This window comes from Cydia pomonella, chromosome 28, assembly GCF_033807575.1.
Source record: "Cydia pomonella isolate Wapato2018A chromosome 28, ilCydPomo1, whole genome shotgun sequence".
Lineage (NCBI taxonomy): Eukaryota > Metazoa > Arthropoda > Insecta > Lepidoptera > Tortricidae > Cydia > Cydia pomonella.
In genome coordinates, this window is record NC_084730.1 from 8212239 (window position 1) to 8284327 (window position 72089).

At 38.2% G+C, this 72089-nt stretch overlaps 3 protein-coding genes across 5 annotated transcripts in view; 2 read left to right on the plus strand and 1 right to left on the minus strand.

Annotated features, from left to right (window-relative positions):
- Positions 1–3445: 3445 nt before the first annotated feature.
- On the minus strand, positions 3446–43145 carry LOC133533116 (uncharacterized). 3 transcript variants are annotated; one of them, XM_061872073.1, is made up of 11 exons: positions 42777–43129; positions 35594–35756; positions 32459–32546; positions 31730–31877; positions 28189–28392; positions 25332–25481; positions 21913–22116; positions 20107–20232; positions 17013–17198; positions 14542–14679; positions 3446–4332 (listed from the first exon to the last, which is right to left on the minus strand). In XM_061872073.1, exons 1-11 carry the CDS (start codon positions 42823–42825, stop codon positions 4118–4120), a joined length of 1671 nt encoding a protein of 556 aa, XP_061728057.1. In that variant the 5' UTR covers positions 42826–43129; the 3' UTR covers positions 3446–4117. The 3 variants fall into 3 exon arrangements, with proteins under 3 accessions (XP_061728057.1, XP_061728058.1, XP_061728059.1); XM_061872074.1 differs by lacking the exon at positions 14542–14679 and having other exon boundaries at positions 42777–43140; XM_061872075.1 differs by lacking the exons at positions 17013–17198; positions 20107–20232 and having other exon boundaries at positions 42777–43145.
- Positions 43146–54697: 11552 nt separating this feature from the next.
- On the plus strand, positions 54698–66348 carry LOC133533121 (dynein regulatory complex protein 11-like). Its single transcript, XM_061872080.1, has 7 exons — positions 54698–55966; positions 57113–57238; positions 59593–59710; positions 61801–61949; positions 64360–64510; positions 64941–65108; positions 65986–66348. Exons 1-7 carry the CDS (start codon positions 55803–55805, stop codon positions 66160–66162), a joined length of 1053 nt encoding a protein of 350 aa, XP_061728064.1. The 5' UTR covers positions 54698–55802; the 3' UTR covers positions 66163–66348.
- Positions 66349–71754: 5406 nt separating this feature from the next.
- Positions 71755–72089, plus strand: part of LOC133532894 (uncharacterized) — a 1212-nt gene continuing 877 nt past the window's right edge. Inside the window, exon 1 of the mRNA XM_061871753.1 lies at positions 71755–72089. This exon is cut by the window's right edge and continues 877 nt beyond it. Coding sequence (XP_061727737.1) covers positions 71755–72089 — 335 coding nt within the window.

Below are 72089 nucleotides of genomic sequence, written 5' to 3' on the forward strand. Positions count from 1 at the left end.
CCAAACCAAACCTGTCCAAAACAATAAAAATTAAAAATTATATATAAACTTGAACATATAAAAAAAACAAAGGTTAGTCACCGGGCGAGATTCGAACCCGTAACACTCGTTTCTAGCCGTCCGCGTCCCAACCCGCCGGACCAGACGGACAGTGGCCAGCAACACGAAATCAGCGACCACATTCTGCGTCGAAAGAAAAACGCATGAAAACTCGAAAACACGCGCCTTCCCAAACACAAGACTAATCTAGACCGACTGTACACCCCCAAAAACCCCCATATACCAAATTTCAGCGAAATCGCCAGAGCCGTTTCCGAGACCACAGAAAACTATATATATATACAAGAATTGCTCGTTCAAAGGTACAAGATAATGCAACGTCAGAACGTTATGTCAAACTATCATCTTCTAATTTACATACGCTCATGTAAATTTACCATAATGTACGCTCACATTATGAAGAACTATCATCATCTAATTTACTTACACTCAAGTAAATTTACATAATGTACGCTCACATTATGAAAAACTATCATCATCCAATTTACATACGCTCATGTAAATTTACCATAATGTACGCTCACATTATGAAAAACTATCATCATCCAATTTACATACGCTCATGTAAATTTACCGTAATGTACGCTCACATTATGAAGTACTATCATCTAATTTACATTCGCTCATGTAAATTTACCATAATGTACGCTCACATTATGAATCTGCTATTCTATTTATCTCATCTTTCACGTCCAAACTCTTAATATTACCCTCTTAATATTACTCATGTTATTAAAACTACATAAGTATATACTACACAAAACGCTTGTTTACGTTGTTGTACACTAGCTTACTTTAAATAAGTATCTGTATTTACTTATATTTTTATGCTAGCCCGCTTTCAACTGTAAGGCTTTCATTAGCATAAATAAACTATGAGTCTCATACAATTTTAGCTAAATTGGAGTAAAATTTACAGATAACATGTGTAACACTGTCACCTGTATAACACTGTCACTGCCACCATTAAACGTAGGTATTTATTTCGACAAAAATATGTCTATAAATAGGTACTAATTATTTCGCATTTTAGTGCTGTCCAATTCACTGATTTCGTATAGATTTAACTAAAACTGCTGCATTGAACATAAATCATGACGTGTACAACAATGAAATACATAAATGCTTTTAAAAATTCTTATCAAAGAAAAAAATATATAGGAAAGCATAACCTACTCCATGTGTAAAAATGACAAAACTAATTTATTTCTGGTCATGATGCCTCATATACTGATGTCTTAAAGGAACATTTATTATCATAATATATATTTAATTAACTTTCTTGGGCCATCATATGACTTACAACAATCATTTAATATTATCTGTCTAAATTATCATAAATTCATTATCTATCACAATAAACTACCAGCCAATTTATTGTTTTCAGTTGCTTGCAAAGAAGTGGTAAGATATACTTCTTAATGACTATTTTTACTCACGAGTTTTAAAGCTACCTGCAACTTCATCATGCATTTTTTTTAATTGCTAATACATATAATAGTTACTTACAAGCAGTCGCCAAAAACATATATCTGAAGCATGTAAATCGTCCTAAACTCATGAAATAAAATACTTTTTATTTCTATAACTTACGTTTCATAAAACTTAGGAATCAAAATAAATCTCAAAATCCCAATGTGGGTTAGTGGTACGTTAACACTTCTGATTTATAGTGCTTCTTATTGCATGGTTACCCTAAACTATTACTACTACAGCAATCGGGATACTTGCAGGTACTCTGACCTAACCAGTTCATTACGATGCTTCCTCTTTGACAGCCTCAACCCAAGTGAACGAGCCTGTCCAACATTTACCGTGTCCCCACCACCTGCTAAAACTACCGTGTTTTGACATAATGTTAAATCGTGTTCAGTATAATGTTATTTTTCCAACTACCCCTGTATTAATCGGGGTAACACAATAATGTTGTCACGGTATAATTATTATTTAACTGCTATCTTAAATGTAAACATAAATAAATCATGACAAGTTGTTTCGCGTGACGTATGACAGCTGGCATTGTCATGATGAAGAATGATTCTTCGTCGCTGGTTAGTTTTACGAATTTGTTCAAATACTTCCGGTAAGCAAATGGTCGTGTACCAATCTGAATTAACCATTTTACGGTTTTCTAGTGGCACTGTAGCTACATGGCCATGAATACCGAAGAAGCAGGCCACCATTTGTTTCAATGTACTTTTTGCACGAGTAACTTTCGTAGGGTTCGGCTCATTTTGAAACACCCATACCGTTGATTGTTGCTTCTTTTCGGGATCGTATGCATAGATCCAGGATTCGTCACCTGTATAGATGTTATAAACGGCCTTTGAGTCACCACGGTTATATTTTTTTAACATTTTATTGCACCATTCGACGCGAGTATCTTTTTGCTCCTTAGTTAAGTTGTGCGGTATCCAACGCGAACAAATATTTTTTACAGCTAAATGATCATGTAATATGCTACTAATGCTAGTCATAGAAATACCCAGAGTCGCCTCTATCTCGCGGTACGTAACATGTCGTCCATTATAAGTTTTCGCACAGCCTCAATATTTTGTGGTACAACGACCGATTTCGGGCGACCTGCCTTAACTTCGTCCGTAAGCATACTACGTCCACGATTGAACTCACTAAACCAGTAATACACAGTAGTTTTAGATGGAGCTTCATCACCAAAAGTTGAAGTTGAAGCACATGGGTCGCGAGCTTTCTATCTGGGCGTAGCATTGCAGTTATCATCGACGGACAATGCTCAGATCTCCGGCCCATTAACGCCGGCGTACCCCAAGGATCTGTACTGTCACCTACACTGTTCATCCTTCATATCAATGATATGCTATTGACTAGCAATATCCATTGCTATGCGGATGACAGCACGGGTGATAGCTTCTATACAGGTCGTGCAAATGCCTCTCGTGAGCAGGTGTTGGAATGCAGAATGCAACTTGTGTCCGAAATCGAGGCCTCTCTTGAGCAGGTATCCGAGTGGGGTAAACGTAATCTCGTCCAGTTTAACCCCAGTAAGACACAAGTTTGCGCGTTTTCCTCTAAGAAAACCCCATTTGTCTTAGCGCCTAAGTTCCAGAACATTCCCCTTGCCATTTCTGAGAGTATCGGGATACTCGGTGTCGACATTACAAACGAAGTCCAGTTTCGGGGCCATTTGTAACTCAAAGCCAAACTGGCCTCTAAGAAGCTCGGGGTGCTCAATAGAGCGAAACAGTACTTCACACCAGGTCACCGGCTTTCGTTATACAAAGCGCAGGTTCAACCACATATGGAGTACTGTTCTCACCTCTGGTCTGGAGCACCGAAATACCAACTTCTTCCACTTGACTCCATCCAACGTCGGGCAGTTCGTATTGTTGGTGACCCCGATCTCACAGCCGGTTTGGAACCTCTCAAGTCTTCGGAGAGACGTTGGCTCTCTATGCCTGTTCTACCGTCTGTACAATGGGGAATGTTCTGAAGAACTTTTTGAATTGGTGCCACCGTCACGTTTTTATCACCGCACCTCCCGCCAAAGAAACAAAGTTCATCCTCACTTTCTCGACACGTGGCAAACCAAGAACAAGCGGGCATCTCGCTCGTTTTTTCCCAGAGGTGTTTCCCTTGCCCTATGACATGGGGTTCTTCAAGAAGCAGGTTTTTAGGGTTCTCAAAGGATGGCAACGCATAAGTGGCTCCTCCGATGTTGCTTATGTCCATGGGCGGCGATGACTGCTTCCCATCAGGCGGCTCGTCTGCTCGTTTGCAGCCTATTACATACAAGTTAGTTGATCTATGCACTGTCCGCCGAAAATCATAATAAATCATAGCACGAATATTTTCACGAGTGAGTTCCATTCTTGCAGCGAGATGACATTTAAAACCCGTCAAAAACAAAACACTAGCGTTAATAAGAAAGAAAAAATATACCGGCCAGTACTTAGAAAAGTTCAAATTTTACCATGGAGGTCAAATATACTATTTAAGAAGATTGTAATCCCGGTTTCCGGATATATAAATAGCAGCCCTCGTAATACCTAAAAGTGTTGAAGATATGATGAAGATATTCTTAAATAATACCTGTTTTTTCTTCACCTCCGAAAGTGATTTTGTAGTCATAACTACCTCCGTTCAAGGTGCAGTCTAATCGTTTTGTCGTTCCAATGAGTTCCGGTTCGTTAAATGTGTAAGTGCATATTTTGTCTATGCTTTTTCCAGAGCTATCTGTTTTACACATGGAGTCAGGTAATCCAGTAATGCTTAGGTCTACTTTAGTACTTGAGTCTGAAAAAAAAACACATGGGTGAGATCATCACATCTTAACAAAACATGATAAGAGGAATAAAATATGAAATGAGGTTTATAAATAAATAAATAAATATTATAGGACATTATTACACAAATTTACTAAGTCCCACAGTAAGCACAACGATATATATAATATATACATATTTATAAATACTTAAATACATAGAAAACACCCATGGCTCAGGAACAAATATCCATGCTCATCACAGGAATAAATGTCCTTACCAGGATTTGAACCCGGGACCATCGGCTTCGTAGGCAGGGTCACTATCCACTAGACCAAACTGGTCTGGTAGGTTTAAAACTAATTCTTAGAAATAATTTTATATACATGTATATATCTAGGTTAATATTTGCTACACTATCGCATTGGGCAACTATTATGATATTTATGATAGCTGTACCTGTTGACTACCCACCATGAAACCAATTCCAGGTGGTAGCATAGAGAAATAAGAAGTAATAGAGTGCGTACTCCATTCTTCAGTTTTGGTACCAAAATGCTTATTATTTTCGCAGTCGACATCTAGCATCGAGTAGCGGAACTCTCAGTACTGCTACTCGACAATAGATGTCGCGGCAAACAAAAAGTCTAATGCTCAACGATTTTCCGCTCATATTATAACCAGAGTAACCGGAACTCTATTTTCAACTCCTACGCTTACTCTGGTTATAGCTGGCACTCTATTACTTCTTATTTCTCTATGGTATGAACCCTCATTTCAGGAATATATTGGGACCGTGCGAAGTGCGCAGTGGGGGTAAGTAAAGCGATCCCAGCGCATAAGGTGGTAAAAATTTGAACTAACTGCGGATAGCGTCTTTAACATTTCGTACGATTATATGGCTCGAAATGAAACTTTGATTTACGATTACTCCTGAAATATTCATTTAAATTGTATGGTGTAAGGGACCATTGTAATCTGTATGAAATGCTTAATATAATTAACTTATTTATTTTGATAATTGTTAATAATGTATCCATGTAAATAGCTTTGCAAATGCCACATATTACGTGATCTTTTTCTAGAAGTTAAGAATGGATATAGTAAGTTATCCTTAAAAGATAGACATTTCACATCGCGGACTTTTTTGTAGATCTATGAATGAGAAACAACCCCACCATACATTGTGTTGTTATAGCTCAAACGGATTAGGCAGCGTTTTCGATTAAAGTTCCTAGCCAGAGTGATTTTTTCCGACAACATCGTTATATTTCAAACAATTTGCACAAAACCTTAACAAGTCATATAGGTACTTAAGCCTTCCTCAAGAATCACTCTATTGATAGATGAAAGTCGTATGAAAATCCGTTCAGTAGTTTTTAGTTTTCGAGTAGTTTTATAAGATGTAGTGAATTGACGTTTTCCCCTAGAATTGCGGACACTAGGTTGCGTGACAGTCGTGCACGCTCCCAATAAGTCAGCCAAGGCTTTTCTGCCGAAACATCTTGTATTAGGTTGGCAAATATATAAAGAAACACTTAAATGTTTCGAAAATTGTAAAACACTTAATTTCAAGAAAATACTAGAACATCGTAGAACATTCTGGAAAGTATCGCCAGGGGGCCTACCGCGAACCACATTCGACGTGTTGCCTCCCTATCACACCTACGTACGAATTTATAAGTGCGACAGAGAGGCAACACGTCGAACGTTGTTCGCGGTAGGCCCTCTGATATTAAAACGCGCACAGTTCCGCACTCAAGTAGTAATAGTCAAAATGGAGGAAAAAGAATTGTTTTTTTTTTTCATACTACATCGGTGGCAAAAAAGCATACGGCCCGCATGATGGTAAACGGTTACCGTAGCGTATGGACGCTTACAACTCCTAACGCCCCGCACCCTCGTTGAGCTCTGGCAACCTTACTCATCGACAGGAACACAACACTACGAGTAGGGTCTAGTGTTATTTGGCTGCGGTTTTCTGTAAGGTGGAGGTACTTCCCCAGTTGGGCTCTGCTCTAGATCTGGAATGACATCCGCTGTGCTGTGCCCTACCACACAAGGCGAGATGACATTCTCAGTGCCCATAGGTACCTCTCTTTTGGTCGTAGTTTAAGGACATACCTACCCGGGTCCTTGTTAATGTTACAAGAGTTCAAAAAAATAATAGCGCACGCCAGGCAGCTGAAAATACCAACGCTGCATTCGCAGCCGTTCAGCTACGTGACTGTGAGCCGTTGATACAAATTCTTTGCTGATGGAGATACCAGCCTTCAGCCCTTGTGACGACCGGTTTGGCCTAGTGGGTAGTGACCCTGCCTACGAAGCTGATGGTCCCGGGTTCAAATCCTGGTAAGGGCATTTATTCGTGTGATGAGCATGGATATTTGTTCCTGAGTCATGGGTGTTTTCTATGTATTTAAGTATTTATAAATATTTATATATTATATATATCGTTGTCTAAGTACCCTCAACACAAGCCTTATTGAGCTTACTGTGGGACTTAGTCAATTTGTGTAATAATGTCCTATAATAAAATAAAAAAAGATCGGGCTCGTAGTGGTCGACCGCGTGAGCTCGAAGATGACGCTCTGCGTAGCGAACTGCAGTTGTATCCAGATGCAACCACATATTTTTATAAGACACACCGACAGTACATAAACAAAGCTAGTAAAGTAACAAGTATAGTAGACACGTATAATAAATAAAAAATAAAATATCTTTATTTCGAAGATCAGGCTTCATAGTTGTTAGTATTATGTGAAAATAACACAAACACACTTAAAACTAAAGGTTAGTGTAGTAGGCACATTTCACATTGCTTAATTAATCCCTCAATATGGGCTAGTTGCTACTCCTTTAATTTGCCCAGTCCAATGAGCGAGGATTGGGCTATCATATTTGTTAGCAATAGCATTCAGAATACTGTTGGGACTGCTATAATACCCATGTACCACTGCTGGTATAATATCCATATACCATTCTGAGTGCAACAACACTTAAACAGTTCGAGGCTTTTTTACCGTACATTATTAAACACAAATATACAGGGTGATTCATGAGACGTGAGCTGGACTAAGCCTACACAATCAGTAAATGTTAATGAATCGTTCACCATCATATTTAAGTAAAACAATCACGCTTTTTATCTGTTATTTAACTTTTTGTTAAGGACAAATTTGATTATCTACAATCATGGATACCCTACAACACTTAATTAACAAAGATAAAACCTCTTTAACCGTTATGATAGCACTTTGATTATGAAGAAAATAAAATGTCACACTTGAGTGAGATACGATTTTATAAAAGTAACCACACTCCGATGTCATTCAATTTGTCACTTATTATGGATAAAACAAAGTCACCCTGACCATAAATATCGTAAATAAAATAAAACTCTTTTTTTTTGAACAGTAAAAATTAAATTAACGTTAATCTCACAAATACTGGCACGAAACAGTTGCTGATAATTTACTGAATATGCAGGCTTGATCCTGCTCACGTCTCCTGAATCATTCTGTACAATAATAGATTAAGTGATTGAAACATACATATAGGAAAAAATTAACTACTACTAATATGCTACCACAAGCATGTTAATTCTGGACTTGACTGGACTTTGTTTGAACTTTCTGCGCTTGAATAGAATCACTAAATATGTCTATTTAGAGGTTTTGTTGAAGTGACAGATTATTCCAAGTTACTTGCAATCTATTTTGCGTGCAGTGTCCCGGAGAGGCATATGGCGCTGTTGTTTCTAGCTGTTCAACCTTATGTATTAATGTTTGTTATGTTTTAGTTATTTTGATGATGACATTGACATATTAAATACATAGTAGTTATGTATTCTGTAGAACTAGTTTTAAGATTGTTAGCTTAACAGTCTCTTGACGTGAAATATGTATTTCATACAATTTTTTATTTTTTTTATTCTTTGACATTTGGAGAACTTTTACACCTCCAAATCTTATTATTGTGTATTATTATTTTTCTCAGACCGTGGGGACCTTATACATCTCCAAACTTAATGTATTAACCGTGGAGACTATACGTCTCTGTCATATTGTATAATATACTTGACTTAGTACATACTAGTTATGTACAGAATGTAGCATTAGTTTATGAGACTGCTAGTTTAACAGTCCAGACGCGGTTTATTTATTTAGTATAAATTTTATTTTGACACTTGGAGAGACTTTACATCTCCAGATTTAATGTGGTTTTAACCATAGAGACTATACATCTCTATTGTATTGTATTAATTATTTATTTTAAGATTATTATTATGTAATGTTTACCCAGGTATTGGCTGTTGTATTTATAAATGTTGTTATGTATTTTTCATGTCACTATATGATGTTACTATAAATGTTGTATTGACTTGTAAAAGAGCCCTTGAGGCCTACTAGCAGAATAAATTTTTGAATTTTGAATTGAATTTTGAATTATGGACCGGAAGTGACTTGCTCAGTTTAGTCCTGGTAGAACCGGGGCGAAAAATAGTGCGACGACAAAACGCATGCTAGCCTTCGGTACTGTAAACTTTAAACCTTCCAACAGGTAAGGTTCCGCGATTTTACCGTTTACCAACTTGTGTAACAAAGCCATGTCAAGGAAAGACCGCCTGAGCTGTAAAGAGGACATTTTAAACCGTTGGTGTCTCTCTTCGCATGTTAGGATTTACGAACTCCCTCTTTCTTTGTCTTAAATAGGTAGAAGTACTAGTGCTCGAAGCTGCACTCGTACACGACATGGCCACTTTATGTCAAAGTGACAAGGATTAAGTTCGAATACAGAAAAATATTCAGTGTTCAAATTTAACCTATATTTCCATGAAATAAAGTCAGTGACTAATGCAAATGCAGCGTCGAGCAGTAGTACTTCTACCTTAATAAAAATCGAGTAAAGGAACGTTGAACTTTTTACAGTCGATTGATATGCACTGCGTAGCCAGGATTCCAGACTTGACTTGATTATTCAAAACGAGAACGAACTAGGACATTGAAAAGAGTTTGACATGTGTCAAAGCGTTTGAAGTTTTTGCCAACAATTGGCTGAACGACTAAATTGTAGCCACACAACTATTGAAGACCATCTGAATGTAAGTACTTGGCTGTAAAAAGGTTGTAGCGCGATGGATCCTTCATTTTTATTTATTTTATTTTATTTATTTCAAATAACAAATTGCGCCTTACAGCTAATGCCAAAGTGGCACAAATTGGAACACATTAACAACATAAAGCATTAACATTATAAAGCAATAACACATGAGCAGCTAAGACACAGGAATTCATAACGGTATAGTACTCTCAGGCATCTCTCTTTCTAATATCCTCTTGCATTTCATTATCACTCATCTCATGTGTTGACTGAATCTACCCGAACGGCACGAGTGTCAGTATGTCAGTCTCTCCTCCTGCGTTCCCATCGTACAGACTTTTTACTTCATTTGGTGACTGAAGATAAGAGTTATATTCTTTATGAGAATGATAAGCGGCACATTTTTTGGATACATCTTGGAGATGAGTCGCCAGTTCAGCCAAAGCCAAACCCCCCGTTGCCGTAAAATTCTTCTTAGTTGCTTCTGGGACGCGCAAGGCATGCTCTACTGGGAACTTCTCCATGACAAGCAAATCGTCACCGCTGAGCGTTACGCCGCACAGCTGCGTCTACTCGCTTCGGCTACAAAACTGTGCCTTGGCTATCCATGAGAAGCGGCCAAGATGCATCGAGGTTCATTTGCTACACGACAACGCTCGGCCGCATGTAGCTTCTGTTTCTCGCTATCAACTGAAACAACTCGGTTGGGTTGGGATATGGTGCCACACCCAGCTTATTCCCCAGACTGAGCACCGCCAGAGTTGTACCACTTGTTCCGAGCTCTAAAGAACTTTCTATGCGAAAACAAGTTCCGTGATTTTAGTGATATTAAATATAACCTCGAGTTGTTTTTTAACCCTCATACTCAAAAGTTTTGGTCCGATGGCATTCAGTGTCTGCCCTTGAGGTGGTCACAAGTCAATGATACGTACACAAGGTGACTACATAATAGATTAAACGTCGTTAATTATAAAACAAATAGTTTAAAGTATTTCATTACTTTCTTGCCAACCTGATACTCGATAATAGATATCGCGGCAAACAAAAAGTCTAATGCTCAACGATTTTCCGCTAATATTATAACTAGAGTAACCGGAACTCTATTTTCAACTCCTACGCTTGCTCTGGTTATAATATTAGCGGAAAATCGTTGAGCATTAGACTTTTTGTTCGCCGCGATAATGTCGGACAGCAGTACTGAGAGTTCCGCTACTCGATGCTAGATGTCAACTGCGAAAATAATAAGCATTTTGGTACCAAAACTGATGTATGGAGTGAGCACTCTATTACTTCTTATTTCTCTACGGCCATAACAGACTATCAAATTCGGACTTAGCTACACTTTTATGGGAAACTATTGTGCATTTCAATGCATTATCAAGTCGGTGCGAAATTTTGCAGTCGGCTCTTCTACCATCTATGTTCAATCTGCCAACAAATGGATCTACTTATGGTTTTTACAGTACCAAATTACATTTAAATTTCATAATTTTTCTCGAAACTGACGAAATTATCTATCTGTGTTAAGCAGTTGTAAGCTGATTGTTAATAAATAATAATAAATAAATAAATATTACAGGACATTATTACACAGATTGACTAAGTCCCACAGTAAGCTCAATAAGGCTTGTGTTGAGGGTACTTAGACAACGATATATACTATATAAATATTTATAAATACATAGAAAACAGCCATGACATGACTCAGGAACAAATATCCATGCTCATCACATGAATAAATGCCCTTACCAGGATTTGAACCCGGGACCATCGGCTTCGTAGGCAGGGTCACTAGTGTCACTACCCACTAGGCCAAATCGGTCGTCAATACGTATACATTTTTTCTCTGGCAAATAAATAACTAATGTATTGTATTGTATCGACGAATGCTTACCAACTCCCGTCACAATCACACACAAAATTAGAAAAAAACTCATCATCATCACTTCCCAACATCACATCGCCCAACTCACCAACTCTGCACTATTGATTAATATTATATTATAACGTAAATAACATGGGAATATCATGAGGATAATGATTTTAGTTGCAGCTTTCCTGGCCGCCATATTGGTTACGACAATAAATGTGAATCATTTGTATATGTCATTGGTGTTTTAAACACGTCAATTTCCTTATCCTAAATGTATCCTAATAACTTTTTGTGAGTTTTAATAAATAAATAAATAATAAATAAATATTATAGGACATTATTACACAAATTGACTAAGTCCCACAGTAAGCTCAATAAGGCTTGTGTTGAGGGTACTTAGACAACGATATATATAATATATAAATATTTATGAATACTTAAATACAAAGAAAACACCCATGACTCAGGAACAAATATCAATGCTCATCACACGAATAAATGCCCTTACCAGGATTTGAACCCGGGACCATCAGCTTCATAGGCAGGGTCACTACCCACTAGGCTAGACAGGTCGTCGATTAATAACGTTTTATTAGGTAGGCGTCCGGTTTTTTATCCCATAGCCCAGTACTTAGACCATCGCTTTCACCGAATAACCTAGTTCCTTTTAGATTCCATCAACTCTCAATAGTCTTAACACCCTGGTGGGTGCTGCCTCTGCGTGCGCCCAATGACACGGGCAAGGGCAGCATCCGCTCGGTGTACCCCTTGCATTTCATTAGTGTCAAAAGGGACTCTACGTGTTGGCTTCGGCTCCGCGCACGCCTTCCAAAGATCCGGAACACCGTTGTTCCGTGATGGGAAAGACAAAGACCAACGAGTTTCTCAAGCGAAGTTCGTTTATCAAATATTTATGAGTCGTTTAATTCGATGACGACCATCAGAGCATGTTTTAATATTTGTAAAATAATATTTAGTTTAACCTTTTCAACGCCAAAGACCACTAAAACGGTCATCGTCTGTCGTGCCCGCGAAGCCAATGACCATTAAAAAGGCTATGGCGGACGTTGTCAAAGCGACTTTCCTACTGTCAGTTAAGCTTCATATTCGCCCTTCACCAGTTAACTTTTTGGCGTCCATGGCATTTCTTGACACGTGTGGAAAAGCGTTGAAAAGGTTAAAATGTGTACCTACCATGATGATCGCATTATGTGTGCATATTTTTGTATGTATTAATGAAAATTGTGTTTAGCTATTGCAAAATAAATATATTTGAATCTTGGCCGCTCCGATATGAGGACTGGACCAGGTAGCCCTTGAACTACTTCTTCTTCATTAAATGTCTTACAATAAGCCAATAATTTCGAGAATCCAAATACCTACAGGGTTGATTTTTTAAATAGGGAATTGAAGGCAGATACCAGATCCCGTGCTCCTACGCCAAAATGGTCTTAGGTAGCTTATATTCATTAGTATTATATATGGAATAATATTTACAACATCAATAAATTGCTCTGATAATTAGATTAAGATAATTATATGTAATACTGTCTTACTATCCATGAGTGCGTGTTGCTAATAGGCATACATGAATAAAGTATATTTGAATTGAATTGAATTGAATAGGGTTACGAGAATCCCTAACTTTTTAACGATTATTTGACAATGACATTTGACATTTAAGCTTGGCAATAACGTCACCCACGTCTCGCACCTTGGCGTGGTCAGTGGGAAGGGAACACACTCCTCCTTTCGGCTTTTCTCGGCTCTGTTCGGCTCAACATTGCTCCGAGCAATTATTAGGGTTGGCACAATTTGACGTCCCTTTACGTGCACTACCACAGATAAGATAATGACTTGAATTTTGAACCCTAAATGGCCGTAAGGGACAGTGCCATACATAAGAAAGGGACAGCATAATTCGTCTGTGAAACGCTGGCAAACTTCGGTTTTGTAGGAAGTGCCATTTCTGTACGGCAGTACTATTATTTATTATGTGGTGTGGTGTCGGATGTCTAAAACTACACAGGACCCAGGACCCGGGTACGTCCTTAAACTACAAAAGAGAGTACGGGCACTGTGAATGTCATCTCGCTTTGTGTGGTAGGGCACAGCACAGCGGATGTCATTCCAGATCTAGAGCAGAGCCCAACTGGGGCAGTACCACCTTACAGAAAACCGCAGCCAAATAACACTAGACCCTACTCATAGTGTTGTGTTCCTGCCGGTGAGTAAGGTTGCTAGAGCTCAACGAGGGTGCGGAGTGTTAGGGTCGGCAACGCGCATGTAACTCCTTTGGAGTTGCAGGCGTACATATGCTACGGAGACTGCTTACCTTTAGGCGGGCCGTATGCTTGTTTGCCACCGACGTAGTATATAAAAAAAAGCGGCCAAGTGCGAGTCGGACTCGCCCATGAAGGGTTCCGTACCATTTATGACGTATTAAAAAAACTACTTACTAGATCTCGTTCAAACCAATTTTCGGTGGAAGTTTGCATGATAATGTATATCATATATTTTTTTTAGATTTTTCATTCTGTTATTTTAGAAGTTACAGGGGGGGGGGGAGGGGACACACATTTTTTCACTTTGGAAGTGTCTCTCGCGCAAACTATTCAGTTTAGAAAAAGATTATATTAGGAACCTAAATATCATTTTTGAAGACCTATCTATAGATACCGCACACGTATGGGTTTTATGAAAAAAAAATTTTTTTTAAATTTTATGACGTATTAAAAATAACTACTTACTAGATCTCGTTCAAACCAATTTTCGGTGGAAGTTTGCATGGCAATGTATATCATATATTTTTTTTAGATTTTTCATTCTGTTATTTTAGAAGTTACGGGGGGGGGGGGGGGGGACACACATTTTACCACTTTGGGAGTGTTTCTCGCGCAAAACATTCAGTTTTAATATTAGAAACCTCAATATCATTTTTAAAGACCTATCCATAGATACCCCACACGTATGGGTTTGATGAAAAAAGATTTTTTGAGTTTCAGTTCTAAGTATGGGGAACCCCCAAAATTTATTGTTTTTATTTTTTCTATTTTTGTGTAAAAATCTTAATGCGGTTCATAGAATACATCTGCTTACCAAGTTTGAACAGTATAGCTCTTATAGTTACGAAAAAAGTGGCTGTGACATAATCGGACAGACAGACGGACATGACGCATCTATAAGGGTTCCGTTTTTTGCCATTTGGCTACGGAACCCTAAAAACTAGGGTAAGCTTACTAGCGTCTGACGTCTGACACTCACCATAATGTTCAGGCGGGCTGTACTGTAGTTGTACCAATGTAGATACAAGAGGGCGTTGACTTGCCGCGTCCAATGCCACGCAACTTATATTTTTACTGTCCTTCTCAAGATAAAACATGTTTTCGATGAACGTCACTTCTGAAAATCGGAAAGCATATATACACTGTGTTTTTTTTAACTCTTTAATTTTGAGGGCGCATTCCTGATCTTAAATTAAGTTAATTACTCAAAAACACCGGTAAATATTCTAATTCCGTTTTAAAGATAATAAAAAAAAATATCTATAAGCGCCCTATGAACGTGTACACTTGCCTTAGGGCTTTATATATTGATTAGTGTTTAGTATGAATTTACGCATTTGACTGAATGCAAGTAGATACTATTTATCTTGGATGATCGATGTTCGAAATGACATTGATGTCAAAGTTTTCAGTTATTGTGTTAAGTTAAAAAGCATGCCAATGTTACAACAACACTACATACAGCATTTAATTACTGTTAATGAAATATAAATGTAAAAAAAAATTATGCCATTCAGTTTCCTTAAATGTACAGTCTATCAATTTGAATCCTAGGCCACTATAGAACCTTGTCGCTTTAACTACTCTATACATGACACGCATCACTCAATAAGCACTGTCGTAGAAGTCATTATGACATGGTTCTATAGTGGCCTAGGAATCAAATTGGTTGACCGTACTTACCCCAAAGTTAACGGAGTTAAAAAAAACCATCCTGTATTAATAATATGTAAAATATGCTGATATACAACGCATAGCCGTTTAAAATAGGACCTTAAAATACGCGGTAGAAATAATAAGTACTATCGTCAGCAGCAAATCGACACGAGTTGCGAATTACCTATTCGCACATGTATCGTACACTGCTTTACAGTACATACACATGATCCTTTAAATTTTAGACATCAATCAATCAATCAAATCATTTATTTGTTAGAATAGGGACCGTGCGCGTTGGAGGGTCTGCCATCTTGTGGCCTGAATCGGAACCATAAACATGCACATGTACACGTCACGTGTTTTCTTGTGCATAGTAGGTTCTGCCATCTTGTGGGCTACATCGGAACAAAAAACATCACATTTACGCCTCGCGCCAAAAATCTGACGGCTCCTGTGCTGCCTCCTACAGTTCATGCACGCTCCCTATACAGTCAAGTGGATGTTATCAAATACATTTTAAAGAACAGTGTATTCAGCCAGCTAACGGGCATACAAATTTTATGTTCATAAATAAAATTAATCGAATGTATACTACATTATACTAAATTTAATAACTATGCGGAATATGGTCAATTTTTTTTTCCTAAATACAGGCATTTCAGATTCTCTTATTGAATTGGGTAATTTATTATACAATTTGGGTGCCATACCATAAACACATTTTGCACGCAGGGCTGTTTTTAATTGCTGATATGAGATTTTGTGTTACATAGTTACGTAATGTGCTAATCATAGCACTAGTGCGGTAAAGCAGCACCGTATGTACTGTAATAGTTATTTGTGTCCCAAGGGAGGAAAAGTAGGAAATTGCGTGCCGCGTGTAAACTTGTTAACCGAGCCGAAGGCGAGGGTGGCACACACGCGGAATGGAATGTCCTACGTTTCCTCCCGTGGTGCGCATACTATTTTTCTGCTCGACGGAGGCGGAAAGCGGCAACTTTGTTTAGCGCAGCGGGAGCGGGAAAATTATTTTCACCTTTGGCGTTAACACTTCCTCACTACGTTCTGGATTCTATTTTAGAATCCCTCACTGCGTTCAGGATTCTATTTCAGAATCCCTCGCTAGGCTCGGGATTCAATTATAGAATCCTTCGCTTCGTTCAGGATTCAATGTTTGCCCACGCCGTAACTATGTCATTTTGCGCCCTTGTGACACAATCTACTAATGTAGGTAAGTACATGCCACCGTCTACATTGTTGATTGAAAATTCGTAGAAATGATCATGTCGCTGTTAGTTTAAGAGGCTGTCAATACCTAAAGCGCGCACACTGTCTATTTGTATCGGAGTAAATGAGATAGCACTGTCGCATGTTACTGGGCCTGGGCAAGGGAATAATAAGAAAAATATTTAAATAAAAAAAAGTGGATTATTAGTGTAATATTTTACTCAACAGCGGTTTAGATATAAATGTTTTGAAATTGTGATTTTAATTGCAGACCCATAAGTCAAAACAATAAAGACATAGAACCGTTTAATTGTGATTTTAAGACCAATCTTTGCAATTATTTTCTATCGAGCCGATTTCGTTCAATCATGTATCGAGTACAACCACGGTCTTTGAAATATAATTAATATGAACATATATTTTTCTTACTTGACTAAAACAAATAGTCTTTCTTAAAAAACTGTTTAAGTAACATCAATTTCAAGGACATTGGGTGTTGACTGCCTCTTAAGTATAGGTTATGATAAATACCTGTTTCACTTAAGTATAGGTTATGATAAATACCTGTTTCACTTCTCTTAACTTCTATTCCATCAAAGTAAAAAATTAGGTGATACTTGTCCGCTTTTCCTATGTTACAGCTGATTTTAACCTTTTCTCTATCGGAAAATGTATAATTGTACATTTGTTTTGAGTTTGCCGAGAAATACTTCCCTCCGTGTTGCCCTGTCATAGTTAGTTCAGGTGTGTCTGTAAAATTAGAAAAAATTAATCGTCAAATGTACTGAAGCTTGTGGCACACACCGTGGGCCAATTAAACCCGACTTATTTTAACCACGCATTTCTGAGGTCATAAGGAGAACAAAATGTTATACAGTGTGTCCCTAGCCATTGGACAAAGCCGAAATGTGCATATGCATTAGGGTATTACAAAGTATCATAACAACGGGTGTATAGGTAAAAAAACTTTAGTAAGGCACCTGTTGTATATAGTTGTGACGTGTTCTAATAGACATTTGTTTTGTTTGTGTGTGTCTTTTAAACATGTATTGTCTATGCGAACACGTCACAACTACCTACATAAAACAGGTGACTTACTTAAGTTTTTTACTTATAGCGGTTTCGAAGAAATTAACAAATTACCATTTTTTACTTTGGAACAGCCTGTATGTGTTAGTAGCTCCTAAGGTAATATCTTCAAAGAATAACATGGAACCTTCTTCGACCTTTTCGATTATCTTTTTTATTTGTGACACTAATAAGCTTCTGACTTTTGAAAAATGTCATCATTATCAAATATTTCGAACAAATTGTCAAGAACACTGCCAAAGATTAACACAGTGTGTTTCTTTTTGTTGTCGATTATTGCAAATAAGTTTTGTTCGAAAAAAATATTTTTTATCTTTTGTTCTAATAAAAAATATTAACGTCAGAGCATTCTTGAGAAGTAACCCTACGTGGGATTTCAGGGTTTGTCCAATGGCTAAGGTCACGGTATAAGTTACGGTTAAACTAGCAAAAAAACATTTTTTTATGGCATTTTCTGTACACTACACGTTATATATTTTAACATCTTAAAACATTATATTACAACAAATAAGTTTTTTTTTATTTACAGATAAAATATACGAGTTTTACTTTAATGTCTGGTAGAGTGGTTGTCTGGAAGAGATCGCATTTTAGCGATAAGACCGCCTGGTATTTACCTCTACTTCTGATGTTGTTTTCTCTCTGTATTGTTTTTTTTTATTGAGGATTGACATTAAAGAGTATTTGTATTGTATTATATTGTATTGCATTGTATTGTATTGTGTCGTATTGTATTGTATTGTATTGTTTGTCAGTTTGATTTATCTAAACCAAGTGACATAGTGGCAACGTCGCAACCAAAAAGGCGTTTTCACTAAGTTATTACAGAAACAAATTTTCAAAAGAATTGTCTTTACGTCATTAAACACGACGGATTTTAGAAAACTTTGTATGACATTTTAGTATCAAAACGAGGTTAAGAATATAGCTTTAAAATCTGTCGGGTTTTACCAGCTCACGGTGTACTTATAGTAAATACAAGTTTATTTCCTAAGTCGGGCTGGTCTTCTTGAACCAACCAAGTTGAGGTTTAATTAATTACCCCACTTTGAAGTTTTTGTGGCAAGATAAAGTGATTAACAAAATTAATTATATTTTTTATTACTACAACTCTAAAAAGAATCCAACAGTATGTAAATTATCCGCAACGCAGGCTTCGTCATGTGGCCACAGATGCAAATCAGCAACTTGCTTCGTCCCAAACAAACCAATGATGATATCCGCCACAGACTTCGTCATTTTGAAACACATGTTATAGTCTTCTTCTTCTTCCTCGCGTTGTCCCGGCATTTTGCCACGGCTCATAGGAGCCTGGGGTCCGCTTGACAACTAATCCCAAGATTTGGCGTAGGCACTAGTTTTTACGAAAGCGACTGCCATCTGACCATCCAACCCAGAGGGTAAACTAGGCCTTGTTAGGATTAGTCCGGTTTCCTCACGATGTTTTCCTTCACCGAAAAGCGACTGGTAAATATCAAATGATATTTCGTACATAAGTTCCGAAAAACTCATTGGTACGAGCCGGGATTCGAACCTGCGACCTCCGGATTGCAAGTCGCACGCTCTTACCGCTAGGCCACCAGCGCTTATATATAGCATGTTATAGTATTGATGAAATATTTGAAAGGTCGCTAATTTAAGGAAGTACCTATTTATAATTGTTATTTTATTTAATATTTGTAAAGAGAATTTGAAATTGAGGTTGATAATCAAAGAAAACTTTGTAGCCACAGTAAATTTACTGCCATCTTTCGACACATGATTAGGTAATACTTTTAGAACGCCATTTGACTTTGATCCTTATTATTTCACTGATATGCATTACATTTGTTAAATATCAAAAAGTGGCGCCATCTAATAGATCAAAGGCCAAAGGTATGGCGGCATCGTTTTGAGCGATGGCGCCACAACCTTTAGTCGATGCCCGGTAAGATGTCGCCACTTTTTGTATTATGACTTCCTTATGTCATAATTTCGGAGTAAGTAAGTAATATTTTATTTGTGAAACAGGTTATAAAACAGATGACAGTGAAATGATATAGTACTCTGTGATCTACCATATAGGTGTACAAATATTTAGTCTTATAGCTAACTTATTATCTAGATAGCTTAGAACCTATTATATATTTACATTATAGCACATTAATTTTACATTCGGATACATTGAAATTAAAATTGTAATTAGATAATCAATACTTTATTTTTATCTTATAAGGCCCCTGCCAGCGTATACTTTTGCCTTAGGGCCTGTTCACATATTGATTAGTGTTTATTACGAGTGTATACATTTGCTACTAAACGTAAACAGTACTGTCTCGGACGATTGATGTTCAACATGATATTGATATGTTACAGTTTTTAATTGTTAGGTCGAATTAAATGTAACACCCGTGTTACAACAACGCTATATGCAACATTTAATTACTTATTATGAAAAAAAAAAAAAATTTTTTTTGTAAATTAACTGTGCCATTTAGTTTCCTTAAACGTACTTAACCATACCCCGGAGTTAACGGAATTCAATAAAAACACGGTGTATAAGTAAATGTATACACACAGAAATACATACCAATTGATGCAGGATTATGGTTGAGATTTACTATATTATAAAAGTGTTGTTGAGTTTTCATGTCCCAAGCTATACAATTTATTTTATTAATCCCTTTGAGCTTGAAAGATTTACTGACGAGATTCGCTGAAAACATTAAGAAATATTAGCTAATATATAATGTCAAATCTGCTAATCGAATAATTACTTCAAAATCACAGAGATTTATAGATAAGTTTATTAAGCTCAAAAGTTGGACACCTTAAGGCCGGCGCCCCACTGCTGCGCACGCTACATCCACGGCCCACGTTTTAATACAAACCGTGGGCAAGCCCACGAAATTTTGTATAGGAACGTGGGTCGTGTACATAGCGTGCGCTGCAGTGGGGCGCCGGCCTAAAGATAATTTATTATTAGGAGGCAGCACAGGAGCTGTCAGATTTTTGGCGCGAAGCGTAAATGTGATGTTTATTGTTCCGATGTAGCCCACAAGATGGCAGAACCTACTATGCACAAGAAAACACTTGACGTGTAAATGTGCCTGTTTATGGTTACGATTCAGACCACAAGATGGCAGACCCTCCAACGCGGACGGTCCCTATTACGATACAAGTGCGAAAAATAGGAAATTCGAAACGAGTGGCGATAAATTAAAACACGACCGAAGGGAGTGTTTTAAATCGACACGAGTTGCGAATTACCTATTCGCACTTCGCACACTACGTAAAATAGTAGTATTAATTGTGACGTTCTCACGCAAAAGGTACCACCTAATCGTTTGCCATTAGGACGCTCTGACAGGCTATTCGTATAAAGATAAGAGCGAATTTCGTCCTTATGATAAGCGCCAATGTGGTATCTTTTGCTTGAGAAAAAGGTTAGTTTTGTTTTTAAATTACTGTACAGTTGTGTGCAATATAATAGCAGTACATAAGAAAATGTAAATTAAGGGAAAACTATAACTTTAGATCAATAATATTGTATCTTTTTATATAATTATTCTGCATTACTTGATATTGTTTCAAAATTAACTGTAACCTTTACTTAAATGATATTGGAAGTAAAAAAAAATATCATGAAAATCGGCTGCTTTTACTAAGTTGCGGAAATTCCTATAAAAACGTAAAACCCTACGAAAAAAATACAATTGTGTACTATAATAGGGTTGTTTCCAATTTTTTGAAACGCTTGTATTACGTTCTATATTAACTAAAAGTTGCCCTAAAATTCAACTTTTATACTAAAAACGGCTTTAAATATGTTAAATTAATAAAATATATTTTGACAGATGCTTTCGCGCCCAAAACGCTCTTTGAGAATTGTGTGACGTCACAGTTTACGGTTTGACACATAACTTCATACACACGTAGAAGATACGAACTGTCAACTGACATTTGTCATTTGTTGTTTATCGCCTAACTGTCAACAGTGTCAATCCGAGAGTTGTGACGTCATCAGAATCTTCAATGACGTTTCGAGTTTGGTCACGTGACGTGTGCCAAAAGATATTTTAAATTCAATATTTACAAAAATATGGTCATTACAGGTCCTCTAAAAGTAGTTTAACATGTTCTTATAATCCAAAAGTATTTATTGGGATACAATTCCGCCTTAAGATTTGTAGATGGAAACAACCCTATTGTAATTTAGAATCTTTTCTATTATTTCCAGTCAAAGCTTTACATCTAAACCAAGTCATCCAGAAAAAAATAAACTTTTCTATAAGACGATCTTCGTCGCAGAGTCTACTGCTATTATATTGCACACAACTGTATATTTACTTGGGTCTATTTAGTCAAAAAGTAATACAAAAATTTAATTATGTACCTTGTTCATAGCCATTCGATTCCTTTTCAGAATATAAAATCATTTTGATATTCGATTTGTATCCTTCTGATTCACTCAAAGCACATTCGAATTTAGCGTCTTCTTCATCGGTAACATTGTAATAGTATATTTGTGTATAATTCTCAGGGAAATACTTCCCTGGAGTCACTTTTGGTTTTCGGATAACAGGAAACACAGATGGCGCTGTCAAAAAATATACATGGATGCTTGCTTCGATATTTTCACCGGATATTTAACGGATTATGTTACACAACTGCCAGTTTGTTATGTCATGTGGTTACTGACAGCTACACCAAGTGGATTGTCAAAGAAAACTTTGTAGCCACAGTAAATTTACTGCCATCTTTCGACACATTATTAAAACTTTTAGAACGTCATTTCACTTTGACCCTTATTCTTTCACTAATACGTGTTAACTTTGTTAAATATCAAAAAGTGGCCCCGCCCCATCTTACCGGGCATTGGCCTAAGGTTGTGGCGCCATCGCTCGAAATTAGAACGTCGTAACTTAGAACGTCATTTCACTTTGACCCTTATTCTTTCACTAATACGTGTTAACTTTGTTAAATATATATAGTGAAAAAATAAGGATCAAAGTCAAATGGCGTTCTAAAAGTTTTAATCATGTGTCGTAAGATGGCAGTAAATTTACTGTGGCTACAAAGTTTTCTTTGACAATCTACCTCTATTTCAAATTCTCTTTAACCAAAGACAACGAAACATCGTCGTTTAACACGGACAATTGTTCGGTGAAAGGTAAAAACAACGGACTTATACAAGGGGCTAATAGTTTTACAAATAGTTATAAGTACAAATATTTTTACAGTTAGCGTTAAAAAGTATCCAGTCACATTTTAACAGTTTTACATATCTGCACGCAAAAAAATAATTAAATTATTAAATATCAAACATTTATTCAGCAAATAGGCCACAGGGGCACTTTCACATGTAATTTTTTTACAAACAACAAAATACAATTACAAATATAGAATCAATGAAATAACAGATAATTTATTAGAGATGTATACAGTCTCTAAATGTCGAATTACACAAAAAAAACTATGATAAAAGTACAACCAACATATAGGTACTAAAAATCTTTAGAGATGAATAAGTCCCTAGTGTCAGAGATAAAATATAATTTAAAAAAAACGATGTTTAAATTAACCTTAGAGATGTAATGGGTCTCCAAGACTTGAATTCTTATATGAATAATATATACTTATAGTACGATTTGTACAGTGTATGTGTAAAACCTTATACAAATTCGTGTTTCCAATTTGACAGGTAGAGTGTATGACTTCGTACATTATAAATGCTATATCTTTAAACCTAGTTTTTCATTGTGTTAATAACATACTAAAATAACCGGCCAAGAGCATGTCGGGCCACGCTCAGTGTAGGGTTCCGTAGTTACTCTTCCGTCACAATAAGCTAAACTGGAGCTTAAAGTATAGTAAATTGTTAACCAAGGGATGAAACGGTACCTTTCACCTGAGTTAAACAAATAGGCAAATTTGCATAATCATTACCTAATTAAAATAAGTCTTTTTACTATGAAGGGAAAACTTTTTGCGATTACTCAAAAACAGCTAAACTGATCATGTCCGCTATAGTTTTCATTTAATGTCTTTCTTAAGCTCTACTTCCACAATTTTTTTCATATTTTTTGGACCTATGGTTCAAAAATTAGAGGGGGGGACACATTTTTTTTTCTTTCGGAGCGATTATCTCCGAATATATTCACTTTATCAAAAAATGTTTCTTGAAAACCCCTATTAGTTTTGAAAGACCTATCTAACGACACCCCACACTCTAGGGTTGAAGCGAAAAAAAATTTCACCCCCACTTTACGTGTAGGGGAGGTACCCTAAAAAAATTAAATTTATAGATTTTATTGTACGACTTTGTCGGCTTTATTGATTTATATATCCATGCCAAATTGCAGCTTTCTAGCACTAACGACCACGGAGCAAAGCCTCGGACAGACAGACAGACAGACAGAGAGACGGACATGGCGAAACTATAAGGGTTCCGTTTTATGCCATTTGGCTACGGAACCCTAAAAATGGAGAATGGAAAATTTTTAGAAGTGGATAAATTTTTCTCTTTTCAGGAAGATCACGTAGTAACACCCTATTAAGTAAATCGCCAATATTTACGTGAAATATGGCTAATTCAAACATTTATATATATACAATCTTTATATACTTTATAAACGGGACAGAATTAGTTTTAAGTAGTTTTAAGTATCTAGGGCATGTTTTGACAGAGAGATTAAAGGACGATGACGATCTCGAAAGACAGCGGCGGGCGATAGCGATGAGAAGCAACATGCTGGCACGTCGGTTTGCTCACTGTTCCGACCAAGCCAGAATAACTTTGTTCAAGGCGTACTGTCAGGCGTTCTACACTAGCCAGCTGTGGTACCATTTCACGAAACGATCGTTCAATAGACTGCGAGTACAGTACAGCAACGCGTTTCGTGCAAGTGGCTGTCAGCAGCCACTGTGCCAACTCGCGTCTTATGCATATTTCACTTCCACCCTGCGAGCATATAGCTCTGACACCCCACTCTGGACGGCCGGTAAAGGCAAGCCAGAGGTGAGAGTCCTGCGGCCCCTGCTCAGTGTTCACTCCAGCCGGCCAATCAAGGCAAGCCGGAGAGAGGGGCCTGACCGACTCTCGGGGGCATGGGACCCAAGGGATGTCACTTCCCATTCAGCTCGCCACAAGCTGCCCTGGGGGCTTATTATTATTATTAGGGAAATTATTCAATGTCAATACAGATCTTTAACAAATTACCTACTGATATAAAAAATGAGCACAACACTAATAAGTTTATTAAAAGATTAAAATCATATTTAATAGAAAAGTCCTTTTATAGTGTAAATGAATACCTAAATTTACCCATTACTTTTTGATTTTAATGATCTTGTTTTCAAATATGTCCGCCTCTCATTCCAAAGTTTATTATTCTGATTTTTTTTTTTAATTATTATTAATATTTTTTTTGTTATTTTTCATTAATTTTGTTATTTATTTAATTTTATTGATGCTATGATTTTTTTTTTCCAATGCTGTGTAACTATGACTATAATAGCATTTTTATTTTATTTTTATTTGTATTTTCTTTGTCAATCAATTATTTTTTTATGAAATACTTTTATGGAATGTTTATTAAATTATGGAATAGTTCGAATTTTAATTATATTTTAATAGCCATTATATACCATAAGATTAAAATTAGTTTCATGTAGTCCATAAGGTTTTGCTGCGCCCTATCAGGGTCCACGTACTGTACACCTAGCATTAAGTTGTATGTGTTTTGTACTTGGTTGCAAATAAATAAATTGAATTGAAATTGAATTGAATTATTAAAATACAGAAGTACTCACGTGGTATGTAATGTAGATTTATTTCGATTTTCGGGTTTTTGGTGCCCTTTCGTTTACCCATATCTACCGCAGAACATACAATAGTTTGGTTAGCCTTCGTAAGCTTGAAAGTGTATTTTAATGACTCTTTTGTGTGGGCATTTACTGTCACTGAAAAAAAAAAAAACGTGTTTTTAAAGTTTAAAATTTTTAGCCTTGCCCGAGATCTGAACCCCTAGTGTAAATTTATTCGATAGCGTGACGTGACTCACGCGTTTGCGTTAAGTCTCATTTTGTATGGGATTTAGAAACAGCGCGCCAAGCGGGACGTTTTGGAAACTCAAAATCCCATACAAAATGAGACTAGACGCAAACGCGTACGCACGTTTCGCTATCGAATAAATTTACACTAGGGGTACTGATTCCGACGAAAGTGGAGGACTTTTCATATAAAAGTAGTCCTCATTTGCCTCTCTGGATATTCACATTATTGAAAATATTTTGACACAATTTGTTTTACATCAAACACAGGTAAGCCCATACGTTTAATTTTGTTGGGAGCAAAAATTTGTATGAAATCTGTTTTTCGCTCTTTAGTTTTACAAAAATCTAAAAAAATGAAAAAAAAAAAATGAAAATGAAAATTTATTAATAACATTAGGTTACAGGTCGAGTTTACATATTTTTTTATATCAATTCAATACAGTGTACCTTTAAGTACATTATACATTAAAAAAGTCAAACGTAGGCATGGTTAATATGCATCAAATGCAAAAATATTTTCCATAATGTCATTACAAATGAGACAGTTTGTGAGTTTGCATGTTTGTTCCTCTTTTACACAACGGCTGAACTGATTTTAATGAAACTTAGCAGACTCTGACCACGCTAAATTTTGTACAAACTTGGGAGTTAGGTCATCCGCTAGCTGATGCGGTTGCACGGAGGTTTACGAAAAATAGTAGGCAACGCTAACTGGTGCGGACGCGTGTGTCCGGATTTTATTAACAACGGCACCCGTGTGCGGTTACCCGCGTCAGCTAGCGGACGTCCTTAGAATAATAATATATCCCTATAAGGATATTCACGTAGCACTTGCCATGAAAACTTAGCATGGTCCAACTCTACACTTATAGTTTATAAACTTATAATTATTAATTTTAGCAGAGGACAGTATAATATTATCTTTCTTTTATGGTAGAGGAGGCAAACGAGCAGACGGATCACCTGATGGTTAGCGAGTACCGCCGCCCATGGACACCTGCAACACCAGAGGGGTTGCAAGTGCGTTGCCGGCCTTTTGATGGGAGTACGCTCTTTTCTTGAAGGTCGTATCGGTCCGGAAATACCGCAGGCGACAGTTTATTCCACAGTTTAGCTGTGCGAGGCAGAAAGTTCCTGGAGAAACGCACAGTTGAGGACTGCCAACCATCTAAGTGGTGAGGATGGAAATGTTGTCGCGTAGGGCGAAGGCGAAAAGATCTGAACAATAGAAATTCATCCCCCAATGGGATTGCAATTTAGTACGAGAGCACTTTAGATATCATGATATGGATGGGCGTAGTTGCGTAGTAGCGCTGGTGGCCTAGCGGTAAGAGCGTGCGACTTGCAATCCGGAGGTCGCGGGTTCAAAGCCCGGCTCGTGCGAATGAGTTTTTCGGAACATATACGAAATATCATTTGATATTTACCAGTCGCTTTTCGGTGAAGGAAAACATCGTGAGGAAACCGGACTAATCCCAACAAGGCCTAGTTTACCCTCTGGGTTGGAAGGTCAGATGGCAGTCGCTTTCGTAAAAACTAGTGCCTACGCCAAATCTTGGGATTAGTTGTCTAGCGGACCCCAGGCTCCCATGATCCGTGGCAAAATGCCGGGACAACGCGAGGAAGAAAGACGGGGAGTAGTTAAATTACGTCGACGTGGATAAAGTCGCAGACTGAGATTGGTACAATATTCGAAGGGGTGTCTATTAATCACGTCATATTTTTGACTAGTCTTAGTTACACCGCGGTTACACCTTACTTACTTACTACTGTGGCGCAGCGACCCGAAGTGGATCTTGGCCTTCGATGCCAAAGACCGCCATGCTTCTCTGTCCAAATCCGTTTCTGTCCAGTCGACGGCGCCGAGTTCGCTAAGGTCCAGCGGTACCTAGGGCATCCAGACGGTCTTCAGCCCTTTGGAACTCCAGAGTACGCCCTCCAGACTGCACGATCCTCACGCATCCGTTACACCTACAGCTAATCACACCTAATCGTCCTAAACTCTTTTTGGGATAGCTACCGTCATCATTGCTGCACGTAACTATTTATACGACACTTAAGGATGCCATACGTGGATCACTCGAAGAAGACTTCGGGACTTGCTTTCAGCTATCAGTATCATAGTGGCAGATCTGGAGATATGTATTGTCCAAGAGGTTACAAATTCAGTAACCAGTCCCGGGGTAATTATCAATCGAATGTGGCGATATCCCACGCGCCACCTGCCGAGATTTTCCCGAGGTTCTTCAAAAGATGAGTGTACAGATTTTTAAAGGGTCGGCAACGCGCATGTAACACATCTGGAGTTGCAGGCGTCCATAGGCTACAGTGACTGCTTACCATCAGGCGGGCCGTATGCTTGTTTGCCACCGTCGTGGTATTAAAAAAATTTTTTAAAATTACATGCGATATTTCCTTTTTTTTTTTTTTTTTTCTTTATTGGGGAAAAAAACAGATACAGGTTGATACATATAAATGTTGTATTGACTTGTAAAAGAGCCCTTGAGGCCTACTTGCAGAATAAATTTTTGAATTTTGAATTTTTACCTCTGCCCCTCCCTTACTTAGTGTGAAGTGACTATTGGATAGCCCCGAAGATAAATTATAAAAATACCTGTGGTAGTATTTTTCAGTTTTCCATCTAGATAATAAGATATTTTGTATTTTTCCTTATTCTCTGTGGGATTATTCAGCACACAGTCAAATTGTTTCTCTTCCTCGTATGTATATGTATAATTGTATTTTTTCGATCCTTGAATCAGATTTTCCATATAATTATTATTTAACTGCTCAATCTTCAGGGAAACAGTAGGTGTTTCTGTAAAAAAAAGGTTTTAAGTAATTTAAATAAAGCAAGCGGCAAAAAAAAGCGGTGGTGGCCGAGTGGATATGGCGTCCGACTTTCAATCCGGAGGTCGGGGGTTCAAATCCTGGCTCGTACCAATGAGTTTTTCGGAACTTATGTACGAAATATCATTAGATATTTACCACTAGCTTTTCGGTGAAGGAAAACATCGTGAGGAAACCTGCATACATCTGCGAAGAAATTCAAAGGTGTATGTGAAGTCCCCAATCCGCATTGGGCTATCGTGGGGATTATAGCCCGAGCCCTCTCGCACATGAGAGGATTCCTGTGCCCAGCAGTGGGACGTATAGAGGCTGAATTATATATATAAAGTACAAAATATCATACTAAACTGTAGCTAAACTTTTCCTAATTATAAGATACTTTGCTTATTGTACAATGATATGGAATGGAATAATAAACATGTACATTCACACGTCACGTGTTTTCTTGTGCATAGTAGGTTCTGCCATCTTGTGGGCTACATCGGAACAATAAACATCACATTTACGCCTCGCGCCAAAAATCTGACGGCTCCTGTGCTGCCTCCTACAGTTCATGCACGCTCCCTATAAAGAGTTTCCCTTCAATTCAATATTCCCTTCAATTGTTGTTTACTCTGAGAGTACGTCTGAATGTCTGTCAAGATAGACCAGTTTGACAGCACTGGCTTCCCTCGAATGCGGTTGACCCAACTGCTGTTTACTGCTATAGTTCGTGTCATCCACGATGACGCGCAGATTTCTGATGGAACAAAATCTCCATATACCAAAAAGTGTCCGTCAAAAAACCATAAATAGGTGGCGCTACAATACCTAGAATACTTGAGAAAAAAATCCAATCATAGACAGCGCACTTCACTCCGCCAATAACGCATAAGTTCTAAGCTACTCTAGTGCTACTCTGGAGAGATTTGGAACTATTATTTATAGCTGACAGCTGGACACTTTTGCATAAGTTCTGCCTATGGAGATTGCGTTCCTTAACTCTACCTTCCATAGTCAAATATAACGTTTACTGTATGGAAGGTAGAGTCAAGGAACAAAATCTCCATATACCAAAAAGTGTCTGACAAAAAACCATAAATAGGTGGCGCTACAATACCTAGAATACTTGAGAAAAAAATATCAGAGCTCGACGAGGGGGATGGGGGGTACTAGGGTACCGCAACGCGCATGTAACTCCTCTCGAGTTTCAGGCGTACATAGGCTGCTTACCATCACGCGGGCCGTATGTTTGTTTGCCACCGACGTAGTGTAAAAAAAATGTCCTAACGAAACTTCCATGAGACACATAGATTATAGTACATTAATATACAGGCCGGGAAACGTAGGGTTACGCGGCCGGCAACTCCGTTTCTCGCCGAGATTTGTATACTGCTTTTCTCAAACTTGCAATTAAAACAAAAAAAAATAGTCAATTTGTTTTGTGGCGACCTACTCGGCTTACGCGCGTAAGTCCGAGCGCCTGCGCCATGTGCCACCGCCGTTGCTTAGCAACGAATATGAACGACAGATCGGTTTGGGCGGCTCCGGTTATATTCCGGACTCGCCAGTATCTAGGGTAGCCAGTTTCTATTTAATTCAGATTCTAAGTACGTATAATTCAGAATGAGACATTTTCTGAGTTTTCCAAGTTCCTACAATGATAGATTATCCATATAACAAATTCCTAGCACTTCAGATTTTCTCAATGCCAGATTCTGAGTAGGTCAGAAAATTACATTTCCAGAATCTCAGTATGTCTAAATGTGAGTACAACCGATTCTATGTTGATTAAATTATATTTAGAGTATAATCTTAGAAGGTCAAATAATATGTTAATCAATTTCTAGCTACATTAGGCTACTGTACAGTCAAGAGAAAGAATGTATTTAAAAATATTTTTAAGTAGTTTTATTTTATGGCTAGTTTAGTTTTAATTTTATACCCTGTGATTAAGGCATTTAATACTTAATATAAATTTAAAAATATATAATTTCATATAACATAACTTTATCCCTCCGGCCGTCTTGGCAACCAAGTTTAGCAACCAGTTGCCGAAAAAGAAAAAAAATCTTGTTACTCAACCAGTACAGTTCCTTAAAAAAAAAAAAAACCTTCGCAACTTAACTAGATGGTACCCCGCTTCGCGGTGCTCCGATTTCTGTGCGGTTTGCCCTTCGGGCATCTAAAGTTACCTAACGAACCTAACCTATTAATTTAGTGTGAAATCCCAATTCTTGTTTCCCAGCAATCGTTTTTATGAGTTGCCTGGTAGCATCTAATGTGGATTTTTGAGACTGATAACCATATTGTTCCTTTGCCAAAACTTTAAAGAGCAGTACCCCTAGTGTAACTAAATTCGATTTTGAAACTTGACGTACGCGTTTGCGTTTAGTCTCATTTTGTATTGGATTTAGGAAGAGCGCGCCAAGCGGTACGTTTTGGAACCTCAAAATCCTATACAAAATGAGACTTAACGCAAACGCGTTCGTCACGTTATGATGTCGATCAAAGTTACACTAGGGGTACAGTTTTGTACTGTAAAACGTTGTACGATACACATGTGAATAGGTAATACGCCACTCGTGTCGATTTAAAACATCCCCTTCGATCAGGTTTTAATTTATCACCACTCGTTTCGAATTTCCTATTTTCTGCACAATTATTACTGTTATTTACGATACATTCCATAATAGTTATTTACGATTCATGTCATGTATCGTAAATAACTATTATGGAATGGTTTGAAGAAAATGCTTTGTATTAGCGGGCCTGTTAGACCTAAATAATGGTGGTGGTATGTTGATGATGTTTTCGCTATTGTCTCGACGGCCTAAGGGTTCTCACGCATCACGTTAATACTAGGCATCATAACAACCAGTACCCCTAGTGTAAATAAATTCGATTTCGAAACGTGACGTACGCGTTTGCGTTTAGTCTCATTTTGTATTGGATTTAGAAAGAGGGCGCCAAGCGGGACGTTTTGGAAACTCAAAATCCTATACAAAATGAGACTTAACGCAAACGCGTTCGTCACGTTATGATGTCGATCAAATTTACACTAGGGGTACAGTTCACAGTGGATGAAGAAAACGAAGGAAAACTGCCGTTTCTGGATGTTCTTGATTAAGCCTGTTTAAGTAGGGTTGTGGTTGCGAGTTGAAGGTCATTTATTGTACTTTTGTGTAGGTATTAAAACGGTAGGTATTTGCGTTTTCTTTGAGAGATAACTTTCTATTCGTAAGAACTATATATAAGATAATAATATATATAGTGCTAATATTACAAGCGTATTCATCTACCAGAATAGTAGAAGGGGTACTTACCAATCATTTGGAACTGCAATTTGAAATTGCCATGGATGTGATTTTCAGAGTCTTTCTGTGCAATAACTTTCGTTTCATACGGTTCCTTTATTTTGTAAAAACACAAGCAGTATTTGCCGATTTCAGCTTGAGAATACCGTATTGATTTCTGAAAGAATATTTTAATCATAAAACTACCAAAAAGCATGCCAGTCCAACCTCGACGGTTGACTGAATATCGACTACTAGATATAGGGACCCTGCGCGTTGGAGGGTCTGCCATCTCTAAATCGGAACAAAAAACATCACATTTACGCCTCGCGCCAAAAATCTGACGGCTCCTGTGCTGCCTCCTACAGTTCATGCACGCTCCCTATACGTTCGTACGAGTTACTATAGATCGTACGAGTATATTTTTTTTTTTTATTCCGAAAAGGTAAGCATTTGAGCACAATCTCACCTGATGGAAAGTGCCGATGTAGTCTAGGATGGAACATGCTTACCTAAAAGATGTCTATTCACTCTCGATTTAAAAAGGTCCAAGTTATAGTGGACTGGGAATAGATTTGCAGGAAGTGAAACATTCATCTAAAACACTTGACGTTGGCTAAGTGCCCTGGTAGCAGAACTCATTATTACGAATTGAAAAGAAGTACCTATATTCAAGTTTTTACTTCAGCCAGTTTTATATCTATAAAGTTACTTACGTCAGTAGAAAGGATGGATTATTTATCAGTAAGTGATACTTACATTTAAACTCCATAATCGTTTGGTTCCATCTTTGCGTTCATATTTTATGCTCGGAAATACTACTGGTGTACCGTCGTCATTTGTACACCTGCAACGACGCGAAAATACGTTCCAATATCACGATACGAGATAAAAGAATTTAGGATCACTCACGCTAGACCGGGCTGGGCCCGGGCCGAGGCGTCCGACGACACGTCATTTTCTATGACCGCTTATCGGTGACCACGTGGTGATTTCCAAATACAAATACGTTCATTTCATTACTTTTTACAGCAGTTTATAGGTACAAATATGCATTAGGTAGGTAAGTACTACTAAGTGCCTAAAACTTAACCCCACCTGACCACACCATTACCTGCCGTTACCTATCCACTTGCGTTCACATCTTATAAATTAATAAGTATAATAAGTACGTGTCATATTTTCTTGCAAATATTTACAGTACCTACATACATACAGTACAAATATATGTAATATGCATAAGTATATATTTAAACATATAAGTACATTGACTAGTGCTGCACTGGTCGTTTATTAGTGTAGGTTTTAAGGTTCTGACGGAAGATCAGCATTTATGCTGAGTCAGCGCCTATTCTTTACCACAACACATGACCCTCTACTAATATCTCTATTAATCTAAAAATAAGACACGTAATACATTTGATTATTGACGTAATTATTGATATTAGTGTCAAATTGTATGTTACTTTTTCTTTGTCTCTTGTCAATTTTCTTTTTCTCTTGTTATTTGTTTGTGTCACAAAGCATGTAAGTTGTGGTTCAATAAAGATTTTATCTATCTATCTATCTAAGTAGTCCATCTTCGGTACAAGGTGTAGGTAAGTATTTTTCTCAACAATGTGCAACAATTTGATTGTGTCAGCAATGAAAAAGGTGCGGGTACAGCTTGCTGGATTTAAACCCGCCCTTGGTCAGCTAATTGAAGAGCTATCGGTATTATTTAGCGAATTGTACAATTGACATAAAAAGTGACATTTAGTAGGTAACAAGAGTTTTTACGGGGTAATTAACACTGGAACAGAATAATTAAAATATTGATTCGTGATACTTCCATAGAAAACGAAGCGCCGGAACCTCCGTCCTTAACTGGTGACTGAAGAGCTGGCGGCTTCCTCGCACAACGTATCAGCATTGCGATTCAACGAGGAAATATTATACTCGTAGTAATCATCGGTATTTATCCATTATGTAAATTGTTATTGTAAATACAATGTCTACTATAAAAAAAAAAGAACTTACTATATTTATAATAAATATGTACACTAACTTTGTATACCTTATTTAGTAAGTATAAAGTTTTCTGGATATAATGAACAAAAGATATATTTTCATCAAGTATAAGATATGACATCGTATGTTATAATCAATAGGTACTGAATGGATCGGTGACCAGAAAGGTTGATAACGTAAGGTTAGAATTGTGACTCCAAAAAATGAACTGCTACTAGTAAAGTTGGTTAGGTTAGGTTAGGTTAGAACTGCGACTCCCCGCGGGTTGCTCACCTTGTCCTGGTGGAGGGGCTTTTAGTAACCGTGGCTTGTTTACCCACGGTGAAGCGAAGAGGCAACCAGGGCCGGCCTGTTTGAGGTGTGGACTGGCCCGAGGAGGACGCTCCAAGTGGGCTTGTTAAGTCCCTATCTTCGGCGGTCGAGGTGGGATCGCCGGGGAAGAGGAGTGTCGGTGTTACGATTTGCCGTTCTCCCTGTCCTCTGGAGCCGAGTTGTGGTTTTGCGGCAGAACCATAGACCTGATATGTCGCCGGGCGCCGGGGAATTTTCTGGCGCCAGTAGTGGCGGGCTCGGGGGGGTCCGCTACAGTGCAGAACGGAGGCCGAGGAGGAAGGCGCGTCGAACCATCTGGCGCGCCTAGCGTTAAAGGCCTTCGGGTATTCGCGAAGGTGCCGCTCGTGGGCGGCTGCCGCCGGTGGGGTCGTGGATGAGTACGCAAGCGTTCTCGTAACTCCACCAATAGGGCGGCGAGGTGGCATATGGGGGTGTTTACATAGTGGGTATACCGTGGGCCTCATTAGCATAGACGGGAGTCCCACATAACCAATCGGGTTGCCCCGCGCACCCGGGTAGTATGCGGAATGCATTTTCGCCCCTAACACGCCCTCGTTGTAGGCGTTTATACTATACGAGCACTACGCTAATCTATGTTAGATTAATCAAATAATATTTGTTCTAAATCGTGGGTGTTATAAACATTTTACTCTTTAATCGTTGTATAAGATGCCGGCAATCTTCTTGAACATGTGACCTTGCCTTTTAGTTCGTTTGATCCTATTATTATTTGCGCGACAGAGATAGAAATATAAAGAATGTAACAACCACAGTGTAACTTTGTCGCGCAAATAGTGATAGAATTAAACGTATTTAACCTTTTGAACGCCACGCCTACCGTACGCGGCGCGTAATCGTAAACCTTGTCGGTACGCATGAAGGTTGATATTGGTCTGTAGCCGCGAGCGTCATATGATGTCTTTGGCGGTCAAAAGGTTAAGGGCAAGGTCACATGTTCTAGAAGTTTGCCGGCACCTGTATGCATTGGTATTATAACTAAATAACGATATATTTGATGAAATTATATACTTATTTTGAAATTATATCTTTCGTTCATTATATTGAGAAAACTTTATACTAAATAAGCTTATATAAACTGAGCGTATATATTATGATTAATAGAATCAGGTGTTATTTTGCAGAAATCCATGCTAATTAAAACAAGAAATATTACTTTGCTAATCCGCGACAAAATAACGTGGTAGTCAATCAGTGCTAACCCGTTATACCTACTTGCGTATTTTTACATGCAATTAATGTTCCCGCCCTCCCGCCGCAAAAATAAATATGCAAATAAATAGGTATGATGAAGACAGTTCAGTTGTCGGGCGTAAGACCGTCAATATCTCCAGCATCTCCTGAGGATGCCTCGTAGAGAGGCGAAGCACGTCACTTTGGTGGTGCGTTGTTATATTTATTTGCGTATTAGTTTAGTTTAACATGTTCTTATAATCGCCAAAGATTTTATTGGGATACAATTCTGCCCTAAGATTTGTAGATGGAAACAACCCCATTAATTTATAATAGGATTAGGTTAATGTGTTCACCTACCCAAAGTCGTGTACCTCTGTAGGTGTTTTAGCATAAAACTTTATTTCCTGGCCTTCTGACACTTGTATAATTCCGGGGGGTGTAATATCACATTGAAGTGTACTTGAACCTCCATTGGTTATAAAGTTTATATCAGCATATACAATTAGTGCTGATTGAGATGCTGAAACAAAGAGATTTTTAGCGCTTTCTTAATGTGCACTATGTTCGTGTGTTCTTCTCTCACTCTTACTGAGAATAAGAGTGAGTGAGATGGAAGTGCGTGACCGGGAGCGCGGATATACTATACAATAAAATACAAATATTCTTTATTGCTTACTAATATGAAAAAGAACATGAAATACACAACTTAGACTATGGTAGACCACGGGCGGTCTTATCGCTAACGAGCGATCGATCTCTTCCAGACAACCTTAGGGTAGTGGAGACAAGGCAAAAAATACATGTGCATAAATAGCAAATAGTATAAAGTACATACCCTACATACATAAATAAATATCATATATAACACATTTACGAATATACATATATAAATCACCACAATGTGGCCAACATAACATAAAATAGGGTGCCGTTCAATTTTAATACAAACTTTTAGCATAATTTCATTTAACTACTATTGAAACTCATAAAAAACATTATGTATAAAAACAAAACATATAAAGTTGTTAGTCATACTACTTTAATGACAGAATGCTCTATAATCATAAAAACATTCTCGATAACAATCCTTAGGAATAATTTTACTTGTTATAACATACATTTCGTATAATAATTAAAATATAGTACTAAATTTTAACGAATGGTTCTATGATATACTTGGTGTCAATCAAACTATTAAATTATACAACAATCTACCTATTCAACTTTAAAGCTGGTCGCCGTTAGGTACGACGACGAGCGAAGCGAGGAGGAGTGTTAGGTAGAACTGCGACCAGAACTGCTGGGCAGAACCATATGTCTCGGAAATTGTATTTTTGCTTGTTCATTTTCACTAGGCGTTTATATGAAGTTTATCTGAATCCCTTAGGAACCACAGAGGTTCCAACTCACACTGGCCGCTGCTTTGCGGTAAAATGATATACCTAGGTATGTCGACACACGTAAAGTATGGATGTAGGTAAGTTTGACGCTTAGAATAATCGATTATGTTCCATGCAAGTATAATGTTTAAGTTTTTTAATAATTAGTAATTCAGTGTTGTTAAACTTTCAGCAAACTCAATCAAATAAAGTTTATGAAAGATTTGCCGTGATTTTATTGTGAAACCACACCTTCAACATTATGCTGTTGGTTTTCATGAATAAAAAACGTTCTGAGTATAAAATAGTATACAGAGTGAACATTATACTGGTTGCCTGTTATGCAAATACATTACTATGCTACTAAACTATAATTACTTTCGAAATTATGCAATTCGTTTTTATTGTATTTGTTTTTATACCAAATCATAATTTCTGCATATCAAAATTATGCAATTCAAATTATGAAAAATGAAATTTCGCAAATTGTTATTATTAAAAACATTACACACCCCATAAAATAACATAACGGAAGTGATAAATAATATTCTTTTACTTGAGTTTTAAAAATATGAAGTGATATTTTAAGAGAGGTATGGGCATTGTGAATGTCATTCCGCTTTGTGTGGTAGGGCACAGCACAGCGGATGTCATTCCAGATCTAGAGCAAAGCCCGACTGGGGAAGTAACCTCCACCTTACAGAAAACCGCAGCCAAATAACACTAGATCCTACTCATAGTGTTGTGTTCCTGCCGGTGAGTATTAGGTTTCCAGAGCTCAACTAGGGTGCGGAGTGTTAGGGTCGGCAACGCGCATGTAACTCCTCTAGAGTTCAGACGTACATAGGCTACGGAAACTGCTTATCATCAGGCGGACTGTATGATTGTATGCCATCTACGTAGTATAAAAAGAAATTGCATGCCTTAAGTCAGAAGGTAATGAGTTCCACAACCAAACTGCCTGGAACGTAAAAAATTAGAAGAAGATGACAGGACTTTAAGAAGATAATTTTGGGAACATCTGATAGACTGAACAAAGCTAAAGAGGTCTTTGATATAGCGGGGAGCATAGGCATGATACACAGAAGCCGAAGCAAGATCGACGTGTGCGCGCGACGAGGAACAGGAACGCACACACGTATACAAAAATATGTTGCCAGTATTTATTTATTCCCGCCAGAGTAGGGGTATTTTAATAAAATTCTTATACTTATGATAATCAATAATTTGGAAGTGTGTAGATTTTTAATTTTGTAATAAAGCTGTTTAGGGTTCCATTATTAAATTGAACCTCCAAAATTTGAGCGTGATTGTAGTATAGCTAAAGCTTTTCTGACAGTAATGCAGTCAGCAGTATTGTCGTGCCGCAATACTGCTGCGGTCGACTGCATTACTGCAGGAAATGTCAAATACCTAGGTCTATACCCAATACAAAATCTATCAAATTTGCCTATATAAACGTGTATCAAAAAGTATTCATTCCGTAGCGGTGCGTGGCAAGGCAACCACTGCTAGACACCAAAATTGGTCTGGACGTGGACCGCATGTACTTGTAGCGACGTGACGAAATCGCGGGGTGAGCCACGCCTGTTCTTTGGCAATAAGGGTTAAATAAATAAGATTTTACTATTTTATTTTATTTTACGAATATTTTTGAATACATTTTTATACGCAATAGTTAGAAAGCGGTGTGCGTCATTACTAAACCGTCTTCGCGGTAGCCCAAACAGTATTCTAAGCGTGCTGGCGCAGCGCTGGGACTCGCCTTTGTTCGCGCGCTGGGTACGGCTGCACGCGCCGCCGCTCGCCGCACCGCGCCGCTTTTAATTAATGTTTATTATTATTTTTATTTTTGTTTGTTGTTATAGGTGTCACTAACATAGATTTATAAGTTTTGCTGTGCTATGTACTAACACTAATATGGATTGTATTATTCGAATTAAAAATATTGTATTGAATTGAATTGAATTGAATTATACTTATTTACAAACAAACAAACTGAAATATAATATAATACTTTGAAATATAATAATGTAAAATATAATTTTCTTTAATAATACAAGGAACTTAAAGTAAGCGTACTTATTTTAGAATGTGAACGTAATGCCTAATTTGGACAAAAAAATATTCATTTTACTGGCAACATTATAAGCAATGGCAACTGATAAAGGTTTGGATTTTTGTATTTACAATTACGTGAAAATATCATATCATATTTTTAAGCACCGCTGTGCTCCTGTCCCGCGCCCGCGCCACCAGTGTTGAGTCACCAATCCTACGTTTACCTACTTCATAATTGTAATACCTACATAAAAATTGGCCATGCCGGGACGGTAGGACAGTGCAAAATTATGTACCTTTTTATAAGTATAACGAGCGAGCTCATCGCCAACAAACTGTCTCGCAGTTTGGCGAATATTTTGTTTTGTGGTACACATATTTTATATTTTAATGTTATAATAAATAAAATAATAAAAATAAAATCTGTAGTAACTCGATGCTTATGCGTAGAATGTAATATCAGATGATTTGTTTTTATTTAGTGATGAATTGTGACACGCATTCACCGCACAAACAGACATCTTTCCTGTATTTTTTAATATGGAGTGTGGAATTAAGAGGAGTGACATCTCTTACGGTAGAACTAGACGACCGGTCTGGCCTAGTGGGCAGTGACCCTGCCTATGAAGCCGATGGTCCCGGGTTCAAATCCTGGTAAGAGCATTTATTCGTGTGATGAGCATGGATATTTGTTCCTGAGTCATGGGTGTTTTCTATGTATTTAAGTATTTATAAATATTTATATATTGTCTAAGTACCCTCAACACAAGCCTTATTGAGCTTACTGTGGGACTTCGTCAATTTGTGTAATAATGTTCTATAATATTTATTTATTATTATTTATTTATTTATTATAACTGTTGCAAAAGTGTCCAGCTGTCAGCTATAAATAATAGTTCCAAATCTCTCCAGAGTAGCGCTAGAGTAGCTAAGAACCTAGGCGTTATTGATGAAGTGAAGTGCGCTGTCTATGATTTGATTTTTTTGTTCAAGTATTCTAGGTATTGTAGCGCCACCTATTTAAGGTTTTTTGATGACACTTTTTGGTACATGGAGAATTCTTTCCTTACCTCCACCTTCCATACATATAACTTACAACCGGGACACAGTGTGGGATTTTCGATCAGATTTGACTATTTTCATTGTTTAATTCATCGCATTAGTCTCGTCAAATAAATAGTTATAGTTAACCATATTTTAAATACATTTAATAAAAAATAAAACGCTAATATCGGAAAATATAGGAGATATAAAAAAAAATGTTTGAAAACTTTAGTAACTTCTAACTTTTAACTGAATGGCACTAAAATGCTGGATTTTTCGTACAATTAATGAGTATCTCTCACTAAAACTCAGAAATAAAAATTGGAACTATATTGACGGTACTTTAGTAATTATGCCAATAAACATGTTTTCTTAAGGTCATTGACCTGGTCAACAAAAAAATATTGTGCATTAACTACGCAAGATAATCATTCGGGAGTTTTACACTGGGATGCAGGATATTATAATGCGTATTATAAAAATATAAAACGAGGGTGGTCAAAACTGATCGAAAATCCCACACTGTGCGGGAGGTGTACACAAACCGACTCGACGCTAAGGATATTTTGTTCCTTGCCTCTACCTTCCATAATACCATAGGATTCCGGTATGGAAGGTAGAGGCAAGGAATAGAATCTCCATAGGCAGAATTGTTGCAAAAGTGACCAGCTGTCAGCTATAAATAATAGTTCCAAATCTCTCCAGAGTAGCGCTAGAGTAGCTAAGAACCTAGGCGTTATTGACGGAGTGCGCTATCTATGATTAGATTTTTTACTCAAGTATTCTAGGTATTGTAGCGCCACCTATTTATGGTTTTTTGTCGGTATATGGTATATGGAGATTCTATTCCTTAATTCTACCTTCCATAGATTCCGGAATGAAATTTTAAGACCCTGAAACCCAGGAATTCCGGTGTCTTAAATTCCGATCTCTAAATATGCGTGACAACGATATAATACAATTCCATTCCATCCTCGGAATGCGGAACCGTAGTACCGGGATCTCCGGATCTCGAGTCTCCGGAGTTCCCGGGAACGTGGGACTTGGAATCAAGGCTCGGAACCGGTTTTAAAAATAGCGGTAAATACCGGTTTATTTCGGTTTTACTCCGAACTTTCATAAGAACGCAAACGGTTTTAAGAACTTTATTGTTACCTAAATAAACCGGTTATCCCAAACTCCTAAAAATAACGGTTTTACGAACGAAACCGAAATAAAAAGGTTTTGCGCCAAATAAATGATAACGGTTTGGAAATTTAACCGGTTTCCGAGCCTTGTTTGGGATGTGGGATTCCGAAATTCCGGATATTCAGTTGTCCCGATACGTACCGTATGTACGGGATTCAGATTCTCTTCGTGTTTCTTGGGCTAGAAAAACAGCACTGTCACCAGCCTCTTTAATCGGTTGGTATGATAAACCACGTTCTACGCTACCCAAATAGCTCTCAAATTGAATTCCTGTCAATAAAGATGATCTGTCACACATTAATCACATTATCCATTTCCACCCAATTTTTATTTCGAAAAGTTTTATATTTAGGAAATATTCAACTTATTTATCATTTAGGCACATATGTTTATAGTGCCATACAAATATTTTGAATATAGTGGTATTCATGAAATAAAAGCATTTTTATTATTGCCATATCCGTTTTTGATGAGTAAATGTTAAACGTACAATGTATGACAATCGAAATTAAAAATAATAATTAACTAAAATAAATATAATTAAACTAAAATAAAAATCTACCCTCGGCAGGGTGACGTAGATGTAGCAGCATTATCCCGCTGGATTACATATTAATTTCGATTATTATAAGTAATTTAGTTTAGTTTATAAGTTTTGATACAATATTTATATTTATGTATGATATGACACATAGTTTTGGATATGTCACAATTGATGTGATAATTTTCTGTTAACCGAGTGTATATATTATCCTATAGTAAAATACAGATATGACACACATTTTAGAAAAAAAAATTAAACAATTTAAGGAAAAATTAAAAAACCATTCTAGAAAAAAAAATTAAACAATTTTAGGAAACACAAAAAATCACATTTTAGAAAAATAAAATTAAACATTTTTAAGAATCATTAAAAAATGATTCTGTTTAAAAATGGATATGGCACAAACGTATTCTCAGCCGACGAGATATAAGCTTCTATACAATCGAAGTTAGGGTAAGCGGGCCCAACGCGGGTATGCTAACAACAACCGTTAAAAAGTCTACGATTTCATTGTATTAAAGTAGCGAATATGCAGTCATTTGTTAGGAAATTTATTGAACTTCAATTTGGAACATCGTTTTTTTATGTTTCCGCTTAAAATCTTAACACATTAGAACAAAAGCAAACGGTCTACCAAAACCCGCTTTGCCCAGACTGGAGCCTAAAGTGGGTTGGTGTTTTGGGCAAAACGGGTAATGGTTGGGCAACTATAAAATCACAAAATTGTTGCATATAAAATATACTAAAACGAAATGAAACTTAACGTATTTGAATGTCCCAAACTACTAAACCACAATGCTTTCCTCTATATAGCGCGGATTAGCACTAGGGTTTGCATTCCGGATCAGAAATGTATGTAATTATCTGGATCTGGATCCAGATCCACGGATCCTCCCGTACATTTCGGATCCGTCTAGCAAACCCTAGGTGGGACTTAAGTATAGGGCGCCTGGCTGTATGCCGTTAAAGTTTTGTGGTGTTTTTTTAAATATGAAAATGGCTTATTATTATCCTGGCATCTAAAATATTAAACAGGAATTTTCATTGGGCATATAATAATAATAATTTGGCTATGTATTAATATTTTAGCACCAATAAATTTATATCATAACGTCTATACTTCTTACTGCCAAATGTACTAGGGCCGATACAGGCGGACTGCAACCCGAATGCAATTTGTATGGAAACTGCACACCGACTGCTACATACAAATTGCAGTCGAGTTGCAGTTCGTCTGTACTGGCCCTTATTGTACCTGATGACAAAAAGTTGATGTTTATGTTAACTTAAAATAACGTTAGAAGTTTTGTACTTGTGTACGTACCTGCAAGCACTTTCACCGAGAAAACCAATAAAAACACTATCTTATACATTATATGACAGTGAAATGTATAACTTATAATATATATTAGCTTATTTTGTTACTTGTTGTGTAACAGGTCACGCAGAGCACATTTGAGTCATAACTGAGGTTTATCCTGCAAGGATGACTGTTTTCCCTGTTTCTGATATACCTATTATAGCACAACACATTGTTATTATGTATATTCGGAGTGTTAATCCGATAGGAGTACTGAAACATAAATTTAAGAAATATCATTAGGTAAGTGTTGGTAGGATTACCTGCTAGAAAACTTAGAATTGCTTCCAAAAAAATGTATGGAATTATGCATACTATTTTCATATTTCATTGTGTTATTATTTTGTACTTAGTGACAAAAAAGCCCTAGAATAGAAAAGGGCTACTTTGATCCATTCCAACAGTGAAGTGCCACTTTAATACTTCCTAGCAGGGAAGAAAAAACCTTTTTCAGAATAGGTGATGTGAAAAAAATTGGCATGAATATTCATTCAAATGATGACTTATAATACTCGTACAACTAGCTGTTGCCTACGACGTCGTCTGCGTGGATTTTTCCCCCGAAACACACTTTCAACCCCCTTTTAATATATATTTAACCTTATTATGGACTGAATTCTCAAAGGCGCTAAAAGTGTCCAGTTCCTATCTTAAAATGAAACTTGAACGACATACAAACATTCAACCCCTTTTTAATCCCCTTAGGGGTTAAATTTTTCCAAATCACTTCTTATCTCTTGTGGGTACACTTTATAAATGCCACCTAGTGTGAAAATTTCAACTTTCTTTTGTTGTTTCAAAGAGTAAAGTAAGTTTTCAGCTCTGCGTTGATGAATCAGTCAGTCAATCTGTCAGGACACACGCATTTATAAAAATAATTACACAAATTGACGAATTGAATTGATGTATAAACATTATGGAAGGTGGAGGCAAGGAATAGATTCTCCATAGGTAGAACTGTTGCAATATGGCAGGTAGAGGTAAGGAATGCAATCTCCATAGGCAGAACTGTTGCAAAAGTGTCCAGCTGTCAGCTATAAATAGTTCAAAAACTCTCCAGAGTAGCGCTAGAATAGCTAAGAACCTAGGCGTTATTGGCTAAGAGGCGTTAAGTAAAGTGCGCTGTCTATGATATGTTTTTTTTTTTTCAAATATTTTAGGTATTGTAGCGCCACCTATTTAAGGTTTTTTGACGGACACTTTTTTGGTACATGGAGATTTCATTCCTGACCTCAACCTTCCATATGTTGCTAAAGAGTCCAGCTGTCAGCTATAAATAATAGTTCCAATTTCAAAAAGTTATTGACGGAGTGAATTGCGCTGTCTATGATTAGATTTTTTTCTCAAGTATTTTAGGTATTGTAGCGCCACCTTTTTTTTTTAAGGGACCTGTAATGACCATATTTTTGTAAATATTGAATTTAAAATATCTTTTGGCACACGTCACGTGACCAAACTCGAAACGTCTTTGAAGATTCTGATGACTTCACAACTCTCGGATTGACACTGTTGACAGTTAGGCGATAAACAACAAATGACAAACGTCAGTTGACAGTTCGAATCTTCTACGTGTGTATGTAGTTATGTGTCAAACCGTAAACTGTGACGTCACACAATTTTCAAAGAGCGTTTTGGGCGCGAAAGCTTCCATCAAAATATATTTTGTTAATTTAACATATTTAAAGCCGTTTTTAGTATAAAGGTTAAATTTTAGGGCAAATTTTAGTTAATATAGAACAAAGAATATAATACTCACTAGGATATAGAACGTAATACAAGCGTTTCAAAAAATTGGAAACAACCCTATTATGTTTGCTATAACTCCAAAATGCGCAAGTTACATGCACAGTGTGCAAGAGCATATTTAAAGCAATATTTGCCTTCTATTTGGATAAGTTAGTCAAGGAAATGTCATGGAAATGTCAGCAACATGTCAACAACCTTGACAGAAGAATGAATTTACAATGAACTGTTAGATATGTATTAGAGTGTCCAAATTCTAAATTAATTTTATCTCCAAATTTTCTGTGAATGTAAAATTATTCGTAATACCCTTGTAAAATTATTTGTTATGTTATATTTTTAACATTAAAATAAATAACGTTACAAAATATTTGTATTTAAAAAAGGAAATATACGTGTTTAAAAACTAAAGTATTTTAGACCATTTAACCTGAAGCTACGTAATACAATTTTAAAACCAAGTTTCATAGGTTTAATTTTTATTCTACGGGCGGTACAATGGTATTAGAATTTTAGCAATACCTGAGCAAATTTGTTTCTTTAAAAGCTTTGAACCTGCTTGTATTTAAGGTAAGCATTAGAAATAATTTGGGAAATCAATAGAAAGGCGGAAAATCACTTATTTGTAACACTCTTCTTCCTCGAGTTGTCCATATTGCCACGACTCATGGGAGCCTGGGGTCCGTATGACAACAATCCAAAGATTTGGGGTAGGCACTAGTTTTTACGAAAGCGACTTCCATCTGCCCTTCCAACCCAGAGGGTAAAACTAGGCCTTGTGGGGATTAGTCCGGTTTCCTCACGAAGTTTTCCTTCACTGAAAAGCGACTGGTAAATATCGAATGATATTTCGTACATAAGTTCCGAAAAAGTCATTGGTACGAGCCGGGGTTTGAACCCGCGACCTCGGGAATGCAAGGATACGATGGCCCAGCGTAGGCCAATCTAAGGGACGCAGCTATGCGGAGGAATGAGATTGCAATATCAGTTGCTCCCTCTAACGCATAAATGCGTCCCTTATACTGGCCTGCGCTAGGCCATCGTGTAGAGGAGCCATTACCGTTAGGCCACCAACGCTTCACTTATTTGTAACACATAGAACAATAATTACTGACTGAAATTAATTAATTTAAATTCTCTAGTGCACGTCATACCAAATATTTGTTTCAATTTGAACTTTAATGTTTGACGATCAGTCTGGTGACCCTGCCTATGAAGCCGATGGTCCTGGGTTCGTATCCCACTAGGGACATTTATTTGTGAGCACAGATATTTGTTCCTGAGTCATGAATGTTTCCTTTTTATTGAAGTATTTGTTTATTATATTATATATATCGTTGTCTGAGTATCCACAACACAAGCCTGTTAGTGTTAATGTTTGATCCTTTCGTATTTTCTATCCCTTTTAGGGATAAGTTCGCCTTTGTACATAACATTTTCTTGTCTGTTTTGTTTTGATTGTTTTATGTTAATCTGTTTATGTGCAATAAAGTGACATGCATACATACATACAAGCCTTCTTGGCTTACCGCGGGACTTAGTCAATTTGTGTGAGTGAGAATGTATTTATTCATATATTTATTAAATAGGTGCCAATAAAGTTCAATATTATAACTGCCATATATGGCTTCGAATGAAGCATTAACTATTTGTTATGATTCTGGTATGATCTTTATCCTAAGATTGCAGGTTCGTGCATCAAAACCATCAAAAAAAATTATATCCGAATCGGGCTCCAGGGCTTCTTGCTGGCATTATTATTATTTGGGTTCTATTTGTGATTCAATCGTATTATAATACAATACAATAGTTATTTTCTACAAATAACTATTGTGTCCCAAGGGAGGAAAATTGCATGCCGCGTGTACAATTGTCAAATCGTGTGGCGGGATGGAATGTCCTACGATTCCTCCCGTGGTGCTCATACTATTTTTCTGTTCGACGGAGGCGGAAAGCGGCAACTTAGTGTAGCGCAACGGGAGCAAAGTTGACGCTTTCCGTCCTGAGGGCAGAAAATACTCTTTATTACACACCTCAATGAAAACAATCCAGAGAGAAAACAGCATCAGAAGTAGAGATAAACAACATGCGGTCTGATCGCTAAAAAGCGATCTCTTCCAGACTACCTTTAAGTTTAGGTTTGGTATTATTGTGTTTTCTCCTTTGTTTGTCATGTTACGCATATATGTTATTTTTCTTATCCCTATTCTTAAAGCTGTGCCACCAATGTGCGGCACTGTGCGACACTACAAAAATGCTTGTGCCGCACACTGGTGGAATCCCGCCTTTAATGATATTAATTATTCCTACCAGCCTGAAAAATGCCGTTCACGATTCCTTCTAACCTGACCATGTCCATCGAGGCTCATCGGAAATGGGTGCGCGTTGTCGAGGAGACAAAGACGTTGATAGAGAAGGATGAAGAACTACAAGTAAGAAAGTACTAACAAGTTTCAGAACATCTTAACTTAAGAGTCCGCAGCACGCTCAATCGAATTTCACCTTCCCATGCAAACGGAGTTTCGTTCTTATTTTAAAACTACGTGTTGGATTATAATGAAACTTTGAACATAAAATGAGATGAGGTATATCTATGTATGTAGTTAGTTTATATAAAGACTGTATCGTTAATTATAAATAAGTACAACGTAGCCGTTTTTTTTAGTATAAATAAAAAAAATAATTACAAATGTGTTTAATTAGTGCTTTAATAAAGTATACATTTCTCTCTGAGAGCTCGACGTAAAGCATATAGTTTAGACAAAATTGACCATTCCTCCCGAGTAACAATATCGATTTCGGACAAATACTACAAAAAAATTACGGTTTGCGAACAAGACATTAGACAAAAAAAAATCGTACTATGCGAACGGCAATTATACATGATTCGTAAAGCGAAACATCTGGGCATAGTGTAGTGTAGTGTATCTGTACGTGCAATTGTATGTATATGTATCTATCCTTGTTTATACATATATATGTATATATTTATGTACTCATAGTCATAAGGTATAATGAAACATACTATAGTATTTATTTAGAAATTTTATTTCGCTTAAAATTTACGTTTTTTTTTTTGTTTAATTCTCACTGCACCCACCTTGAAGTTTCTCTGTTTTGCCTTATGGTTGACTGGTAGAGAATGCCTATTGGCATTAAGTCCGCCTGTTGTACTCTTTTTTATGTGCAATAAAGTTTAAAATAAATAAATAATAAATAAATCATTTGCTTCAGTTTAAAAAAGTTTTGGATCTGTGCAATGAGGCCTTTTAGAGAAAATGGCACGTTACTTACGACAACTCCGACTTTGACATCCAATATAACTATAATGGAGCGTTTCTATCGACCGGCTCTAGCGATGGTTCAACGCCATGAATGTTCGATAGGCTTTGGTTCTTAGCTGATTCTTTTAGCTGTCTCCCTCATTTCGTTTGCATCAGGAGTCGGTAAATAGTCTCAAATTAAGTTCGATATAGGCTTGTCCGAAATATTTTTGCTAGACGATTTTGAATACATCATAAAGTCCTTAAATAACAAAATATAAAACCTTCTTATATCAGATATGGCGTAAAAATACCCTCAGATCATACCCTAAGAACATAGTAATACAAAATAATAAACAAGTCAACAGTTAGATCAGGTTTTATCTGTATTTATATTAAACGATACAGTCTTTAGCTCCAGATTATACAAACAAAATAGAGCAAAAACAAGTTTTGTATGAAATTTTTTTAATCGATGTATTGGTTTAACTATGGTATCTAAGGCTACATACATTATTTACATTACAGGCATAGATATACCTTATCTTATTATAAGTACAAAGTTTCAGAGCAATCTAACTCGTCGCTTTAAAATGAGCGCGAAACTACGTTTACTTTGTATATAGAGCCGAGCCTAAGAGCCGAGCTTCCTGATAATCCTAATGACTCTTAGGGTGCCTTTCGATCAGAGATATGTTATCCTTGCTATGCTATGTTTTCATACATTTGAAACGCAGCTACAGCTACGTTTCAAATGTTTGAAGACATAGAATAGCATAGCACATCTCTGGTCGAAAGGCAGCCTTAAGGCGTGAATTATACAGACACGCCTTAGTGTAGGCATGATGCCGCTTCAACATCAATTGAAATTTTTGCCAAAGACTAATTTTTATTATGAACGATTTACCTGAGACTTATCACAAACATCTATAAATACTGCATTTTTCAGACCAAAGCTGCAGAAGGTCTCCGCCTGAAAGAGCGTCACATCCCCCCGGAAGTGCTCGGGGGGCTGTACGCGAAGTACTGCAGCCTCGCCAACCGGATGTACCAGGCGTATCTGGACAGCGTACAGTTACAGCGCATGCCATACATTGCTGACATTATCACGGTTATGATGAGACGGTTAGACTTTAGCCATTCAATCCATGAAATAGCCATGAAATCAAGTTAAGCAAAGCTCCTTTTGGCTCAAGTAAGTCGCATATTTCGCAAACATAGACAGTGACAGGTGACAGGACTGACAGGGGCCTATAACTGCCATGTAATTGGTCCTCAATCCAGACTGCACGAATTGCACGATCTTCACCCATCCGGACTACGTGCTCGAGCCATCGGAGTCTGGCGGCTTTCGTTTCTCCAAAGATGTTCGGCTCGGACTAGATCTTCAATCTCCTGGTTCCTGGTGCAGATCGTGCAGTCTGAAGGGCGTACTTGGGAGTTCCAAATGGCCGAAGACCGTCTGGACGTCCTAGGTACTGCTGGAAAGACGAAGTGAAAAAAGACTTTAGCGAACTCGGCGCCGTCAACTGGACAGAAACGGCTTTGGACAGAGAAGTATGGCGGTCTTTGATGTCAGAAGCCAAGATCCACTTCGGGTCGCTCCGCCACAGTAGTAAGTAATTGGTCCTCAACCAAACTCCAACAGCGTATCCACAAGAAAATTCGCTCGAGAACACTTCGAAATTGAACTTTCTTGCCTCTGACTAAAAAAAAAACTTTCTTTTGAGGCTAAGGCATGAGGAGTCAATTCTCTATCGTAGTGTTTTGCTATTTTTTGTTAGGGTTCCGTAGCCAAATGGCATAAAACGGAACCCTTATAGTTTCGCCATGTCCGTCTGTCTGTCTGTCTGTCTGTCTGTCTGTCTGTCTGTCCGAGGCTTTGCTCCGTGGTCGTTAGTGCTAGAAAGCTGAAATTTGGTATGGATATATAAATCAATAAAGCCGACAAAGTCGTACAATAAAATCTAAAAATTTTACTTTTTTTAGGATACCTCCCCTACACGTAAAGTGGGGGTGAATTTTTTTTTCGCTTCAACCCTAGAGTGTGGGGTATCGTTGGAAAGGTCTTTCAAAACTAAAAGGGGTTTTCAAGAAACATTTTTTGATAAAGTGAATATATTCGGAGATAATCGCACCGAAAGAAAAAAAAAATGTGTCCCCCCCCTCTAACTTTTGAACCATAGGTCCAAAAAATATAAAAAAAATCGTGGAAGTAGAGCTTAAGAAAGACATTAATTGAAAACTATAGCGGACATGATCAGTTTAGCTGTTTTTGAGTTATCTCAAAAAGTTTTCCCTTCATAGTAAAAAGACTTACTTTAATTAGGTACTGATTATGAAAATTTGCCTATTTGTTTAACTCGGGTGAAAGGTACCGTTTCATCCCTTGGTTAACAATTTACTATACTTTAAGCTCCAGTTTAGCTTATTGTGACGGAAGAGTAACTACGGAACCCTACACTGAGCGTGGCCCGACATGCTCTTGGCCGGTTATTTATTTAATAAGAGTTTGATCAAACCGCCAAGAAGGTATGTTTAGTTAGAAGACGATGTACCAGGCGTATATGAATACTACCTATATACTTTTCAGATATGCCTGACAGTAGCAGTAAGCTTATGCTGACGATACAATTGTTTCCTATAGACCGCGAGCCAGGAACGGATTTCCATGACCAATCGCCTCCCGGGCGATAACTCTGTGTATACTTAGGGGTTAACGGCTATGTATGATGGACCCTCGTGGACGTCAGCTGCCGTTCCGTTGGTGGGTTGAGGAATGGCAGCCACCGAAACATGTAAAAAAAATATTCATCGCCTCCCGTTTGATACTTTGTCAGATGATAGTTCAGATGCTATTGCTAATAAGAAAAATCGTCAGCCGGTTGTATCTCGGTGGTAAGAACGTCAGCTGATATATATCTGTGATACATCATCTGTGAAAATTTCAACTGTCTAGCTATCACGGTTCATGAGATACAGCCTGGTGACGGACGGACGGGCGGACGGACGGTCAGCGGAGTCTTAGTAATAGGGTCCCGTTTTACCCTCAAAACCGATGCCTGAAACAGTTTGTTCAGAAGTTTTCAAGGCGGTTTGTTTACAGAGGCCTACAGCGAAACGCGAAAATCAAAATGTCGTTATCTGCCTCCATCGCTCGAATATCCAAGAGTGATAGAGAGGCAGATAACGAAATTTCGAATTTCGTGTTTTGCGGTAGTCCCTCAATATGTGCTAGAGGCGCCCCTACGCAGTTTTGCGTGGTATTAAAATACGAGCGGTCTGCAGCGATTTTCCAGCACAGAGCATGGATGTGTTATCATTAACGTCAAATGTCTATGAAATTATGACGTTTAATATAACACTTCCACGCTCTGTGCTAGAAAATTGCTGCAGATCTTGATCTAACTCTAATTGTTTGCTGCTTAAATACAGTTCTGTACTTAGGTTGTATGAGCTACGGAACGAACTGGTGCTCCTGATAGTGAACGACTACATATACGTGGACTCCGCTCTGATACAGCAGCAACTCACTCCTCAAGATATTGAGGTATCCACTGCTGCTTTACTATTTTCATGTGTAATCGGATCCGATAATAGTTATTTGTTTCACAAGGGGGCAAAGTCATTGTTTATAGAGAAGCACCTGAATTGGTGTTGGTCGGAACTTGAGTGCTTTGAGTCTGAATTTGAAGAACTCGACTCGTTTTTACGAGACTTGGCGCTTATAAAACTTCCGAGTCTTTTAAGTCCCGTGGCGAGTCCTTTCTTGAGTCTTTTTAAGAGCATATCAAAAGGACTCGAATAAAGACTCCGGCAACAATTTTATAGGTTTTACCTAACAGTAAAGAAATTATGTGGTTTTACCTATATGATTTGTGTACCAAATCCACGAATATTACCTACTTAAACCGCGAACAAACTACGGGCGAAAAAGTATTTTATACGAAGGTGCTCAATTGTTTAACAAACTTCCTATAGTTATTAAAGAAACAAAATCAATGTCCCATTTTAAATCCTTGCTTAAAAATCACGTTTTAAAGAATTTCTAAATTAAAATATTGCTATATGCACCTAATACTTACTTGTATATAATTTCATAAATCGAACTTATCACTGCAGCCATAAAATATACAATTCAATAAACATAATTAAGATACAATGATATAATAGTATGTATTTAAAATACATTTATAGACCTAAGTAACGCAACTTACCTATGTTATACTCAACTACGCTCAGTGTATGCATGCCACATCTAGTATTAACCTTTCTGTGTACCCAATTGTAAACTTGTTTCGCATAGATACTCGTGCGTTATCGCCGCCCGCTTTGCGGGCGGTCGGTTATTAATAAGTATTTTGTAAAACTACCTGTTTTAGTTAAGTTAAATGAAATATTTAAGTTATTTGTGCGCTCTAAACAAAATTTAATATACTGTTTTGTATTTATCTCGATAAGTGAATTGTAAATTCTTATGAGAATAAATGATCTTAAACCTAAAAACAATGCACTTCGAAATTTGCAAAGAAAAAAATTGAAAGTTCTCTGGAGTCTCTATAAAAGACTCGGGTCTCTAACAAGTTGAAAAGAACCTAATTATGTGAGTCTGAATAACAGTCGAGTTTCAAAGGAGATGACTCAAAAGCACTCGAGTCTTAGGGCCTCCGCTAGCTGGCGCGGGTGCACGGAGCGGACGAGCGGGTTAACGAAAAATAGTATGAGCAACGCTAACTGAAGCGGACGCGTGCGGCGGATTTCACCTACAATCGGCGGGAGTCCGCGTCAGCTAGCGTAGGCCCTTAACCAACACTAACTTGAACCCAGCCCTAAATGAAATTGACACATTCGTATCTGTGCAGGTGGTGGTTCCGTGTCACTTTGCGATGGAGGCGCGTAAACATTCAGTGGAAGAACTGCTACAGGCGATGTGGATGGAATCTATACAGAGGGTGGCTGCTCCAACCATGGCAAGGCCCAAACCTTTTTTTAGTTTGACAATAATAATGTTAACGGCACCAATCATGGGACATTTAAGAGAAAATTTGGAGACACCTTTAACCCTTTATACGCTTAAACACAAACATCACTCAAACGCCAAGCTCCCGGGCGTACGCGAACTAATGTAAACTTACTCGAAAGTGTGAAGGTTAGTTTGACAGCGTCCGCCATAACACCTATAGGTGTCTAGGCGCGATATGCGTTAAAAGTTGAATGTCCTTTTCGTCCTTTATGTTTTCAATGTATATAATAAAAGCTACTGCAATTGGTTTCAATATTATTAACAAATTAAAACTGGTTTTTTGCCCCAGTCATGGGATGTGTGGCGCCATTAATTTTCAAACTTACAAATATCAATGAAAAATTAAACTTAAGCAGCTCTTTGGATCTTGTTTATGGTACAATTTTGCCAGCGTTTAAACACTTGATGGTAAATACTTGTTTTACAAGATTTTTCTATACCATCTCATTACTGGTGTCAGTCTCATCATAGGGGCGTTTACTATTTAAAAAAGTGTGTGTGGTGTAAAATTATAAGATAGAATTAGGAACAGTGTGATGGGAAAAGTGTGGACTGAACGAAGATGTAGTGACAAAAATTGAGAAAGGTATGTTGAGATGGTTTGGACACGTGGAAAGAATGAGTGAAAGAAGGTTAACAAAGAGAGTGTATAAGGGAGAAGTAGAAGAGGGAGCTGGAAGGGGTAGACCTCGGCGGACTTTCTCTGATCAAATTGGGGAAGTCCTGAAGAAAGGCCAGGTCAAGAGCACCCTAAACCGACGAGCGTGTATGAGGAATGTCATGAAAGTGAAGGAAGCGAAAGAGGTATGTCAGGATTGTAGCAAGTGGAAATCCGTGGTCTCTGCCTACCTCTTCGGGAAATAGGCGTGATTATATGTATGTATGTATGTACTATTTAAATATGTTTATGAGAGTCAGAATGCTTTATTTGTACAACAGTCCAGTAATTAAGTGCCCAGTTGGGCATGTGCTTCGGCAGAGGGGAAATAGTGCAAAAGCGGACTCCCTTTCCGGCGTTGGCGGCGTTGCTCGAAGACGTAAACGTTCTAAATTATTTCATTCCAGTATAATCTTGTCTGTACAGGTACACAAATCGACTAGCGCGTTGTATAATCGGCAATTAAGCAGCGAAGAGGCTGTAGGTATGAGCTGGTCATTAATTTTCTGTTCCTAACATTGACTTATCGTCGCTATACTTACTCAACCTCGTATCTGATATATGTATCTAATATATAGATACGAGGTTGAGTAAGTATAGCGACGATATATCTAAGGACGGGCTTTACGGGCAATAAGAATGGGGCCAGTACAGCGGTGTCACGCACACGAATTTGAGCAAATCGTGCAATCTTACGTCACAACGCGATTAGTTGATGAGCATCACGCGCGCTATTGGTCGCAATCGCAACTAGGTAGTTGCGTTAGACTGCACGATTGGCTCGAGTTCGTGAGTGACACTGCTGAACTAGTACCATTCTTAGTGCCCGTAAGGCCCGTCCTTAGATATATGTGAATGGTTTCTAAATATTTAGAACTACGCCCAGCAATGAATTTATATAAGTAGGTATAAGTTTTGCAAACTTGAAAATTTCACACTATCAGAAATTGTTCATGCGTTATACCTGGATCCTTACTTATCTACATGTGTATTTTTGATATAATAATAAATAAATAAATAAAAACATTTATTTCAGACAGAGCCCATACAATTGTTAGTTAATCTTAAAAACTAATTATTAATGGATGTTCTTAACTAACTAAAAAGTAAAATATAACCACAAATTTAAACGAGACGTAGGTTTTAGCGGTATTGAAATGATTCTGAAAGGATATTTTAATTTACTCTTGACCTCCTTCTTCTTCCTCGCGTTGTCCCGGCATATTGCCACGGCTCATGGGAGCCTGGGGTCCGCTTGACAACTAATCCTAAGATTTGGCGTAGGCACTAGTTTTTACGAAAGCGACTGCCATCTGACCTTCCAACCCAGAGGGTAAACTAGGCCTGGTTGGGATTAGTCCGGTTCCCTCACGATGTTTTCCTTCACCGAAAAGCGACTGGTAAATATCAAATGATATTTCGTACATAAGTTCCGAAAAACTCATTGGTACGAGCCCGGGTTTGAACCCGCGACCTCCGGATTGCAAGTCGCATGCTCTTACCGCTAAGCCATCAGCGCTTTTTAATTTACTCTTAACCACAACAGCATAATTCATTTTTGATTTTTTATCGAGCGGCCATGTATTTAGTGCATCGTGATCATTGTGCCAGTTGTGACGTCACGTCATTAATGCGACCAAAGAGAATTTTAAATAGAGGCGGATTGTCAATTGAACACCACCACCACCTTGAGAGAATGGATGAAGATCGGAACGTAAAAGGAGCGTACCTGGGTCGCCAAGCAGGAGGACGTCCTATCGGACGCCCTAGGTATCGCTGGAGCGACATGGTGGAGGCGGATCTGCGCGAGCTTCGAGTCGACAATTGGCGAGAGGTCGCACAGGACCGAGAAAAGTGGCGCTGTCTTGTGTCGGAGGCCAAGTCTCATTTTGGGTCGCTGAGCCAACGGAGTAAGTAAGTAAGTAAGGATTGTCAAAGTAAACTTTGTAGCCACGATAAATTTACTGCCATCTTTCGAGACATGATTAAAACTTTTAAAACGCCATTTGACGTTGATTCTTATTATTTCACTGATATGTGTTAAATTTGTTACATAGGTATCAAAAAGTGGCGCCATCAACTCGAGCATAGGCCAAAGGTACGGCGCCATCGCTCGGTAAGATGCGCCAAACCAAAATAAGATGGCAGTAAATTTACTGTAGCCACAAAGTTTACTTTGACAATCCGCCTCTATTTCAAATTCTATTTGATGCGACGTTTTGAGTTAAAACAAAGTAGTGATTTGCTTGCTGAATTCTTTTATAATGGAAAACTAAAAGTCGTATTTTTTTTTTATAAAACCTATGAAAGTGTGTTCATTAAAGCCTAAACTACCCTTTGATTATGTGGTTGTATTAAAAATACACGCTGTATATTTGCATGTTGCAGTTCCCTCGAAGAGCGAGTCTGTTGTCGTGCCTGAAGAATACGTAAGAACTACCATCATCCAAGCACACGAACGATACAGGTAAGGCCTTGGTCTCAGAGGGCTTACCGCGAACCACGTTCGACGTGTTGTCTCCCTGTCACACTTACGTACGAATTTACAAGCGCGACAGAGAGGTAACACGTCGAACGTGGTTCGCGGTAGGCCCTCTGTTAATAGTCTCTTGGCAAAAAACGCATAGAGTCACACCAACCTAATTTGGCAGCTATTTTAATAGCCCAGCCTGCGGAAGTGTTAAGTAAACGTCATAATTTCATAGAAGTTTGACGTTTAACCTTTTGACCGCCAAAGACGTCATATGACGCGCGTGACTACAGCCCAATATCAACCCTCATGCGTACCGACAAGGTTCACGATTACGCGCCGCGTACGGCGTGGCGTTCAAAAGGTTAAAAAAACACTTGCACGGTGTGGGATGTCAAAATTCCTGCCAGCTTGTCTCGGTATGACTTGTGTTAACCGTAGAATGAGGCCGACACCGATGAAATGATGACGAAAGGATGGAAGGGGACGACCGCCCCGAAACCGCCTTTCGGTATAAAAGCAGGCCCCATTTCCCTCTCTGGATATTAACATGATTAAAAATATTCTTACACAATTTGATGTGGCCCTTTTCGTTCAACGAATACATTGTGAGAAAGCCGGACTAGTCCCAATAAGGCCTAGTTTCCCCTCTGGGTTGGAAGATCAGATGGTGTACTTCTTAGGCCCTATGCTAACCATACGATCATCAGTTTATATCTACAGACATTGAGCGTGCCAGACACGTGCCGTGGCAGACAAAAAAAATATTCTTCTATACAGTTTCTATTAACAAATTTATATCTATCGTAACACGGCCGCGCAGACGCCGACAGACACGGGCCGTGCCCGGCCAGTATGCGCGGAAAGAATATTTTGTCTGCGCGGTGCATGTCTGTACAGGTCTGTGGCTATCTGCCGGTCAGTGTGAATAGGGCACCGGAACCTGTGTCGGTGTCTGTCGATGTCTGACACGGCACGCTTCTGCTAGATGTGAATAAAAACGGTGTCTGTCGGTGTCTACCACGGCACGTGTCTGGCACGCTCAATGTCAGTAGGTATAAAATAAACCGACCTTAAATATTCGCTCGTATGGAATTTACGCACTCTACAGGCTAAATTATTATTATAATTGGTACGTTTCAGGCAGTATTATGTGAGAGACTACACAGCCAAATGCATACGGAGACGAACGTACTTCGCGTCGAATGTGGAGCCAGCCCCGGAGCCCCTGAGGATATCAGCCGCGAATATCATTCAAAGGGTTTATAGGTATAGCCGGTCCAACAAGTTTGTCGTGTTTTCGCGCCTACATTTTTTAAATTTGGCGCTTTTTTCTACTGACGGAAATGTCTTGACATAGGTAGTATATAGGCATGGCCAGATCCTAGAGGCTTATAAAGAAAAAAAAAAGGCTGTATTTATTATATGAGAGATTAAACAGCCAAATGTGGAGCTAGCCCCGGAGCCGCTGAGGACTGCAGCCGCGAGTACCATTCAAAGAATTTATAGGTAGGTAGTAGGTGTAGCTGGATCCCAGAGGCCATAAAAAAAACAAAATTGAAATGATTTTAACCTTTTACGAATTATTTGTTTAAATTTGAACTTGAATAGGTCTCTATAGAGTAGAATTTATAACAGCCATATATTATTATTTGGAACAAAATTCGGTAAATGGTCTTTTTAAATATCAATGCTTTTTAACAAAAAAATAATTTTAGAATTTTTTGGACCCGGGTACGTCCTTAAACTACGTCCAAAAGAGAGGTATGGGCATTGTGAATTTCATCTCGCTTTGTGTGGTAGGGCACAGCCAGTGGATGTCATTCCAGATCTAGAGCAGAGCCCAACTGGGGAAGTATCTCCACCTTACAGAAAACCGCAGCCAAATAACACTAGACCCTACTCATAGTGTTGTGTTCCTGCCGGTGAGTAAGGTTGCCAGAGCTCAACGAGGGGGGTTTAGGGACGGCAACGCGCATGTAACTCCTCTGGAGTTGCAGGCGTACATAGGCTACGGAGACTGCTTACCATCAGGCGGGCCGTATGCTTGTTTGCTACCTACGACGTAGTATAAAACAAAAGAAAAGAAAAGCTTATTCTGCCTTCCGGCCGGAAAGCGTCAACTTTAGGCCCTAAACGATATTGCCGCTTTCCGGCCCCATCGAGCAGAAAAATCGCCTTTAAAGCGCGCGATTTTTTATGCGATAAACTGCAGCGTTGAACGCATGCGATCAACGGAATGTTGGAATAATGACAATGCGCTTACCGCGTAAAACATTGTACTAAATGGTCACTTCATTATCTGATGTAAAATGGTGTGTGGCAAACGCATTGCGTTTAAAGCTGCGTTTATCGCATAAAACAACCGCGCGCTTAAATAAGAAATCATCAGATCATGGATCGTCTCGGATTCGTCTCGGGCGACAATTACTTATAGTAATCTGAGACATTCCTTTACTGCCTTAGGCATGTAATGTTACTATTGGGATCCAGGATCATATAAGTATATCTATAGTATGAAATGACTTTTTTGGTCTCTGGCCTTAATCTGTTAAACAAAAGGTATTGTTTCCTTTATGCAGCGACTACTTCTGCTACCTGCTAAAAACGCAGTCATAAGTGAACGGGGACAAGCCGTTTAAAAAACAATTTTACCATCCTATTTATATGGTTCAAATTCATGAAACAGCCCATTGGGAGATCTGGTTTTTTTTGCCACCGGCGTGGCAGATTGTACTTCGAATAAGCTGTGATATAAATTTTAACCTTAATACTATTACGATAGTTGCTTTTTAACAACATGGTTGCTTTGACATAATAAATGATTGATTGATTGATTGATTGATTGATTGATTGATTGATTGATTGATTGATTGATTGATTGACACACGCCTCTCCATAAAATAAACAAAGGCTTTTGTTTAAGAGGCTGTCAACACCCAATGTCCTTGAAATTGATGTTACTTAAACAGTTTTTTAAGAAAGACTATTTGTTTTAGTCAAGTCAGAAAAATATATGTTCATATTAATTATATTTCAAAGACCGTGGTCGTACTCGATACACGATTGAACGAAATGGGCTCGATAGAAAATAATTGCAAAGATTGGTCTTAAAATCACAATTAAACGGTTTTATGTCTTTATTGTTTTGACTTATGGGTCTGCAATTAAAATCACAATTTCAAAACATTTATATCTAAACCGTGGTCGAGTTAAATATTACACTAATAATCCACTTTTTTTATTTAAATATTTTTCTTATTATTCCCTTGCCCAGGCCCAGTAACATGCGACAGTGCTATCTCATTTACTCCGATACTAATAGACAGTGTGCGCGCTTTAGGTATTGACAGCCTCTTAACACAGAGGGATCTCCAAACTTTTTTACCTGAGGGCCATATTACACCTCAGAAACTTTCGCACGGGCCGCTAATCCGCCTAGAGCCTGGGATCCATTTGGCAACCTCCCACGGGCCAGATTTGCCCCCCCCCCCCCCCCCCCGGTTTAGAGACCCTTGCTTTAAACGATTGGAACATTTGGAACCCAAACCGAAAAGAATATTTCATAAAATTCGGAGTATATTTAAGATTAAGAAAATAAAATGTATTTTGTTTATTTCTAGACGGTTTATGGAAATCAAGAGGCAAAGAGTGCAAGACCATAAGAGGAATGTTTTGTTGGGCATAGTTCCGGACCCCTGGCGCGAGGGTCAAATGGACCTCAAAGAAGAAACCAAGAAAGTAAGGCCATTAAATAAATAAATAAATATTATGGGACATCATTACACAAATTGACTAAGTCCCACAGTAAGCTCAATAAGGCTTGTGTTGAGGGTACTTAGACAACGATATATATAATATATAAATATTTATAAATACTTAAATACATAGAAAACACCCATGACTCAGGAACAAATATCCATGTTCATCACACAAATACATGCCCTTACCAGGATTTGAACCCGGGACCATTAGCTTCGTAGGCAGGGTCACTACCCACTAGGCCAAACCAGTCGTCAATAGCTACCCAGAATAGGAAAGAAAATTAAAATAAAAGTAAAGATAGTTTATTTTCCAAGTAGGCATATCACAATGCGCTTATGAACGTTAAATAAAGCTACGCCGGCTCTAACCCTACACTTAGACCCGAGAAGATTTAAATCCCTCCTAAATTGTAGGAGGCTATCCCAATATGGGACCGGCAAGAAACTCGGCGGGGAAGTAGCGGTTAAAGGTTAATTTGTACCGATGTTTCTTTGCTGAATCCAAATCGCTTGGGTGACCGAGGCGTTAAGTTATTGCTTGGGTCAAAATTATTTTCGTTGTCTTGTTTTGACCCCAAAAAATGTGACGGAGTGTAGCTTTTTGTATGAGATGTAATTAAGTTTTTAATTTTTGTTATGGTAAATATAATTAGTTAATTAATATAATTTAAGTTTAATTAATATAAGTTTACCATAGCTATAATAATTCAATGTTTTTTTTTAGAACAATAATAACTGCATCAATAAATTGCTCTGATATTTAGATTAAGATGATATTTGTGAACGATTTAAAAGTGCTTGTTGCTAGGCCTATTTGAATAAAGAATATTTTGACTTTGACTTTGACTTTGACTAATCTATAGCTAAAAAGATGCAAAAGCACTCGTCTTTTTTTATTTATTTGATAAAATACAGAAATCAAGCGTGACAGAGTTGTCCAAAACATGATGACGAAAATAATTTCGACGAAATGTCATAAAAACGTTAGGTGGTTAACCCTTTTCCAGGCATAGTACGATTTATCGACCACATACGCGCCATTAGAATTTCAACTTTAGCATTCGGATTTAAGGTTCAAATTAGATTACACTTTCAGGAAATGTGTACTTGTCTTCAAATGAATCATCAAAGCTGTATTAATTGGAATATATTTGTTTTTTTTTTTGTGAAAACCTTGTAGATTTGTGCGGCCTGGGAAGGGGTTAAAATAACGAAAACTTGACCGTTGCGAGTATCCAAGGCACGAAAGGCGAACTAACTTTTTTGACTACAAGGTACGAATCAAATCGAAATTAAATATTTATCACCGTTATCAAAACTATGATATAACAGTCCAACCTTCCCCGTTAAGCTCCATGTATTCCCCATACATGCACGGCTAGACCCTTTGTATAACATAGGGAACGTGCCCATACTGCGTGACCAGTTTAGGGGGGAGGTGAAACTACTACGGTTAGTCACAGGAGGGGAGGGGGGCCTCAGGTTTCCGTCACGCAATTAATATCCTCTAGAGCTGTATTCAAATATGGCGCGTTACGTTCACTGAAGAGGGAGGGGGGGAAGTGACAAAAGTTGGGTCACTTTGGATCATTTGACATATATATCTAAGGACGGGCCTTACGGACAATAAGAATGGGGCCAGTACAGCGGTGTCACGCACACATATTCGAGCCAATTGTGCAGTCTAACGCCGCAACGCGATTGGTAGATGAGTTCGCACCACGCGCGCGATTGGGCGCAACTAGTTCCGTTAGACTGCACGACTGGCTCGAATTCGAGAGTGACCTCAGTGCCCGTAAGGCCCGTCCTTAGATATATGTCAATGGTTTGGATATGTTTTCACAGTTTGCACTCTACTCTACGGGATCATAATTGCTGAATTATGATTTAAAAAAATGGAGGCAAATGAGCAGACGAATCCCCTATTAATAAGCGACTACCGTCGCCCATGAACACCCGCAACGCCAGAGGGGTTGTCACTGCGTTGCCGGCTTTTAAAATAGGAGTACGCCGCTTTCTTGAAGGTCCTTATGAAGCTAGTTTTGTTATCCATAAACATAATTTCAGCTGTACTCATTGCGACGACGTATCAACAAGAGAACGAGACAGCCTTATATGGAAGAGCTGGACAAAGAGAGCACTAGGCTGATCATGTTGAAGAGAGACGTACAGATAGATGACATCACTGATCATATTCGGGAGTGGTTTAAAGAATGGTATGTTTGTATTCTCTGTTTAAGTAAACTGTATTAAAATAACATTTCCATATTTTTTTTTGAAAGGTTTATAAGTGTCGATTGAAGACACAGGGCCCTCGCTAATGATACGGGCGACCCTGTGTCCGCGGTGACATTTTGAGAGGCTGTTATGATTTATACGATACCGGGTTCGGCATCATGGTGATGCTCAGTTTAGAGACCCGGTGTTATTTTTGTGATTGAGCTGTGTTGAACCCATGGTCCCCGCATTGAGTACGGGCGACCATGGGCCCTGGTTGAGTTTTGTTGAGTTGGATTGTGTTGCGAGATATTTGAACTTGTAGATAATAATTGGTTTTGTAATTTCCATATTAGTGCGATAGAGACCTTAGCATATCGTTGGCTTCGGGCATAGACTTGGTATACATGAGCCATACACGTGCGCACTTGAGGGACAGAACATATACAATGCGACATTTGCAACATATGCGATGAGTGATGTTATTAGGCATCAAGTCCGCCATTTGTACTTATTTTTATTGTGCAATAAAGTTTAAAATAAATAAATAAATGCGACAAAAAAAAGATTTCTCACAACACACAAAACACAACTTAAGTATTTGGTCGGGTCCAATGTTAAGCTTAGAATAAATTTAAAAGCGGAAAAATTACTGCTTTGGGTGACATTTGAACTCACGGCCTCTGGATCGATACTCCAGCGCTCTGCCAACCGAGCAACCAAGATATTCATTGTTCCCTACCATATAAACAGCGGGCAACAAAAAAAATGTCACTTAGGAATTTTATGGAAGTACGCAGAAAGTAAAAGTCCGACTTTGACTAGGGCAAAAAATCATAGCGCTTTTTCTGCTACTTCTACCAAAAGTTCAGAAGACCACCTCGTTCGCTAATTTCCCCCATCTTCCCACGTCTAATCCAGTTTAATACTAGATTCATGGCAACAATTGGCATCAGAAACTATTGGCATCTTGGCTACGCACCCAGCTATACAATGTTTAAAATAATTTTCCTACTCCTCTACTGTTATCTGTCATTTATGAATTCATTAACACGAATATAAGAACATACATAAAAGGTTTCAAGAAAAGTCTGCTTTTAATCGCTATAACGTTACTGCAATTAATGGCCACCAACCTAACAAAACCAAAACGAATACAGTTTTAAACTAAGTGCATTGCTGCCAACTTACAAAATATTCATTTGGTTGCATAGTAAAAACAATTACTTCATAAGTCAGAAACACGCATGTGACACCCGTAATATAGCAACACCCATAGACTACGAAGACCGCTTAGCGTTGCTTGTTAGTCTCCGTAGGCTACGGTGGCCAAAATTGAGAAAAAACTGTCCAAAAATTGAATTTAGCAAGTAGCAAGTACCAGGGCCTCATGAGTTACGAGGAGGTGTCGCCAAGCGGCCGGGCCGCGGCGGGCCGGGCGCGTAACAAGCTATGCTCGCGCGTCTTGGCTATAATACTTTTGCTTTGTTTACATAAATGAAGATTTATTTTTGTTGACTCGTAGGAAAAGTATTGTATGCAACGTTGTATACCTAAGTAGGTCAAAAAATGCTCGTGGCGTATTCCTTTGTAACTCACGCTACTCGCCTTTTTTGACCCTTCTTATACAACTGTTGCATAAAATACTATTGTGTAAGCTTTAGGGAATGCAATAACCGACCAAACTTCATAAGTGTCATAACCGGTTTCGGTTATTAAATTGAATTGAAATATTTATTTCGAACTTGACATCCATAGGGTTAAGTAACAATGACTTATATATGTAGAGTTAGTATTACAGTTAATTAGACAAAACAAACTATTGAACAAAACAAAAGATTTCATAACATTTATAAGTTTCGCGGCGGAACAGGAACAGGTGAGTGTAGCTGCACGTACCGCTTGACTAGGGGCGATTCCAAGCGCTGCGCCAGCGTACTTAGGATGCTGTTCGTTACACGAATGACAAAAATTATAGTCACAGGCTCACAGGCGTCACAGCCATAAAAGGCAAGATTTTGTAGTCATTAGAAGATCAATAGGGACCGTGCGCGTTGGAGGGTCTGCCATCTTGTGGTCTGAATCGGAACAATAAACATCAAATTTACACGTCAAGTGTTTTCTTGTGCATAGTAGGTTCTGCCATCTTGTGGGCTACATCGGAACAATAAACATCACATTTACGCTTCGCGCCAAAAATCTGACGGCTCCTGTGCTGCCTCCTACAGTTCATGCACGCTCCCTATTCATAGAACTTAAGTTATAAATAAATAACCGAAAATAACAGTAACCGGTTATTCAAGTTTCCAATAATAGGTTGTGAAATTTTATTATTACGGTTATAGCCGATTTGCATTTCCTAGTAAGTTTTTGTATGTAGGGTATAAGACCCTTTTCTTTATTATATAGGTTGTACGGATACGGTTTCTTCCCCGACTATCCTTATGATGCTGAAGGCGGCACCATCCTGGTGATACGAGGGCAGTACCCCACCGTAGCGGAGAAGATCGAGGCAGACGAGAAACTGGCTGCTGCTACCAAAGGGAAGACCAAGGAAATGGTAATTGACACACGCTTCCTCTGAAGCCCTGAAGAATTGTTCGACTGATGCCCACAGCCGCTTTCTATCACTGCACCGCTCGCAGGGAGTTCATCGTCACACCCTAGAACCTAAATGGTTGCACACTGTGCAGGTTAAGAGGAATTTTCTCCCGTGGACGTTCTGGCTGTGGAATGGGCTATGCCCAGGGAGCTCCATAGACTGCGGTGACTGCTTACCCTCAGGCAGGCTATATTCTTGATTGCCATTGACGTGGTATAAAAAAAAAACCGCCCAAGACTTTCTTGACCTCGCCACTTGCAACCAGAGCTGTGGCTCGCGTGTCGCCTTTCCCCATTTTTGTGGTGGGCGACTCCTACCAAACAAAACGGTGGTCTCATTTCTAATCGTCTTATAATATATAATTATTTAAAAATTCTTTTATATTCAGTTGAAAGCAGAGAAGAAGCAAGCGAAATTCGATGCCATCAACAGAGCTAAAGCTCAGAAAGAGACAGAGAAGAAACTGGCTGAACAGGAACACAAGCTGAAATGTAACCCGCTGAACGACCCGGGTTACAAGATGATGCAGTCGCATCATATGGAGGACTTGCATCAGGTATTTAGTTAGGACAGTTAAGCTAAGGCCTAGAGAGAGGCGGACAGGAAACTCGCCGAACAGGAACATCGACATGACTACAGTCAAGTGTAAAAATATGGGTGTACACATCTTACTCAAAAATATGTCCCATAGCATCTTATTCCAGTGTAATAAGAGCGTAGTACCATATTTATGAGACGATTCTTTCGATACACATTTTTGCACTTGACTGTAAAATGAAATAAAGAATAAAGAATCTTACATCAGGTAATTACTATTTGCTTAGCAACAAAGGTAAAGGTCATAAAGAGACAGTCAGGAAACTGGCCGAACAGGAACACAAGTTGAAGTGTAACCCGCTAAATGACCCGGGATACATGATGTGCAGTCGCATCATATGGAGGATTTGCATCAGGTAAATTGCTAACAAAGCTATTTAAAAAGACTAACAAGGCTATTTAAGTGAAACTCCACGCTATCAACAAATCTACAGCTCAAAAAGAGGGGTATAGGAAACCGGCGGAACAGGAACACAAGCTGAAGTGTGACCCGCTGAATGACCCGGGATACAAGATGATGCAGTCGCAGGGTGGAGGATTGCATCAGGTATTATTACTCTACTAAGGCGGAAAAAATGGCAAATTGAGAAGTTCAAACACCAATACTTTTTTAATAAACATAGCAGAATTTTGAGAGCTGCTTTTCTGGACCATCTAGAGTGGCGCCAATTGATGAGCTCAAAAATGGTAGCCCTCATTGCAGTGGCATGAGAAGTATCCGGTTCACATACTCGTCCTGCCCACTTCCCTGCTTACTTCGGCTGAATGTAAATGCGGCATTACAAATAGTAATAGAGCCCTGTTTTTTATTTATTAAAACTGTAACAATTTTTCAGGTTTTCCAGCGCTACAACGGCTGCTGGTCCGTCTACGATAGCTTCCAGCCTGAGCTGGATGGCGAGGTGGTGTATGGCTTTATCCGTTCCATCATGAGTGAGGACGTGATGAACCACCTACATGTGGAATGCAGGCGATATGTGGACGAGCTTATGAGGTATGATTATTTCACATAGAACATAAGACATAAGTATTAAATTAAAATAAAAAAAACCCTACTCTATATGCTAAAAAAATCGATTTTATGCTAAAAATGCCTTATATTATTTTTGAAAAAAGCTGATACTCTTCAAACATACCTAAGTTTCACCGCAAGGAAACTTGCTTTCACGTAAAAAAACTGCTGCCACAGAAAGACAGATATTGGCGTCAACCATGTAACACCCCACTTTTTCTGCCGGGGAAGAAAAACCTTTAATTGCAATACAGGCACTATCGGTAAGAATGACAAGATAGCACATTGTGCAACGAGGGGGGCAAGTGAAAATCAGGAAATGAGGGAAGTAAAGATATTAAGGGCCTCATGATTTTATTAATACGGACAGCGTCTGATCTGTAGGTATGTGATGTGACAACTATTTTGTCAAACTTTGATAATTTTGAGATGAGCCCTTTATAAAGGGTTTGGCAATTCCTATTCTTGAACAGGCACTTATTCAATTCAATTCAATTCAATACATTTATTTCAGGTCAAATAGAAAAAAATAAAAAAAATAAAAAAATAAAAATTATAGGACATTATTACACAAATTGACTAAGTCCCACAGTAAGCTCAATAAGGCTTGTATTGAGGGTACTTAGACAACGATATATATAATATATAAATATTTATAAATACTTAAATACATAGAAAACACCCATGACTCAGGAACAAATATCCATGCTCATCACACGAATAAATGCCCTTACCAGGATTTGAACCCGGGACCATCAGCTTCGTAGGCAGGGTCACTACCCACTAGGCCAAACCGGTCGTCATAGGTCCATATAGGCCCATATAGTTTATGTATCTAACTTTTAACCACCTTAAATATAAATTTACTTTATCTAAAACCTAATATATAAAAATAAAAATCATTTATTTCGGACGACACAATCCATATTTTGTTAGTTACAATTATACTTAAATTACTATGTTAGTACCTAAACTAAGATGTTGGGAGGTCCAGTGCCTAATTAATGCACTGATCCATCTCCCTGCCACGACGGCCAGGAGACTGTGGCGGCTGTCGCGCACCCTTCGGAGCGTCGCGGCGCAGCGCTTGCGCAGCGTCGCGTGGAAACCATCCACATGCGCGTCGGCGAACATGCCCGACGCACTGCAGTATCGCGGCAACCGCAACAGTACCCTGAACGCGTCATTGTACTGTACAGAATACAGCTTGTACAAGAACATGTACAGGTAAGCTGCAGAAATAATTGATCCCCTTGCAAATAAGTTCCTATGCTCCTCTGCGATTTCCTGTACACGGGTTTTGATAATTTCTATAAATTTCTATGACTTGTGTATATCAGATTGGAGTTGAAACTGCTCGTGGAAGCGCACAAGCTGCAATTCAAGACGATGGGTCAAAAGTACCCGTCGATGAAGCCGCGAAAGAAACCGCCACCGGTCCGGCTCCCCAAGCCACTTAAGGTGGACGGCGATATGCTCGACGGTTTAAAGGTAATAGCAGGGAAAATTTGATATAGGTGTACTATCAAAGCAAACTTTGTTGCGACGTAAATTTACTGCCATCTTTCGACACTTAATTAAAACTCTTAGAACGCCATTTGACTTTGATCCTTATTATTTCACTGATATGTGTTCAATTCGTTAAATATCAAAAAGTGGCGCCATCTTACCGGGCACTAGCTCAAGGTTATGGCGCCATCGCTCGAAACGATACTGCTATACCATTGGCCTTTGATCTATTAGATGGCGCCACTTTTTGATATTTAACAAATTGAACATATATCTGTGAAAGAATAAGGATCAAAGTCAAATGGCTTTATGTGTCGAAAGATGGCAGTAAAGTTACGTCGCTGCAAAGTTTTCTTTGACAATATACCTCTATTTCAAATTCTCTTAGGTAATAGTCCTTTTATATGGCCATGTTATGCGTAGAGGTAATGACAGTTAAGAAAAAGTGATCGTGCTCGGAAAACTGGAAGGTGAAAGATCTCAGGTTCCCCACCAACTATATGATTTGATGGTCTAAAAGAGTACCTCAGGCATACTCCATCAAACGGCGAGGGCTACGGGAGATGGAGACCGATGGAGACAAATCATAGGAGTTGTAGAACCAAGTGGTCGCGATCCTCATGAATGAGGAACTGATAAAGGAGGAGATGGGGGGTTTACAGTTGTGTTATTTAAGCATGATGTGGAGATAACGTATCTTTCAATTTGGAGGAAGATCCGCCAGTAGTCCGCGTCCCAAAGCCACTTAAGGTGGACGGCGATATGCTGGATGGATTTAAGGTCTGAGGATCATGGCCGATGTAATTGCTCTCCATGCGGACCGGTTCTTTGAACAATGGACCTCCTTTTAAAGCCTGCATTTATCAGCTCTCTGGTGTTACACCAGTGTACTGGAATGACGAATGAAACCACCACGCGGCCGTGCACGGGCTTGAGTACTAATTTTTTTAGTCTTGAATAAATACGGTAAAATAACAGTTGGCATGTAAACTGGTAGATTGGAATACAAACAAGTGATGGTCTCATTATTTATGTCATTTATTAGTATTATACACAGAAAATTATGATAATGTTGATTCAAAATTACACGATTTAAAACAGCAGCCAAAAAACACTAGACCCTACTTATAGTGTTGTGTTTCTGCCGGTGAGTAAGGTTGCCAGAGTTCAAGAGCTCAACGAGGGTGCATAGTGTTAGGGTTGGCAACACGCATGTAACATTTCTGGAGTTGCAGTCGTACATAGGTTACGGAGACTGCTTACCATCAGACGGGCCTTAAGCTTGTTTGCCATGCGACGTTGATGGCTCCTCTACACGATGGACCAGCGAGATGGCCATGCGATGGTCGAGAGCACGCATTATGGAATGGGCCACGTGTAGATGCGTACGCCCCATCACTGGCCGTGGCCATCCCATCGCCATACCACTACCATCTGATGGCCCATTGTGTAGAGCCATAACATCAATTTCTACACAACGCAACAAAATATTCATATTGTTTTCATCACACTTGCTCGAAAAAGATCATATTTCATGCAGGGATACTGAAGGATGTATTGTTCCCGCGGGAATTATGGATTGTGGAAAAAAAGCTATAACTTCCGAGGGAGTTATAGCTTTTTCTTTAATTGTGTCGCTAATTCATAAGAAATAAGTAGGTATAAATGAGTTTTATTTTTAAAATACTGACGTTTATAATTTATGTTTGTTTGGTTGTTGACGACCGGTTTGGCCTAGTGGGTACGAAGCCTGCCTACGAAGCTGATGGTCCCGGGTTCAAATCCTGGTAAGGGCATTTATTCGTGTGATGAGCATGGATATTTGTTCCTGAGTCATGGGTGTTTTCTATGTATTTAAGTATTTATAAATAATTATATATTATATATATCGTTGTCTAAGTACCCTCAACACAAGCCTTATTGAGCTTACTGTGGGACTTAGTCAATTTGTGTAATAATGTCCTATAATATTTATTTATTTATTGTTAAAAAAATATTTAATTTGATAAATTAATCAATCAATAATAGTCGTTTAAAATATTTTTAAAGAATTTTCAATTGTAGCTGAATGCCGGATAGGTCTGTGCCTTCGATGCCTAACCTGTCAAAGAATGACAATATGGCGGCCGAATGTTTGAAATATCACCGTATTTAAGAATTATTTCGCTTAAAAGGAAGATGGGCAGTATTGTATGGACACTGACCAATAAGATTAAGCGACATAATATCGGAATGGTTTTATTATACACTCTATTTTTTGTATAGCGAGACATATTAAATCTCTGTTTAAAAAAAATGACTCAATAAAACATAAAAAAAGGAATAAAAATCTAAAGTATCCTAACACAAAATCATCGACAGTAACAAAGCCTCCATGATCTGCGGCACAGGAACTTAGTATCGAAAAAAAACTACATATATAAGTACTAGTCACGTTTCAACTCACACTACTTTTTGCGGCGATAACTTTTTTCACACAAAGATTTCCCTACCTGCCATAGTTAAAGTTTTACAACTAAGAATAACCTATCCGGTGACATACCGCTTGCCCTTACTGGTCAAATGGGCCCATTAGCCCACCCTCCTTTAGTTTTTTCTTCACAAGCGTGATGAAAAACATTGTGTGTAACTCCGGGGGTAAGAATATTGCAAACTCGAGTCTTTAATGCACGGATCTCGTCTGCAAAATTCCACTTACCCCCCTCGTTGCACAATGTACTATTTCTTAGCCGGTTGCACATTAATCCTTGCCTTCCAACAAGCCATCGTGTGCGTCTCAGTATTGATCGCTAAAATTGCCACGTACACACCATACTTCCCCGCACTGTTACCATGAATCGCATGTTCCAGGTTATTAATATCTACCCTATTTATATTATATATCCCTTTTTTCAACATGCACTTTTTAGTAAAAGGAATCCTCAACGCATTGAAAATCGCTTTCGCTACGAAACTATGACATTTTAGTTTATCTAATTCAAAAATCTTCTCAACGCCATTTTGAGTTTCATAACCAAATGACAGTGACCCATGATTCTTATCTTCTTTAATATCTTCTTTCAATTCTGCACGACCTCGAAGATAACTTACTCCTTGGCTGTTATTATATATTTCGACTTGAACTTCAAATGGAATTTCCTTTTTGTAAGGTAAGGGCGGGTTCTCGCAAGTTTCTAGAGAGTTCCATGTCGCCACGTATTTTTCTGATGCGGATACATTTTCGAAATATATGGAAATTGTCAAAAGCGTACGTAATTTCATGGTGGGTGCAGCTTGAGTTATGCTCGTGTAACCAATAATTTTCCGTAACTATATCGCTATTATTTATCAATGAATGATTGTCGTAATTATATTCATTTTGTTTGTTACATCCTGTAGCAAAATTTTTCGATCGTGTTTTGTCAACGGTAACGTATTTTCAAAATTATACTTGTCATACGATTATGATCTTGACTGTACGCCTACATTAAGTTTTTGTCGAAAAAAAAAGATATCAATACGCTTTTTTTTCGCAGACTGTCCGACGTAAAGTAAGCCTCCAAAATATTTGTCTAAATAAATAATTTGAGTCCAAATCAAGAGGGTTTACACTATAATCTATTTCTTTAGGTAATTAAATAATACTTAAATCAACCGGGATTTGGACCGTGATTAACTTTTGTATATTTCAACCTTACGTATTTAGGGTTTCGTAGTCACCTAGAAAACCTTATACTCGTAGTTTCGCCATGCCCGTCTGTCCGTCCGTCCACGGCTTTGCTCCGTGATCGTTAGTGCAAGAAAGCTGCAATTGCAATTTTTTAAATCTCTGATCCAATAGTGTGGGGTGTCGTTGGATAGCTCTTTCAAAACAATAAAGGGTTTTGAAACACCAGTTTTTGATAAAGATATGCTTTCGGAAATTTTCGCTCCTAAAAAAAAAGTGTCCCTTTATTAATGGGAGTGCAGTGCGTACCGCGCTAACGACCGGACGTGTAACGGTGACTATATGTCATAGGCCATGGCCTCTCAAGTATTAAAATGTAAATCGTGCAATATTGTAATATGTGAAGTGTTGGCGTTCGTACAAAACAAGGTGGACGTGATGGGTGAAGATAGTCTCAAGAAGTTGGTGATTTCGTCGTTTTCACCAAAAGAAATTGAAACTGCGAAGGACTTACTTTTCGATTCGTTGACTACGAAGCAACGCAAGATATTGCGCAAAAACAGTGGCAAAACAGAGCGCAATCTTCAGGACGTGATAGCACTGTTTAAGCAAGAAAATGCCGAAGAGCTGCCTATATTCGTAGCAAAGGATTTGCAACGTTTACCGCCTATTAGTTTTGATCACATCGACGCGACTCGGTTATTAAAGGATATTCTAGTGTTAAAAAGCGACTTGGAGAACATTAAGAACACATATGTTAATGAACAACAACT

Excerpts from the sequence above, each read along its gene's own strand:
- LOC133533116 (XM_061872073.1), bottom strand. The coding sequence starts at position 42,825 with ATGTATAAGATAGTGTTTTTATTGGTTTTCTCGGTGAAAGTGCTTGCA. Across the intron at positions 31,878-32,458 it reads AACGATTATGGAGTTTAAAT|AAATCAATACGGTATTCTCA; the intron begins GTAAGTATCACT and ends ATATTCTTTCAG. Across the intron at positions 28,393-31,729 it reads ATTGCAGTTCCAAATGATTG|AAACACCTACTGTTTCCCTG; the intron begins GTAAGTACCCCT and ends TTTTTTTTACAG.
- LOC133533121 (XM_061872080.1), top strand. The coding sequence starts at position 55,803 with ATGAAAGTGTGTTCATTAAAGCCTAAACTACCCTTTGATTATGTGGTT. Across the intron at positions 59,711-61,800 it reads TCAAAGAAGAAACCAAGAAA|CTGTACTCATTGCGACGACG; the intron begins GTAAGGCCATTA and ends ACATAATTTCAG. Across the intron at positions 64,511-64,940 it reads AAGGGAAGACCAAGGAAATG|TTGAAAGCAGAGAAGAAGCA; the intron begins GTAATTGACACA and ends TTTTATATTCAG.